The following is a 72,089-nucleotide window of genomic DNA, read 5'->3' as shown; positions in this document are numbered from 1 at the left end:
CAGAGACCTGTTTTATCCTGTATTTGAAAAACGCGGACAAAACTCGGGGGAAGGCAGGGGGAGAGCGAGGCAGCCTCTGACGGTCGGAAACGGCATGCATAATCAACACAAAGACCCGAACTCATTGGAGGAGACAGCAAGGGAAACAGCCATGTGTAAAAGACCTACGTGTCCAAGGACTTCAACATTATTCATACAGCATACCTGGGAAATATAACTGGGTAAAGAAAAATAATAATGTTGTTGAAGTGTTTACATAATCTCATTTGAAGTGTGTGGAACCTTGGTTATATCTGGTCATACGTAAGTGGCCCTATTTTATGTTTCTAGCGAAAGATCTCTGTCAAGATGAAACTTCTACATAGGTATGGCAAGTCTAGCCAATGGATCCGATGAATGACAGCAATAATTATGCTCTTTTCAGCACGCTTATGAACCATTTTGCTGCTCTATGACGGACAGCCGTTAGTGTTCTCAAGAGAACATTGTTAAAGATGAAGAAGCTTCAGTATGCTCACGGCCTAGATGGGAGCTTGCTTGGAAATCCTAAGCAAGCAACTTTTGGCCGCGCCAAAGGAAAAGTTGGATATCAGCGTAATCAACAAATAAAGTTTCCAACAGCCTCCATCGTACAACCTATTTGTGGGGCAAGGCTCTTTCCTTTCATTTTGGTGCCGAAGCATCAATTTTTTTTTTGTCAGTTCTCATTTTTGCAACACAATATCCATCTTGCCATCTCTACGCTTTAGACGAACGGGGTGGTGGTGGGGGAGCTGTATTGTAATTATGTCGGGGGGGGAAATGAAACGCTTCAAAATGTGATTGGCAGGTTGATTACAATAATGCATGTGATTAAACTCTTGGTGTGCTTGTATAACGAACGAGGGAGCGTCAGTGGTTATTAACTGTGTTTTTGTTAACTCTCGGAGCTTTAACTTTTGGGTTTGCATTGCACAAGAACCAATGGGACACCTGGTGACGGATTATTCAGTGGTTGTGTGTTTTTTGTTTATTTTTTATTTTTTTTAGCCAGGAACGGGGATAGTAATTGGTAATCAGGGAATCAATGAATTGAGCATTATGTAAGCTGAATACTTTATTTATATTTTATGTAAATTAGCACAGATGCAAATAGAATAATACAAAGTTACCTGCATGGTATACAGGAAGAGAGGAGGCTGGTCCCCAAAGGGCTACAATTGTCCCAAAGCTGTGTAATTTTCAAAGGTCTCATAAGAACATAAGAAAGGCCCTGCTGGATCAGACCAAGGCCCATCAAGTCCAGCAGTCTGTTCACACAGTGGCCAACCAGGTGCTTCTAGGAAGAGCTAGCAGTTCATGGCATTAGAGTGTTACAACGTTATTGCACTATAACGTCATAGTAATTCCTGATTTTTTAAAATGTCCCCTGGGGGAGGGAGGAAGGAGCCACAGGGGACTGAAGTAAGAAACATAGCACCAATGTGGGTGAGATCTTTAAAAAAAAATCTGCAAAGGCACTATGATTACAAATCTTTCGGAAAAGATTGCATCAAACTGAGTTTGGGAAAGATCATACCAAAGGAGGGAAAAACCTGGAAAGTGGGAGATTATGGGAAACTATTTTGTGGATGCCCCTCCCAAACTGTTCCAGTGTGGACGGCAGTCTGGAACATAACCTCCATATCGAAGCAAACAAAATGAATGTGGGGTTTCCCCAACAATTCACTCTGTCATCTTGTCATAGGAACTATGTTTTTCTCGAACACCTAGGTTAACACTACAGCTACAAATGGAGAGCAGTGGAAACTGATGTCTGTATGCTTGTTTGCTTTAAGAGTATTTATATATTCTGCCTTCCTCTCAAACACAGTCAAGATCGAAAGTGCATTATTCAGCATGTGTGAAAGCAGCCAAAGTCTGGAAGGCCCTGAGGTAAAATACCCCACCCCCTTCTGGAAAGCTGTTCCACAGTAGCAGGGCGGCAATGATGTTTTATGCATGGTTGCTTAACTCTCCTTTATTCCCTGTTTCAGCCAGGATCAAATTTTTGGGTATGCACGTTACCTCATTCCTTGGAAGCTCAACACTGCTTCAATGCAAAATGAACCTGGCTTTTCCCATTCCTCTTCTTGCCCGAATTAAACCGTGGATCCTGGCTCATTCAGCAATCACTCAGCAAGAGTACAACTTTCTCGGGTTGAGCTTCGCCCCACCCTTTTCCAAACCCCTCTTCAAGGCAGCATGCTGATAGCCAAACAGGGGAAGCACAGGCTGCATTCACAGCCAATCATGAAGCGGTGTGTAAAGAGGCAGGGATTCAAGTGCTTCCTGCTACCTCGGAGCTCTTTCTGAGCAAAAGAAAGGCTTTTTTAAAACAAGGCGTGGGTTTCTTCTCCCCCCCCCTTTCCGATTGCTCCGGTTTTGGGTTTTTGTTCTTAAAATGCTTTTTTATGCGGCAGTTGGGTTTGGGGATAAGGAAATCTTCTGTCTCAAGGTAAGCCAATTACAGAGCAGCATTTAAAGGGGTGGGACTTAATTTGAACTTGGGATACTGCTTTTCTGTATTCATGCCTCCATTAGCACACAGTTTCATCCCTGATAATTCTAGTCAATGCATAGTTTCCCCCAACCCGGGTTACTTTGATCCTGGCTGAAACGGGGAATAAAGGAGGTTAAAGCGACCATGCATAAAGGACCATATAAAAAGGCCTGAATCCAGGCCATGACAAATCATATTCTCATGAGTGAGAGGAGTTCTTATTGTGAGGGGCACAATTACCACATGCGTCCTTATCGGGAGAGCCACTTCTTTAAGGCATGTACCTTAGAGCTGAATGATTTGGGTGACAAATTTATAGTGGTAATTCCATAAGGGTAGTCATAATGGTCTGTTGCAGTAAAAAATAAACAAGGGTTAACAGGGACCTTATGCTCCCTTAAAGACTAATAACATTTTGTTTCTTCATAAACGTTTATGGACTAGATCCCAGCTCTTCAGAAGCAATGTAGTTGCTCCTCACGAGCAGATATTCTCTGTTGGATGTATGAAAGTAAACAGCAGGGACACGGGACAACAAAATGCAGGAAGTGCAGGGTAAAATCTCACTGTGTTAAAAATATTGTTGAAGGCTTTCACGGTCAGAGTTCATTGGTTCTTGTAGGTTATCCGGGCTGTGTAACCGTGGTCTTGGTATTTTCTTTCCTGACGTTTCTCCAGCAGCTGTGGCAGGCATCTTCAGAGGAGTAACACTGAAGGACAGTGTCTCTCAGTGTCAAGTGTGTAGGAAGAGTAATAGATATAGTCAGAAGGCAGTTAACCTTCAGTGTTACTCCTCTGAAGATGCCTGCCACAGCTGCTGGAGAAACGTCAGGAAAGAAAATACCAAGACCACGGTCACACAGCCCAGATAACCTACAAGAACCAATCACTGTGTTAACATTCAAATCTAATGTATTTACAGAATGTCTAGTTCTTTCATACTATTGTGCTGTGGGCATTGCAGCCACTGTCTGAAACATCTCCAATGAAAAAGGAAATATTGTTTTACAAAAACTATCTAGAAATTCTAAAATAATATTAGGCGGGTGCAATCCCTAATATATGTGTGTGTGCGTTAAGTGCCATTAAGTTGCTCCCATCTTATGGTGACCCTATAAATTAATGTCCTCCGAAACAATCTCTCTTTAACAGCCTTGCTCAGGTCTCGTAAACTCAGGGCCGTGACTTCCTTTATAGAGTCAATCCATCTCCTGTCTTCCTCTTTTCCTGCTGCCTTCAACTTTTCCTAGCATTATTGTCTTTTCCAGTGACCCTTGCCTTCTCATGATGTGACCAAAGTAGGATAGCCTCAATTTGGTCACGTTAAGGAGTGTGTCCAAGAGGAGGACTGAATCTTTATGTAGGGCCTTTACTAGAGGCTCCATCTTGACCAGGTGTTGAGGTACAATAGAAGTTCCAACTCGGAAAATCAAGATAATGGAACTTTTCTGAGGTCTTGTACCCCCAAGGAGAAAGCGTGTGTCCTTATTTTAACATCTGTTAGGGATAAGTTTAGAACAGGGCTAGAAGGATTGCGTTTATTCACTTTTCATCTGTGATTAATTCTGCTGCAAGGAGAAATTACACTTGTGCTTCATTATGTCATTAAACCTTTAGCATTTGAACATAGGTAATCAGATTTCTGCACCCATAACATGCTGGTTGGTTTTTCCATCCCTGAGTGTGTGAGAGTGCTAGAGTCCCAATCCTCCAGTGAGAGAAAGGCTCATATGACTGGAGGGTGGTGGTGGAAATTTGGAGAAAGTAGGGGTTACAGAGGAGTAACAATGTGAAGGGCATCGCCAGATGGTGAGTTGGGATGGCTAAGGAGCTTTTGAACTCCCCATGGACAGAAAAGGGGCCTTGAGAGGACAGCTTCTCCACAGCAGCTGTAGATCTCTTGTGTAATACTGTCGTTTGGCAAGAGACATGTAGTAAATTTCATCTCAGGGCACTCAGGAGCTAGTTGGTCAAAATTCACCATGATTTCCACTGCAGCCTCTCAGAGGCTAAGCCATGCTATTAGTAGTGAACAAGGATTAAAAAGAAATAAATACCTTCCAAGTTCCACCTCTCTGCATTGTACCTGGTCCTAATTACCTCCAGAAAGCACTCTTTGATCAGCAAAGCTTTCTCGCTAAAGGCCAAACTCTCTTCATTCAACAGCTTTACATTCCCCTTGTTATACAGTGAAGTAAATAAGTTTATAGATTCTGAGGGTTCTTCTCCGCCACCAAATAGTATTTATTAAGAACACTGTTAGCATTTAATACTGCGATGTTTAGAGGGATGCTAATGGCCACAAGAAAATTTCAAGCCTCCATAATGTGTTTTAATCGCCAGCTGGAGATCAAAAACCACCATGTGATTTTTCTACTACATGGGCAGCATCCAGGACTGCCTTACATGGAAACAGATCAATGGCAAAATTGGTAGATACGGCAATGCTTTTGCAATAAAACCTTTTTATGTATCTTGTTCAAAGCATGTAAGTGCCTTTTAGATCACTGATTGAACTGTAGACAGTATAAAGTGGAACCTTTTAATACTAAAATAAATTTCCAGAGTAAAAAATTCCATTATAGGGAAAAGTGTTTTTGCTGCAGCAGGATAGATAATAATTCTTTCACACGTAATGGGATTCATGAAATGTTTGATGATAAACAGAAGTCCTTTGTACCGCCGTGGCAAGACCGTACTGTTTGCGTAAGCCCATATATAACGTATGATATATTACGTGCAGTCTGTGCTTTATTGAAGACGGTGATTAGAAAGGCCTAAATATGGGACAGGTAAGAAATAAGAATTTGCCATCAACACCTGCTTTTTTGGGGGGGGGGGAGGGCATCGCTAAAGTCAGCACATCACTAAAGTCAACCCTGAGAGTTACCCAAACTCTTTTCATTTGGATTGATTTTGCTTACTTCAAACAGCTGCCAGGCTTGGAAGTCTTTGAGTGAATTCCCGTTGAACTCGTTGAAGGGAATCATTTATCTGCCTGCTGATATCAGAAGAAAAGGCCCTTTTTTTGGACGGATTCCAGCATAACATTTTGCAAACACATGATCGCTTTTGCGGCCATCTGTATGTATGTCTACACGGGAGAATGTGAGGTTGGAAGGCACAAGTGGATATGTATGAAACGTGGCCGAGGGAGGAGCTACCCTCGTTGTCTGGCCCAAAGTCTGGAGAATGTGTCTCTGCTTCCCGGTTCCCGCATTGCTCTCTGTTAAGTGTCCAGGTTGCACTGATTTTGCCTGCCTCTGTGTAGTCAAACCTCATTCATTCTTGACCATTCACTTCCAGATTTGCTGCCCATCGCAACAATTGCCTTTTACCATGGCCCTGTCTAAGCATCCATGTCTATTTCCCTGTTTTATTGTGTCTTATCTCTAAGCATATCCATCAGCAAGAATATCAGTTAGCAATCATTCGTTACAATTAATTGGGAGGGTGCTATTACATTTGCCTGCCACCTTGCATCTGATGGAGTGAGAGCTGACTCACGAAAGTTGATTCTGGAATAAATTTTGTTAACCTTTAAGGTGCCATTGGACTTAGGTTGCCAACCTCCAGGTAGTGTCTGGAGATCTGGGATTACAACTGATCTCTAGATGACAGAGATCAGGTCACCTGGAGAAAATGACTGCTTTGGAAGGTGGACTCTGTGGGATTATACCCCATTGAAACCCCTTCCCTCCCCAAACCCTGCCCTCTTCAGGCTCCACCCCCAAAATCTCCAGGTATTTCCCAATCTGGAGTTGGCACCCCTACACCCGACTGTTGTTGACTTGCGCTACAACAGGCTAACAAAACTACCCCTCTGGAATGATTATTCCTGCCAGTAAATGTCAGTAATTCAGAATATATGTTTTCCTAAGTGGTATAGAGCCACAGCATATGAGGAGTTACTTGTGGCAAAGAGAGAAAATTGAATACAGGACAAGAAAGTTGATGGTTATTTTTAAAAACTGTCTCGACAACGAAGTGGCTTTGTTCATATTTGTGAGAAGCACACGTGATATATAAAGGTATCATCCAAATATACCAGATAGTCAGCACTTCTTCAATTCTTTATCCTACTGTGGTTTGGCTTGTAAAGAAGCAGTCTTATTTATTTCTTATGCAGGACATTTAGTATTTGGAACTGCATTCAGTCATACTGTTATCTTCCACTTACAATCTAACATGGCACAACCCAGAAAACGTTTTACCATGTACCCTGTGTGTTTATGTAGACTGCTTGTTAGCTAAGATGTGTGAACATACAACATGTTAATAGCATAGTTAAATTGTGGAACTCCCTGCCCCAGGATGTGATGATGGCTGCCAACTTGGAAAATTTAACAGGGGTGTGGACATGTTCATGGAAGATAGGGCTATTCATGGCTACTAGTATAAATGGATACTAGTCATGATGCATACCTATTCTCTCCAGGATCAGAGGAGCATGCCTATTATATTAGGTGCTGTGGAACAGAGGCAGGATAATTGTCTTGTTTGGGGGCATCCTAGAGGCACCTGGTTGGCCACTGTGTGAACAGACTGCTGGACTTGATGAGCCTTGGTCTGATCCAGCATGGCTTTTCTTATGTTCTTTTAAATGCCCTGCAAACAAGACCTTGGTTGGGACCTGAACTGCGGCATGGGGAAGAGGTTCCCAGCCTTCCTCCTGAAGCATTTTGCTGACCCCAAATGGCACATGGACACATGAAGCTGCCTTCTACTGAATCAGACCCTTGGTCCATCAAAGTCAGTATGGTCTACTCAAACTGGCAGCTGCTCTCCAGGGTCTCAGACAGAGGTCTTTCACATCACCTACTTGCCCAGTCCCTTTAACTGGAGATGCCGGAGATTGAACTTGGGACCTTCTACATGTCAAGCAGATGCTCTACCACTGAGCCACGGCCCCTCCATGACACATGGGGCTGCTATTTGCCTGTAGGGAGAAATATACAGGTCCTGCATCAAGACCTGAGTAGCAAACTGAGGTCCTGCAGGGTCAGGAAATCAGCTCTGTGAGAAAAGCTGAACTGTTCCTGCATGTATAGGCTGGATCCAAATCAGACTCCTGCATGCTGGCTATTTAACAGAAAAACAAAACACTAGGAACTCCATACACGTAACTTCCAGCAGCTCAGTTTTGTTTGGCCTTCACCATGCCCTAAAAATCCTTCCCCATCCCAAACAAGTAGGTCCAACTCTATGAGCTCCTGAACAAGGTGTCCCTGGCCACCTGAACACATGAAGTTGCCTTATACTGAATCAGACCTTTGGCCCATCAAAGTCAGTATTGTCTACTCAGACTGGCAGCGGCTCTCCAGGGTCTCAGGCAGAGGGCTTTCACATCATCCACCCGCCTAGTCCCTTTAACTGGAGATGCCGGGGATTGAACCTAGGACCTTCTGCATGCCAAGCAGATGCTCTACAAACTGAGCCATGGCCCCTCCCTTAAGGCCATCCTCCATTTGTCAAATGTCAAAAGAGAGAATCCATTGGTTATCACAAACTGGACACAACCCAACTTGAGCAAAGAACACAATGTTACAAGACCCATAGAACTAATTTCAAAGCACAGAATTTAAGCCAAATCAACCCGGCTAGAAGAAGAAGAGTTGGTTTTGATATGCCAACTTTCTCTACCACTTAAGGAAGAATCAAACCAACTTACAATCACCTTCCCTTCCCCTCCCCAAAACAGACACCCTGTGAGGTAGGTGGGGCTGAGAGAGTGTGACTAGCCCAAGGTCACTGGCTTCATGCATAGGAGTGGGGGGGGGGAACCCAGTTCATCAGATTAGCCTCTACCACTCATGTGGAGGAGCGGGGAATCAAACCTGGTTCTCCAGATCAGAGACCACCACTCCAAACCAGAGCTCTTAACCACTACACCATGCTGTCTCTCTAGCCGATACTAAACCCTAAAAGAAGACACTGACAAAAACACAAGAAATTTCAAGAAAAAAAAACCAGTCCTGGGGGCCTTAAAATGTGGGAAGCATAATACTCTGTTATGACCTCAGCCTTCCTGATTGGAGTCACTTCAGTCTTGCCAGGATTCAGTCTCAACTAGTCTATGCTACATCACTGAATCACAGTAGCCAATCCTTGGTTCAGGACTATTATACCACGACCAGGTAATCTGGACAGAGTGAACACATGAAGCCGCCTTATACTAAACCAGACCCTTGGTCCATCAAAGTCAGTATTGTCTAGTCAGACCCGCAGCGACTCCAGGGTCCCAAGGCAGGAGTCTTTCACATCACCTACTTGCCTAGTCCCTTCACTGGTTCCCAACCGGGGGTCCGTGAGAACTAAATTAAGGTCCGCGAAACAAAGTTATAAAGTTCCCAGAATATAACCGGACAGAATCAAAAGATACCCAAAAGCTGATTCGCAATCCTTTTGGTATTGCTGTTGAAGAGGTTGCAGAAGAAATCCAGGAAGAGCTCATTGAATTCCAAAATGATAGGCACTGTAAGGATGCCTTTGAATCAGTTTCTCTTGAACAGTTCTGGTGTAAAAAAGCAATTTCATATCCTACAGTTCGGGGATTCGCCTTGCGATATCTTATGCTCTTCTCCACAACTTATTCATGTGAGCAAGGGTTTTCTGCTTTGCTTATAATTAAGAACAAGACCAGAAATCGATTGGAAGCAAGTGATGCTATTTGTGTAGCTCTGAGCAACAGCATTAGCCCCAGATAAAAAGGATGCAAGCTCAAAAATCACAATGATTTTCAATTAAAAGTTCTCTATTATAAAAAAAATATATTCAAATATTATTCTAAGTTTAATGTTTAACTCACAGTTCTGATTAAAGTTTATTTTCAAATTCCCGGAATTTTTATTTTGAACCTTGGGGTCCCTGCACCGAACAAAAAAGTCCTAGTGGTCCCTGGTCAAAAAAAGGTTGGGAACTGGAGATGCCAGGGATTGAACCTGGGACCTTCTGCATGCCAAGCAGATGCTCCACCACTGAGCCACAGCCCCTCCCCAAACTCAGAGGTGCATTCAATAGGCTGAGTGTCATCAGCCTACTGATGGCACCCAACACAAAGCCCACAATATACGTATTGAATGGCATGAGGGATTGGGCTCCCCGCTCCTCTACCCGCCCAGCATCACCAACCAACGTTTTCCAGCCTCAACGCTTTTTACAGCCTCCACCTGTAAAACTACAATTCCCAGAAGGCCATGAGAAGCAGAAGGGGCGAGGCGCACCGAGAGAGAGAGAGAGAGAGAGAGCGCGGCGGACGCGACGGTGGCCGCGAAGGAACGCGGCCCTCCCTCGACCAATCGGACGCGGCGGAGATCAAATGAGCCAATGAGAGGGCGGCGTTCGGAGAGCGGCGCGGCCCACCTTCGGCTTGGCGCGCGCTTGACAGCCTGAGGAAGGAAGCCGGGCGAGGGACGGAGCGCGACCGGCTGGTGGGACTCCTCCGCGGCCGTCGAGGTGATGCCCGGCCGCGGCCTCGGCCTGCTCCCTTCCCCCCCCCCCCAGTCGGAAAAGGCCCTCCCGCCCGTGCCCCGAGCCCGTTTCGTCAAAGGGGCCTCTTCGTTTCGGAGCGCCCGAAGAAGAGGCCTCTCGCCTGGCTCTGTGAGGAAGGGGTTCTCCTTGCCCCTTCCTCGCAGAGCCGTTGGAGTCGGACAGGCGTTTTAGTCAGGTCATCCCTCCAAAAACTAACCTGAGATAAGGGGGGGGGGTGTTTCATTCTGCACGCACCTGCTTTGTGTGTGTGTGTGTGTGTGTGGGGGGGTTATAGTGGTCCTTTTAAAGGATTTAAGTTTTTAAAAAAATGTTTGTGCAAGCTGGTGCAGAAGAGTGCAATCGAGATAAGTAAGGGACTGGGTAGCCTATGGCTTTATAGCAGGGGTGGGGAACGTCAGGCCTGGGGGCCGTATAAGGCCCTCAAAATCATTTGGTCTGGCCCTTCGTGGGTCCTGGTAGATCTCTAGACCAGAAGGATGCTGCCCTGCCTGAATCTCTTGGGCCCAGCTGGGGACAGCAGAGCTCAAAAGCGAGTCGCTCTATGTGGCAGACACTCGGAGCCGTCTCCGGTCGTGCCGCTTGGCTAAATGTTTGCCCAAATATAGCAGGCTAATTTTTAAGTTGATAATTTTGCATGGCCCCCGAATGATGTTATAAATATCCAAATGGCCCTTGGCAGAAAAAAAGGTTCCCCACCCCTGCTTTATAGACAAGATGGCTAAGGATGAGATGAGAGCCAGTGTGGTGTCGTCCTATCCTGTACTATCAACGGCTCACCTGCTGTGAAACTTAGGGGCCTTTCCGTCGGTCGCTCTCTCAGACTAACCTTCCTCGTCAGGTTGTGGTGAGGGTAAAATGGAGAGGGGGGAGAAGTGTGCGTTGCTGTCCTGAGGGCCTTACAGTAAGGGGCGGGGTGAAATTGTACTAAATAACAAAAGGGGAGTACATGTTAGAGGTTTATAAAATTATGCATGGGATGGAGAAAGTGGGTAAAGTGAACTCCCCCACCTCTACCTGCCATGTTGCTAGAACTCAGGGGCACACAACAAAGTCGGGTGGGGGGGTGATACAAAAGGAATGCAGGATGCACAAAAGGAAATGCTTTACTCAGTGTGTAATTACATTGTGGGATTCACAGCTAGTGGATGAAGTGATCACTAGCATGGATGATTCAAAGAGATGATTAGACAGATTCATGGAGGATAGTCCTATCAATGGTTGTTAGCTATGATGATGGCTAAAAGAAATCTCCATGTCCAGAAGCATTAAGTCTCAGGATACCCGTGTGGGGAGGCCTTGGCTTTTGTGTCTTGTTTGTTAGTGCTCCGGGGCTGGTTGGCTATTGCATCAAGCAGGTCTAGATAGGCCACTGGTCAGATCCAGCAGGGTGTCTCTTGTGCCCTCAAGTGTTGAAGGGGGCTTTTGCTCATGGAAGCTTATGCTTCAAAAATTCTGTTACATTTTGAAAAGGAGTCCCAAGCCTCCTTTTTTCGGGAGGGGGAAGCATGAGGGACGGAGGTATATATGTGTGAATTCATACTCCGACATCTGTGATGTAGTTTTTTGGTCTCAAGTTGGCGAAGGTGCTTGGCAGGAGGCCCATCATATGTAAACTTTGTGTTTAGAGTCCCTGGTCTAGTCTTCCCTCAACTGAGCTTGAACCCAAATGCTGCAGGTGAGTTAATTTTTATAGGAAATATCGATAGAGCATTTTCATGTGAGGGGTTATATAAGCCAGGACAAGCTCAGGATAAATAGGGGATATAAGAACAACTTTGCTGGATCATGCAAGATCTGCCTAGTCCAGCATCTAGATTATTTCTAGCAGTGAGCAGACTGAGGTCTCTTAAAACCAGGGAATGAAGGCCATAACCTTCCCTTGTTTCTTCCTAGCAGTTGGTATAATTCTGAATATGGTGGTCCCATTTATCCACCATGTCTAGTAATTGGCACTAGACTTATTCTGCATGAGTGTGTCTCTTCATTTTTTAGGACCATCTAAACTTTTGGCTATCACTGTGTCTTGTGACAGTGAGTTGTACTAACCACCACTATGTGTAATCCGTGCAGTGTTAGTTTAGACTTTGGAAACACAGCCATGCATCTTTGTGGTCAACAAGCCACTGTCTTCCTGCCTGACCTACTTCACATGTTTGTTGTAAAATCAAAATGGCAATGAAGCAGATGTGTAGTACATAACTGAAATATACTTGGGGAGATAGATTTTCAGATCTTCTCAGACTAAGAAAATTGTGGCAGGTAGATATTTTGGTGCTTACATGCCTGGTTGCATTATAGGGCTCTGAAAAGGGGTGTCAGATGAGCATTCACTCTTGGGTTTGAATTGTATCCCTGTCCTCTACCTGGTGGTTTCTTGGAAAGGGGAGGGGGGAATCTGTTGTCACTTCTTCCAGGTTAGGTTAGTTGTCATGAGATCCACTCAAGCTTGTTTTCCATGGTTACTTCCAGCATAAACACTTGCGCACTTAACAACAAGGGCAGCTTCCAAGAGAAATGTGATTTGGGCCTTGTGGCAGCCCACACAAATGAAAGTCACTCTCCTTATATTCTGATGAATTGATGTAAAATGTATGAAAAGGATCAGATCAGTATCTTAGTAGCTGCACAGCATGATTTTCTTCTTCAAGTTGAATGTTAAGAAAAGAGGAGGGGCCCCTGTTTTTGTACCATATTGATATCCTTGTCAGGCAAAGAAACGTCTCTTCCCATCTAACCAAGTTTTCTTTCAGTATCTAGCCCAAAAAGTTATTTCTGAGAACTACATTTCTTAAAGTTTTTTTTTTAAAAGTTCACTAACAAGATGGAAGAGGATGTTTCAGTTGATATTAAAATCAAGAATGAGCATCCTATTTACATTATGCTAAGTCTAGATATGACGCTGTGAAAAGCTGTAAGAAACCCCTAATGTTTTCATGCTTAAGGCTTGAAGTGTTTTTGCTTAAGATAGCAGTACAAATGAGGAAATTATGTTGGCTAGAATGTGCGTTCATAGGAAGCTGCCTTACACAGAGTCAGGTCCTGTTCCCCAGTAATGTCTTCTCTGATGGGGAGTTGTTCTTAAAGGTTATAGGCATAGGTCTTTCCTAGTTTGGGATTATATATATATATATGAATCACTTCATATATATATATATGAATCACTTCAGAGAAAGCTTAGTTCGTATTTGGCTTAGATGTTACCCAAGTTACATTCTTTAAGATATTAGTTCACAAACTTAGTTCTGTTCCTATAGATGTTGTTACCCAAACTCTGCCGCTTAGCTATCAGGGAAGGGAGAGACCATTCAGTCTCTATTCCCCAGAGAAATGCAGAAGCATGGAGATTTACCTAAATCTCTCTTCCCGTTCTCACTAAGATAAACCCCACCTCTAAGGCAATTATATCTAAAACAATACCCTGTAATTGGAATACCTCCTCCCAAGCCTTTTCCCCCTTAGGGACCTGAGAAAGGGCCCTTTCCTTCCCTATCTCCTCCTGTCACTCCACAGGATTTGTTCTCCACCAGCATAGGCTATACAGAACCCTTAGGTTTTCAGAGTCAAACACACTTCTGCTCATGCAGGTTACCAATCTCAGAATCCTTTCTTTTCCTCAGAGCTCAGAGAGTGAGCTCCTTGACTCTGCCCACTCCTTTTCTCTGAGCTTAACCCTTTGTCTGTCACAGGAATCTTCTGCAGCTTTATCTTCTGGGTTTTTTCACTCAAGAGGAATAATATTCTCACATCAATAGCATGAGACAGGCTCAAAAGCAGTGCAATCCTCATGTTCAAAAATATGCCTGGACTTTCTTTTTGTAATTCAGTCTCTACAGAGGAATAAAGACAATGATGGTCTTAGTAAGGAGTGCTTGTGTAGTAGTAAGGAACCCATTGGATTGGCCTGCCAATTATCACATAATTTGTAAAGTATGAAAAGAACAGTCATTTTTGTGCTACTGACACTAACTTTCTTGGTAACTTACTAAAGATCTCAGAAGGTGTTAAACAGTCTGGAAACTACTTCTTAACTTTGTATACAGTTGACATGTTTTTATCACTATTGTGTTTGTCTTGTTTAGATAAAAAACATTGTTTGCTTATCAGTAAAGGAAGTCTCAATTTTTGTTTTAAAAATAATTGAAGAGGGGAAATGGGGTGGCACCTGTTCTATGGGTTTCCTTGGAAAATTTCAGCTAAGGACAGAATTTTCATTTCAAAAATGATGGTGTTGTTCACTAAAAGGAAACAACCGTGTTGAAATATACCACAGTTTTGTGGTAGATTAGAGCACCAACAAATGAGGAAGGTGAGTCATTCTGTTTTCTTACCCAGCGGAAACTTTTTCTAAAATAGATGCATGCTCTTTTTAAGTATGTGCAGAGTAGAAGGGATGTGTATTAGAAAATGGTTGCATTTAAATAAGGCCATGACTTGGTAGACCTGTGATTCTTTGGTTTTCATATTGAGCCACCTTTTAGGTTTGAATTGGCACTTAATTTTTTTGATTTGATATGCAGTTGTAACTTCAGTTGTGGGCGGGTGTAGATGTGTGATTCCGCTGTCACTTTTGTTGTGTGTGTAACATAGGCTGATTGTACACAAGGATTTCTCCCCCCCGCCCAAGGTAGCACACAGCATACCTCTGCTTTATTTGAGAGCTTCTTCTGATGTCGTGCTGTTTCTGAGCAGCTTAGTGGAGCTCCCGGGGCCATGGCTCAGGGTTAGAACATCTGCTTGGCATGCTGAAGGTTGTAAGTTCAATTCCCAGCATTTCCAGTTTAAAGAATGAAGTAGTAGGTGATATGAAAGACCTCTACCAGGCCTCGACTGGACTCCCTCGCTGACACAGGGAGCCTGGAGAGCCTCTGCCAGTCTGAGAGAACAGTGCTGACTTCGATGGCTCGATGGCCTGATTCAGTATAAGGCAGCGTTGTGTACCCCTTTAAGTTGGTACAAAGAAAAACCTTTGCAAGAAAAAAAAAACTTAAAGGGGAAACTGTGCTGGCTGTGGGAGGGGTTGTGGCTCAGTGGTAGAGCATCTGCTTGGCATGTAGAAGGTCCCATGTTCAATCCCTTGCATCTCCAGTTAAAGGGTGAGTAGGTGATGTGAAAGATCTCTGCCTGAGACCCTGGAGAGCCGCTGCCAGTCTGAGTAGACAGTACTGACTTTGATGGACCAAGGGTCTGATTTAGTATAAGGCAGCTTCATGTATTCATGTAAAGAACCCCCATTTGAAAGCTACCTGCAGCCAATCTAGGGGCAGAGCTTAGTGCTCCCTTCAAAATGGTGACAATCAGCTCTGGAAACCCACCCCCCATTTTAACACTTTTTAATAGGTTAAAAAAAAATACTCAGCTGAGGCTGAATTGTGGCTCAGCTGGCGGGGGGGAGGGGTTTGCCAGGCTGAAGGGCCTGAGAAGATAGTTGTTATATCCGTGCTTCTGTGCCAACCTGACAAGCAGGATGGGCTGGTGCCAGCAGGTAGTAGTGGCATTGGGCTAACTCCATATTCCTGAATCTCTCTTTCTGCTGTTTCTATAATAGAGATGGCTTCCTCCCCCCACCCATGAGAAAGCCAGCATGGTGTAGTGGTTAGGACCGGTGGACTCTAATCTGGTGAACTGGCTTGGTTTCCCCACTCCTCCACATGAAGCCAGCTGGGTGACCTTGGGCTAGTTGAAGCTCTCTCTGAACTCTCTCAGCCTCACCTACCTCACAAGGTGTCTGTTGTGGGGAGGGGAAGGGAAGGAGATTGTCAGCTGCTTTGAAGCTCCTTAAAAGGTAAAGAAAGTCGGCATATAAAAACTAACTCTCCTCCTGTGCTGCCGCCGCCGCCATAGTGGCATGACTGCTGAGGGCAACTGCGTCTGCTAGTACTTTCTCAGAAGAGCACTTCTCTTGCCTATAGTGTAGATCTTCAAAAGAGGAAAACAAAACTCAAGGAAAGCTAGCTTTTTGATGATTGATTTATTGTTGGACTCCTTTTTAGAGTAGAATGGATTTCTTTTTAAAACGCTGATTTAAATCACCAAGGGGGAAAAAGCCAATTTAAATTATTGACTCAAATCACATTTCCCATTGATATTTCATCTGTTTCCTAAATGGTAATACATACTAGTTGGTTAATCTGACTACTAAAACATGTTAATTTACAACTAAATGGAGCATGTACACTATCTAGGAGGATATATTTTTCCTGTGTCTCAGATTGGTTTCAGTTCTGGTCCTCCTAGGTTGCATAACTCTCCAGGCTTTTTCTAATCTCATTGCACTGCACCCTCCCCTCCCCTGCAGTAACATAAAGTAGCTAACAATCCAAACGTTTACTTATTGCAAGCCATATATCTTTATCTGTTTAGAAGTAACTAAAGGCTCAGAACTTTCTAAAGGCAAAAGCTGGTATGTAGTGGGCAGAACAGTTTCTTTTCATAAGCCAAGGGAGAAATGTCCTTGTTTGTTTATAAAGAGTAAATTGCAGAGCTCAGGTGCTCTTAGTAGCGCCTAGAGCCAGGGGCTGGATCCCAATGTTTGTGATACTACGTCCGTAATAATAATAATACAGTCTGTTGCCTATTGTGCCAAATGCTTGACTTCAAAAAGATATTTTCCCTGTAGCTCTTTATATCCGTAGCAAAACAGTCTTTAACTCAAATGGCTTGGCAGTAGACCCATATGTTTGGTTTATAGAGATTATAGTTGACATACTGGATCCATATTTAAACAGGTTAATTTTTAAAAAAGAAATTGGCAAGATTTTTTAAAATATTTGTTTTTGTCCTCTTGGTTTTAGGGTGACACTTCCTGTAAAGTTTTAATTGTAACTGACTTGCATGTTGCTTTTACATTTTATTGTTCACTGGTTTGGATTTTACAGGGAAAGTATAATATTAAAAAGTAGTGACAGTTTTACTAGTTATCCCATAGCAATGCAGTGTCAGATTGTTTCAGTGTGTCAATAGGCTTTTTCCTTGCAGCAAGACTCATCAATTCCTACATATCCCCTACATTCACACTATTATCGTACAATATTGAGGATAGTGCAGTGGTAGTAACGTGAAAGAATCTGTTGCTATCGCTGTTAAAAACGAGTGTCTATACAAGCCCAGTACTCGTCAAGCTTAGTCATCAAAAGACAAGCTTAGGCATATATATCTTAAGTACATCATTTTTTCAGGCCACCTCTTTTGAATTTATTGGCTTAAGTCACTGTATTTAGCAAGCTATTTAATCCTTTGCATAGACAATAGGAAAAGAGTTAATGCTGGATCTCTGAGTCTTCTTTAGTAATTTCTGGAAACATCTGAATGCTTTTAAGCATTTCTGTTCTGAGAAACATGTAGGTTCATGCTTCTAATTCCAGGCGTGTGACGTCTTCAGGTTTTTTTTTTTTAAGTTACAGTTTGAATGGTGTGTGCCATGGCTGTAGCAGAAGGTAGATATGAAGAAATGGAGAAGAGAAATGCTTGAGATGAAACAATTAAGGAGTTAAGTACTTTTCCCTTCAGTTCTGCTACAGGTAGATGCACATAAGTCCCGACCCAGGTTTTCAGAGGAAGGTGTAAAGGCATTCATAGAGGAAGGTATAAAGGCATTCTAAGGTTCAAAGTAAAGTTGTGAAAGGTTTGATATTTCCTCATAGAGGAGGTTGATGTAAATGAATGCTTCAAACTCATTGCTTGGCACCAGTGCCCTGGTAATAGTTTGGCCACCTTGCAAGTAGGCACAGTGCCATTCTAAACAGATGGACATGGATGTTGTAAGCCAGGAAACAGTGGCTGTGTCGTAAGACAGGCTTTATCTAGTGGAGGGTTTTTTTGGTCGTTAAGAGGGAAACTCCCATTTGTGTACGAAGCAAGCATTTATGATTCTATGATATTTGTCCTCTAACTAGGGGAAAAGGTAGGAAGAGGGTATTCCCCTATCCACATTCATCTAGTATTACATTAAAGTAATACTGCTAGGTTCAAACCCAGTAGCACCTTAGAGACCAAAAATTATTTCAGGGTATGTGTTTTTGAGAGTGAAAACTCCCTTTGTCAGACCTGAAGGGAAGCTTTGACTCTCAAACGTTTGTGCCCTGAAAATCTTGTAGGTCTCTAAGGTGCTACTGGACTCGAATCTAGCTGTTCTACTGGTACCAACACAAATGACCCTCTGAAATGTTAAAGTAATGTTACCTCAGTTAAAATGTGCTCATCATCAAGGGTACCGCGGCATGGCTGCCACAGAGACTTTCCACTTTTGTGCATCTAGATACAAAAATAGTATGTGGGATTTGAAGAAGAAGACGACGAGTTGGTTTTTATATGCCAACTTTCTCTACCACTTAAGGGAGACTCAAACCGGCTTTCAGTCACCTTCCCTCTCCCCCACTGCCAACAAACATCCTGTGAGGTGGGTGGGGCTGAGAGAGTGTGACTAGGTCAAGGTCACCCACCTGGCTTCATGTGTAGGTATGGGGAAACAAATCCAGTTCACCAGGCTAGCCTCCGCCACTCACGTGGAGGAGTGGGGAATCAAACCCGGTTCTCCAGATCAGACTCCACTACTCTTAACCACCACACCATGCTGGCTTCCTCGTGGCTAAAAGTAGCAGCCGTTGTCTGTCCATCCTTGTTTCTTCCTTTATTTTGTTCAGAAGGGTAGCTACTGCTGTTTTGCTGGGTAGCCTTGCTGTGTACCCATTTTTGTCCGTTGGATAGTTGGACTCATGATAAGAACTCTCATTTGAGAGGAAAGGAGTTCTCTGCTTTCCTTCAGAAGCTGACATTGCCTTCATAACTGGGTGTCACAGAGACCTGAACATACAAGGGTGAAATAGAAAAAGTTCTCTTATTGTCTATAGTGTTGATGAACAATTTAACTAATTGATTAGTGAACAATTTAACTAACAATTTGAAAAAGCACTTTGCTACTTTTGAGCAGTGAACAGCTATTTGCCATGATATGGACATGAGACTCGGAGGAATGCAGAGGATTCTTTCTCTGTGTAGTAAAAGCAAAGGAGGTTAACATGTTTCTTACACCATGGAGAACCTGCCCTGTCAGAATCATTATAAAGGTAACTAATTACTCCGCTGGCAGTATGTCTTGACTAAACAGTATCATGGGATAATGGTCATATACATCTTGTCAGTTGATGTACAGCTGAGGATAAGGCTCTGACAATTTGAATAGTAGTAATAGGTGTCTGACATTTTGGTTATGAATATATATGTTCTTTATAAACAGGAGGGTTTTTATTGCGGTTCATGTGGAATGTAAAAGATGGATCGGTTCTTCACAATTTAATAAGGAGAGAGAAACTCATACAAGAAGCATAACTCTGCACCGAAAACATTAAAGTTGTAGAAATGGAATTTGCATGGTGGTGATTTTAGAAGTTGGGTTTTGTGAGGTAGGGTGCATTGTGGAATGTGAAATGGCAACAGGCTTAATAGGTAATTCACACACACAGAATAAAGTAGCAGTATTTTTTTTTTTTTTAAAAAAACTTTTTCTTTTACATTTTCAGTGAAAATGCCAAATGTAAAGAAGACAGCTGGGAAAAGAGGTCCTGCAAAGCGGAAACTTGCAGAAGAATTTTCTCCAGGAGAAGTTTTTACGGACACATCAAAGAAAGACTGGAAACTTGGACCGGTTATAGGCAAAGGAGGTTTTGGCTGCCTGTATCTTGGTAAAATTATTTAAATGGAAAACCTAGTTGGTTCTTGTAGGTTATCCGGGCTGTGTAACCGTGGTCTTGGAATTTTCTTTCCTGACGTTTCGCCAGCAACTGTGGCAGGCATCTTCAGAGTAGTAACACTGAAGGACAGTGTCTCTCAGTGTCAAGGGTGTAGGAAGAGTAATATATAGTCAGAAAGGGGTTGGGTTTGAGCTGAGTATTGTCCTGCAAAAGTAATGTGCTAATCATTGTCCTGTAAGTATCAAGATAATGTGCTAATGAGGGTGTGGTATGTTAATATGGAACCATTGTATCCTGAAGTGATCTGTTAATGTGTGTAATCCAAAACTAATCTGCATGGCTATTGTTGAATGTTGTCTTTGTTAGTCTGGAGGTTTTTTAGAACAGGAAGCCAAGCCTTCTAAAAAACCTCCAGACTAACAAAGACAACATTCAACAATAGCCATGCAGATTAGTTTTGGATTACACACATTAACAGATCACTTCAGGATACAATGGTTCCATATTAACATACCACACCCTCATTAGCACATTATCTTGATACTTACAGGACAATGATTAGCACATTACTTTTGCAGGACAATACTCAGCTCAAACCCAACCCCTTTCTGACTATATATTACTCTTCCTACACCCTTGACACTGAGAGACACTGTCCTTCAGTGTTACTACTCTGAAGATGCCTGCCACAGTTGCTGGCGAAACGTCAGGAAAGAAAATTCCAAGACCACGGTTACACAGCCCGGATAACCTACAAGAACCAATGAACTCTGACCGTGAAAGCCTTCGGAAAACCTAGTATTGATTCATTTGAAAAACTCCTAATGGTATTAAGGCATGCAAGCAGTGAAATTTGGTGAAAAATGCAACCTAACCTTATTTCTAGAGTTCTCGTTTGAGGGCTATTGAAATGCTCTTGTGTGCAGATATGTTTCTTCAGCCAAGTAAATTTCTGCTGCTTTTCCTGCCTGTTACTCATCACCTTCATGCCCTCCTTGTGTGCTTCTTTGAGGCACCCGGTTGCTCAAAACCAAACATTGGACTTGATGAATCAGTGAATCGTGAAAATTCTACCCTAGGCAAATTTTATACTGGGGTTTATTAGCAAAGAGATCGAAAATGAAATGTTTAGTATGATAACGCTCTTGTACAAAGGGATTAAAAGGAGATTAGATAACTTTGTGGTTGGATAGGACCATTATTGGCTGTTGACCCTGATAGCTGAATGGGATTTCCATTTTGAGGGGAAGTTTACCTCTGAATGCCAGTTACTGGGAAAGGGGGAAGCAACAGGGGGAAGGCTTTGATCTCTGTGCCCCTGATATACAACTTGGTGGGCATCTGGCCACTGAGAAACAGATGCTGAACTGATGGGCCATTGGTCTGATCCATCAGGGCTCTTACATTCTTTCGTCCTGATCAGCAATTCTGCTCTTAAGTGGTGATTTGATTTTGTAAGTCATGTTCAAGACATCTCAACTATAGATTTCCAAATGAATGCCTGGAACATTCATCCCAATAGAACTGTCATGGTTCAAAACATCTTCAGCACTGTTATTATGAGTTTTACTCTTCTCACTTGTTTAAATGTGGAAAAATTATTCTTTTGCAGTACTAAGTACAGTTGATGTCTGCTATCACTGCTAGAGTGAGAAGTGGTTCTGATTGAAAGGGACAGGCAGTTTAAATTTCCTCAGGCCCTGCTCTAGAAAACAGGTAGATGAATGAGGCTTTTTGCATTGAGGTGCTAAATTGTAGAACTTCTCTCTCTCTCTAAGCCTATTCAGTTTTAGGTGACAACATTCCTCTTTTCTAAGGTCTTTTGTCTGTTTTTCTAAACATTTTTGTTATGTCGTGGGGGAGTCTTGAATTTGCTGACATTCCCTTATTGTATCGTATAGTTATTTTAACATGATCCTTTAAGGAAAAGCATTTGCTCAAGTTTCACTTTTCACTTCTTGTATTAGTTGCTGGCTGTGGCTGGTTATGGCCTAGCAGGGCCCACACCAGGCCTTGCCTATGTCCTAATAAAATTCTGTTCTGTTTTGGTACTGGGTGCAGTTTTATTCAGTCTTCTCTTACTGATGTTATTTGCCCGTGTGACACAGGGGACAGTCATGCTAGGAAAAGTTGAGGGCAGCAGGAAAAGAGGAAGACCCAACAAGAGATGGATTGACTCAATAAAGGAAGCCACAGCCTTCAATTTGCAAGATCTGAGCAAGGCTGTCAAAGATAGGACATTTTGGAGGACTTTTATTCATAGGATCGCCATGAGTCGGAAGCGACTTGACAGCACTTAACGCACACACAACACAGGGGAGCTGGAAACCATTGAGCATGTATTTTTTAGATGTCCCCTCTACAAGTCAGCCGGCTTCAATATTATTGACCCTCTGATTAGGGAAATGGGCTCTGGTGATGAGGGTGAATGGACCAAAAGGTTTCTGCTGGGAGACAGCTCACCAATACCCACTCTGATTGCAAAATATTGTGCAGTAGCAATGAAGCTGTGTCGCCTTAATGTATATCTTTAATCTGTGGAATTGTAAAATTGGGTGATTCCTCCTTTGGCTGCCTTGGTTGTAAACATCTACTCTGTATGGTCAGTTTCTGTTTTACCTGTTTTATCTGGCATACTAGCCGCAAATAAAATATATTTATTTATTATTTACTGATGTTATGGTGGGCTGGTATAGTGTTGCAGATTTTAATAATTGTTTTCAATTTCTGGTTTTGCTGATCTCCTAATAGTTATTTCTAATCTGTTGGCTTTATTGATGATCTGGTCTGTATTATTTTTGTTGTTCCAACTTATTTTAATTTTTAACTGGAAATTGTTTTGAGAGCAATTTGGACAGAGTATGGAGCATAAATTTATTTATTCTACCACGTTGTAGCCACCATGGCAGTGCTACCTTTTTATCCCTATATAACTTTTTGTAATCTGTGGCTATTAATTGCCATATGATTCTCATGCAGAAAGTGACAGATTAATGAACTGCAAAGCAAATGAGTTTTGTGATGAGCTTTCAATATATGAAATAAATAGTAGCCTTTCTGAACTGCTGGGATTAAATGTGTTTCCAGATTATCAGAATTACCAGCCTTTATATAGAGCTTTGTGTTCAGATCACTTCATATATGTTATTGCAGAAATTCTTATAACATCCCTGAATACATAAGTTTGCGTTAACTAATTGTACAGAGTAAATAATTATTTATTAAGAAGATAGCCAGCATGGTGTAGTGGTTAAGGTGTTGGACTAGGACCTGGGAAACCCAGGTTCAAATTCCTGCTATTGCCTTGGAAACTTGCTCGGTGACCTTGGGCCAGTCACACGCTCCCAATCCTGACCCTGGCTAATATTTGGATGGGAGACCTCCAAAGAATACCAGGGTCGTGACACAGAAGCAGTCAATGGCAAACCACCTCCGAATGTCTCTTGCCTTGAAAAACCCCACTAGGGGTTGCCACAAATCAGCTGTGACTTGATGGCAAAAAAAGAAAAAAAGCATTCTCACCCTACTGATAAGAAACCTTTCATGTTTTCACAGCTGACATTAATTCTTCAAAACCAGTTGGCGGTGATGCGCCCTATGTTATAAAAGTGGTAAGTGAAGTCTTTATTTTGACCTAGTCGATATGCAGGTGATTCAGTACTAGACTGTGTTTGCCTATATAGAATATCATGAAAACACTAGAAGGAAGGAATCTTAGATTTGACTGTGCAGCAGGTCTGTGAAATTCTATAGTAAGGGAATTTTGTAACAGTTGTCTTTGTGCTGAAAAGACTCCCCAACACTGTAATTTCAAAGATGTTCGCTCACTCTGTTGTGCTGTCAGTTCAGTGCAGTACAGGTGATGTCTGGCTATAGGTTCTCTTTGCTGTTTTCAGATGCTCTGGCAAGTTGATCAGTTGCTTAAGAAATTAACCTTATTAATGCTGAGACCAATTGGAGGTGGGAAATTGGCTTGCAACTTTTGGGAGGTGTCCTAAGGCATCAGGTGTGCAGCCATAATGCTTGAGTCAGCAACCAGTTCTGGCCATGTGCCACTTCTCTAAGCCTGTACTGTTTATCACCTCCATCACTAGCAGGGTTTGAGGCAGTTAGAAAGGGGTTGGACACTGTAGGCCAGAGTGTACTTTAGGTCCCTTTCTAGTGTCAAGACATGCTCACGGAGGGCAGCAGCAAGAAGATTGGCTTGAAGCAGCAGGTGGCAGGCATGTGAGCAGCCGGGAGGGGGGATAGATTGGCTGCCAGATTGGCTGCCAGTTGATGAACCCTGCTTTAATGGTGTAGTGTCATGCCTGTTTTTGTGGGATCCTCTGTTTGGCAAAACGGAGGATCCTTGCCTGTTGGCTGCTTATTAGATTGGATGCTGTACTGTATCGCTGAAGTAGGGTACTGATAGTAGAGGTGGTTGCTCAGTCCTGCCCCTGTTGACACCCCACATCCATTTCTTCATCTCATAAGTTTGGTGCGTAGAATTCGATCCTGCATCTAAGACTGTAGGCTGTTCACTGAAGCAGTATCCCATGCTCTGTGCCCACTGATAAATTCTTACAACATAACAGGCAAAGGGGCATTTCATCGTCTCCTTACCCATGTGAATAGCACAAGACTGGCAAAGCTGCTGCTTTAGGAAGCTCATTCAGCTGACGCGCATAATAAGGAAAGGGTTGTGCCAAACCTTTTGTTGCTGTTCACACTGTTGTCTTGAGGGTTGAACATTGTGTGCCTCGTGTTCCAGCTGGGGGAGAGAGAGCACCTGAAGTGTGTGGATATGCTACGTGGGATCTGGTGCTATTTTGGGGCCAGGTTGGGAAGCTTCTAACTTGGTGTCATGCGAATTTGCCTGTACCTAGCTTTCTTTTATTTATAGAGTTACAGACATTATGAATCAATTAAGTTTACGTTTGTAAAAATAGTCTATACATCATGTCTTTGACTACTAAATGTATTGAAAAGCATTAATGCATAGTTCATTGGTGATGTATGTGTGGTTTTAAGAGGATGCTGATATAAACATTTTATTTATAGAGAATGTAAGTTCTAGGTGCCCTGCTTTAGTGTATAACCATAATGGAGATACATCGTGTTTAATAAATGAACACCTTTGATTATGTAGAATAGACAGTTTGAAAACAAAAATGTCTTTTAGAGATGGGGACATATGACCGCAGATATAGGTATGCTAAATACTTGTGTAAGTTTGAGTCTATTCTGGGCAAGACTGAGTTGATGTAGGTTAAATCAAGTTCATCTGTACATAGAAAGGATCTGGGAATTGGTGGAGGACACATTTAAATTTTGTTCATGTTTTTTTTGTTAGTATGGGAGGCCTTTTTCAGAACGAATTTATTTTATAGATAAAAATATCCTTCGTACTCAAACGACTGTACACTTTATTTAGAAATTTCTATGCTACGTCTCTGGACGTGGCAGCTTGCAAAATAAAACATAATCAAAACATAAAACCATAAAAGCTGTTAACAGTTAAAAACTCAGTATTAAAAACCCAGCCAAAGTGTTAAAAAAGCATAAAATGTTGAGCAGCTTAAAAAAGGAATATCATAAAACAGATCAGGCTAGAAGCAGACTAGAAAAATGCTGTTAAAAGGTCAACCCCTAATTAAAGCCCTGGGTAAAAAGTAGATAGATAATCTTTATTACGGTCAATGACCAGCACAAATGGTAAAAAGTAATGTTTTTGGCCTGGCACTTAAAGGAGCATAGGATAGGTGCCAGGTGAGCCTCAAGAGGAAGGGCGTTCCACAAGTACGATGCCACCATTTGGTATGTGCTTTAATAATGCACTTTGGAGGGTCCAAGCAAAAGTTCATAGGTAGGAACCCAAGAAATCAATTAAGCTGCACTAATGGAATGGCTCTTTTCCTGTTTCCATTCCTGCTGCAGTCCCCTGAAAAGTATTTCTTGAGATGGGAAGATGGCATGACATATGGCTTAGGGGTCCGGAGTAAGAAAATTGGCCGAGTTTGGATGTCACGCTACATATTTGCAATCCATAAATTCAAGCATGCTTTTAATTTAATTTTACTTACTAAAAATATTGCTACCCTGCCTTTCCTCTTGGCTCAAGATGGCTATGTAATTGCTTAAATTTTGAAAATCACTTATGTTTTAAACCAGGCTAAAGACTGCAAAGGGGTGAGGGGGGAGCCTTCCCATACACCCTACCCCTATAGTCTGGATGCAAACCGCCTCAGCCAATCTGAGAACTGTGCCTCATTTGATTTTAACGGCTGGGAACGAGCTTGCTTAAATTTTGAATATAACTTAGGTTTTCGATGGTTACATTAACATAAATGTTACACTCTTCTGAAGATTGTAGAAATGTTCATTTTTATTATTTTTGCAATACGTAACAGCTGTCCTGGAATGAAATTAGCCATTTTAACTAGTATCAAAGCATTTTCCTAGCAAGATGGATGTTGATTTTCTTTGTTCATTTAATTGCTTTTTTTAAAAAAGCTGACACATGTAACATGATTTTTAAAGGAGCCCAGTGAAAATGGACCTCTCTTTACTGAATTAAAGTTCTACATGCGTGCTGCTAAACCAGAGCTAAGTAAGTAGACTGTTGGGAGTTTTCATTCAACAAAACAATTCTATAGTCCTTTTTGAAAATAATTTGAACCTGGAGTCAGGTGTAGTGATAATTTGTATTAATGATTCATGGGCAACTGGAGCTATGGTTTATAGTGGTTTTCTAATGTTTAATTATAACTGGATTCTTAATTATAACTGGATGTTTCCTTATGAAGATTCAATGTTGTGTAGTTATTAAAGGTAATTGTTTATAAAACAGGGCTCACTAGACTGGAACACTTGCTCTTGTCCTTTTTCATACTAGAAGGTCACAGCCCATTGAGGCCACTGCTGCCATTAATTTCTGAGGCAAAGTAGAATTCTCATTGTAAAAGGTGATTGGTAGAAGGAAAACAAAAAATAAACAATTGTAATTAAATGATATACTTGAATTTTGGAGAGGGGAGGGACTTCAATGCCATAGAGTCCAATTGCCGAAGTGGCCATTTTTTTCCAGGTGAACTGATCTCTATAGGCTGGAGATCAGTTGTAATAGCAGGAGATCTCCAGCTAATGAAGCGGGTCAGTACGTTTCAGTGCCTGTGCTCAACCCCTTCCTGAAAAGAAGTAAGAAGTCAGTTAGACACCTAATAAGCAGGATTCAACTGCTTTCTTACAAGAGTAAGCTTTTTATTGAATAACTTCAAAATATGTATATGTATGTACAGTCTTAACATAATGTAGTATGTATATATGTAGATGGTTACAAAGTCTTTAAATGTTACAAAAGTTCAGACATTTTGAGTCTTAAACATGTTCATGTTGCAAGCAATCTTAAACAATCTCTATTTTACCTTATGAGAGTCTCAAACTTTAAAACAGTAAATAACATTTCATTCAGAAAATACAACAGTTACAGAAATCTGTAAAATGGTTAGTTCAGTAAATAAGATCTGATTTAGTTAAAAGTATCTTAATTCAAAGTATCTAGAATATCATAAGAATAAGTAGGCATACTTTACCCAATCATGTCATCTGTGAAACTCTCCAGTCCATGAGGACTGGAGAGATCTGAGAGTCCCCAGTCCATGCTAAGGATGGGTAGACCTCTAAGGCCCTCTATTCTCAACCCATGTAAGGATTTAATAGATCTTAGTGAAAGCTCCTTAATCCATGTAAGGATTAAGGAGATCTCAGTGCCGCCATACAAAGGATGGAGAGATCTATAAGAAGGGAGATAGGGAGCTCTTAGAACTTCCATGTCCACACAGAGACTTGGAAAGATCTAAGCTCCTCCAGTCTAACAGGACTGGAAAGCTCTAAGAGCCTCAATCCACTCAAGGATCAAGGTCTGAGAGCAGGGGATGGAGAGATCCATGAGCATCCTACCTACGCAAAGGTTGGAGATCTGGAAGCTCTAACTTAGGCTGGGAAGCTTCTTCTTTTATATCTTTTCAAGATCGGATTTTTCCCGACTTTATCTAATCTGATCTGAGAAATGCACTCTGAGTCTGTGCACAATTGCTGTATGTTTCCTGTGGCTGCAGTTTTTCTGGATGTGACCATATAAGGAGTTCCTTTTCCAGTAAGTTATTTATTGATCATAGCCACATTTACTAAACAGTCAGTTTATGTCTTTGTTATACATTTATAATGGTTGATTTTACCAGTATCTTCATCTCCTCAAGAACACGGTCAAAATGAATATATTTTCAACATTCTACTACCATTCTTTCATATTAAACCTTAAAATCCAATATAACATTTTACAACACCATTAGGTAATGTTTCAGACATCTGTTGCTGACTAGTCATTGTTAGGTAAAAATATTACTGTTTACAGTAAGGAAAAATACTACTGGATAAACATGAAGCGTAAAAAATCCAAGAGTGTAATTATTTTTCCAAAACGTAATTTTTCCAAAAGAGTCTCTTGGCGATGCATATCTAGGCTTGTCCAGTTTAAAGGGAATCAAACCTTGAAATGGTTTTTCAATGAACTTTAAATAGGAAGATTCTACAAACTCATCTGCTCCATATGTTCCCAAAGGCGTCTATATGGCCTAAAGGTACAGGACCGTAACACTAATACCTGGAGGTTGGCAACCCTATCTCCAGGTGAACTGCTCTCTGTCACGTGGAGATCAGTTGTATTAGCGGGAGATCTCCAGCTACCACCTGGAGGGTGGCAACCTTAAGAATAGCTAAGAACATAGAAGGAAATACATTAACAGTGGAGTTATGGTAGTATCCACTTGGTTACAGTGACATCCTGAGCAGAGTTATACCATTCTAACTACTCTGAAACAAATGGGCTTAGAAGGGTGTAAGTCTTCTCAGAATTGCACTTTTAACGCCATTGATTTCAATGGGAGAGATGTACAGTACAGTCATATGCCGATGTTCATGTAAACCTATTGTTTTCAGCGAGTTTTGCCTGGAGTAATGTGACATAGTATTGCACTGTTAAGCAAGACCCCTAGCTCTTTCTTTAAAATTGGGTGAAAAGTTGGCTGTCGTCCTTAATGCCTTAAATGTTCAGTTATTACTATCACTATTCATAGATGTTAATTCACTTTCTGTCTTGTTTATCAGATTCACACACTTTGGTCTTGCATTCAAATGGTAACGTCTTATTTGAAGAAAGTTGTAACTGAATGTTTGGTAACTGCTTATATTTTTTAGTTCGGAAATGGATTGCTTCTCACAAATTGAAATACATAGGTGTACCAAGATACTGGGGTTCTGGCTTGCATGAAAAGAATGGCAAAAGGTACAAACCCTATCTTCAAGTATATAGGATTTTTTCATAACTATGCTCCAACAGCCATTGTGTAAACCTAACCCTGTGGGCATCCATACTCATGTTTATTACTGCATAGTTAAAGCAATCATAGTTAGCATAGTTAAAGCAATCATAGTTAAAGCAATCTTAATTGATATTAATAGAGGATTGAATATACTGTATACATACTTGCAGAGGGCTCTTCTTAGTACATGAATTCTATACATTTTAGAAATATTTGAGCATTTTATGGGGGTCTGCTTATAAATAATGTACCTTAGTAGATGTCTTATTAGACATATACTCTACTTTCTCCTCCAATGGCTCCAATTTACTCCTTAGACAGAATTTGTATTGAGTAAACATGAAGAGATCAGTCCAGACTCATGGATGTTAGTCTGTGCTGATCTCTTTATGGTTATTCTATAAAAATTCTGTTTAAAGAGTAAATTGGATCCATTGTAGAAGAAAGCAGGGTATAAATGTAGCTGCACCTGGTTTTAAAATACCACTTTCTAATGTGTTGCTCAGCTGAAAAAGAATAATTTAGAACAGAATAAGATTTACAAGGGCAAGTGGGTACAATTGCTCTTTCATGGCCATTATCCAAAAGATGCAGAGCTAGAATCACAAACATTGTTTTTAGAACAGTGGCCAAATGCCACTATAAAGTACTTTTTTAAAAAACCCAGATGGTAATTATCAAATATTTTGATTTAAGTATGTGAAATCAATTTTATGGATAGTAGTAATCTCAGTGTAATTCATCTTATTTGGCTGTTTTTCTATTTTCGGTATTTTATATTCTTTTTGTATTAATGTTTTTGTATGTGGTGTGTGTTTTTTTTTGTATTGGTTATTATATTATAAAATTTTTAAAAAATATTAAAGTGCTTTTTAAAATTATACTAATTCTAACACAAGCCCCATGGCGCAGAGTGTTAAGCTGCAGTACTGCAGTCAAAAGCTCTGCTCACAACCTGAGTTAGATCCCGATGGAAGTTGGTTTCAGGTAGCCGGCTCAAGGTTGACTCAGCCTTCCATCCTTTCGAGGTCGGTGAAATGAGTACCCAGCTTGCTGGGGGTAAAGGGAAGATGACTGGGGAAGGCACTGGCAAACCACCCCACAAACAAAGTCTGCCTTGGAAACATTGGGATGTGACGTCACCCCATGGGTCAGGAATGACTCGGTGCTTGCACAGGGGACCTTTACCTTTACCTTAATTCTAAAAATCAGCGTCCAGAGATGGAGGGTGCTGCTGTTAAGAAGGTATAGAAAGCACTGATTAATTCCTGATTAGTTCAAACCCCTTATAGATAGAGAAAGGGGCTTGCTGCATTATGGTCAGTATCATTGTGTTTCAAAGCACACAATTTTAAATACACGTGTGAATTTTCCTAAAGTCTATGTTCCTTTCTTCTTGAAATCAGCTACAGATTTATGGTAATGGACAGATTTGGAAAAGATCTTCAGAAGATTTTTGAAGAAAAAGGAAAGCAATTTACACGCAAAACTGTATTACAGTTGGGCTTAAGAATGGTAAGTAAAGGGGGAAAAAACCACCAATTTGTTTTTACTGCTAGTTGGTGTAATTTCTTTGTGTTCATGGTTAAATTTCTAAAGGGTAGAGGCCCTCTACTGGTTGGAGTTGAATATTTTGTCTGACTTTGTTCTGTGTTTGTGCTTTTGCTAGCTTGATATTTTGGAATTCATTCATGAACACGAATATGTACATGGAGACATCAAGGCCTCCAATCTTCTCCTGAGCTATAAGACCCCACATCAGGTACTTTCTGCTTTTCCTTTCTTCAGTGTTTTAAGATATTGTTTTAAAGAAAGTGGCGCTACTGTGAACCTCACCAAAAATCTGGCCTTTATGACTGTGTACAGCATTAATATTTCTGCTTGACATTTATATCTAGTTAATGTTGTACATTTTTTTATTCACTTTGCTGGCAGTTGATCAAATTGGCTATTCTGCCCTGAATAATATTCAAGAGAACGCTCACAGTACAAAACGAATTTCAAATAGCTATTTGGGGGTGGAAGTTTAAAATTATATAGTACACTGGTGAATTATGTTTGCCTGTCTGCTTTGTCAATTTTTTATTTCCTTTGTTTGAAGAATCCATCAAGCATAAATGTTACTTGGAGAACTTGATTTTTAACATGTTGATTATTCAAATCAATTGGTTTATAGAAATATCTGTAGCTGTCTAATTTTATTATAATATTTTTTTTACCTCTTTAGTATTTGGCAAATGCACACACGAAGTCCATAATTTTCCCTGATCAGGTGCGGATCTCAGAGTGAATAAACTAATGCTAGTTCTTTGAGATACCCTAGCAGATTAAGCAGCGTTACAAATAAATCCACAAAATGTATTAGTCCTCAAAGTTACGTTGCTTCTGTCAGCACACACCCATGGATTTAAGAGTTGTAGGGACCATCTCACTCCAGTCTTGGCCCACCTACACTGGCTTCCAGTTTGTTTCTGGGCACAATGCTTGTCTTGACCATCAGATCCCTATATGGTTTGGGACCAACATATTTGAAGGACCTTGTAATCCCTTACAAACCTGCCCAATTTTTAGAGGTCCTGCTTTGGGGTCCCCAGCCTTCTGAGATCAGGCATTTGGCAACCCAGGAAAGGTCCTTCTCTGTCATGGCACCAGAGTTCTGGAACTCTCTCCCCAGGGAGATTCGTCTGTCGCCTTCTGTTGCTGTCTTCCGCCAGCGGGTGAAGACTTTTTTGTTTCGTTTGGCATTCCTTCCTAACCAAAGTTTTTAAGTTTTGTATGTATTTTAACTGTTTTATATGTATTTTAACCTTTTTGAAAACTCTTTAAAAATTGTTTTAATGAGGTATGTTTGGGGGTTGTTATTTTAACAATTTTATAATATAATTTTATCTTGCATGTTTTAAATTGTTAGCCGCCTTGGCGGTCCTTGTAATAACAGAAAGCCAGGATATAATTTTTTTAAAAATTATAAATTGTCCCTGGTCTGGATTGCCCAGGCTAGCTGGATCTTGTCAGGTCTCCGAACCTAAGCACAGTCAGACCTGGTCAGTATTTGGATAGGAGACCACCAAGGGATGCTAGGGTCGCCACTCAGAGGCAGGCAGTGGCAAGCCACCTCTGAACATCTCTTGCCTTGAATGACAATAATAATTAATAATAATAATTTAGTGGAGTACCTAAATTGATCATTTTTTTAAATACTAGAATGAATGTTTAGAACACGTTTGAAGATGGAATGCAGGTTCCTGAGGATTATGATGTACTGGAAACTGTACCAAAATATAGTCCTTTTAAATCTTTGGAAGTAGCTTTAGATGCATGTAAATGTCTATTTATCTAAATGCATTTGGGATTTTAATAGGTGTATTTAGTGGATTATGGCCTGGCATATCGATACTCTCCAGAAGGCACTCACAAGGATTACAAAGAGGATCCGAAGCGGTGTCATGATGGAACCCTTGAATATACTAGTATTGATGCACACAAGGGGGTGGGTAAGTGATTTTCTTCCCCTTGTGCAGTATTTCTGAACACAGTGGATATACCATCGAGTGGGTCGAGTTTGTTGCCCTGTGAAAACAATTTAGTTAACCGATCTTAACTTTCTGTTATTGGAGGATGAATATACTGAAGGTTTCTACCCGGAGAGATGTGGTTCAGCTGCTTCCATACTAGGTGGCTGCATCCCCTGAGTGCACCTAAAGAGGTGTTTGAATTCTGGCCATAGTCTTCTCTGACCCCTCTTGAAAACCTTGTTAACTTTGTACCTAACCTCCTGTTCTCTGAAATTATATAGCCAGGCCTTTGGTAACTGTGAATTATCCATCCCACACTTCTCCCTTTATTGATGATGCTGGAATCATGACCCAGACTTGAGCCTTCTATGATAATAGGTCTGTTATGAATATGCAAACTAGTAAATACCATGCAGATTTTCAGTATGTAATGTACATTAATACATCCTTTGCTGGTCTTCTGTGTCCATGCTATGTCTGACTGTTAGTTTTGAAAACTTGTTTGGAACGTCAGAGGTACATTCTATAATTCATAATACATTGTGTGTTTTTTTATTTTTTTGTTTGTAGCTCCATCAAGGCGTGGTGACCTGGAAATTCTGGGTTATTGTTTGATCTATTGGCTTAGTGGTCATCTGCCTTGGGAAGACAACCTGAAGGATCCCAGTTATGTCAGAGACTCAAAAATTAGGTAAATCACTCTGTTTCACGGAATGGAAAAAAAACCTTGAAGTTTAGCATGAAATGTTGGGTTAATACTAAGTGTCGCAAGAAGGGATGAGTATTCTGCATTTTGTGGAGAACTGAATAAGTGAACAAATAGGTCCCTTTCCACCTCTCCATGCGAAGGTAACCAGGCCTCCTGTATCAACAGGTTACGTAGTATTTGAGAGTAGGAATAAATGGTCAGTTCTCACAATGAGGGAATGTGAGCAGTGGGGTCCCTCAGAGATCTGGGTTGGGACCAGTGCTTTTCAACCTGTTCATCAATGGCCCGGAGTTGAGGGTGAAAAAAGAGGTGGCCAAGTTTACAGATGACACCAAATTATTTAGGGTGGTTAAAACATAATTGTACTGTGAAGAGCTCCAAAATGATCTCTTCAAACTGGAGGAATGGGGATTAAAATGGCAAATGAGATTCAATGTGAGCAGGTGTAAACTGATGCATATTGGGGCAAAAAATCCCAACTTCACATATACATTGATGGGATCTGTGCTGGCAGCAACAGACCAAGAAAGAGATCTTGGGGCTGTAGTGGATAGCTCGATGAAGATGTCAACCCAGTGTGTAGCTGCTGTGAAAAAGGCAAATTCCATGCTGACCATAGTTAGACAGGGAATAGAGAATAAAACTGCTGCTATCATACTGCCCTTGGACAAATCTATGGTGAGACCACACTTGGAATACTGTGTACAGTTCTGGTCACCACACCGAAAAAAAGATATTGCAAAGCTTGAGAAGGTGCAGAAAAGAGCAACCAAAATGATCAGTGAGGTAGATCAACTGCCCTATGAGGAGTGGTTAAAACACTTATGGCTGTTTAGCTTGGAAAGAAGGCGGTTAAGGGGAGACATGATGGAGGTCTATGAAATTATGCATGGTATGGAGAGAGTGTACTGGGAGAAGCTTTTCTCCCTCTCTCATAATACTAGAATGCAGGGTCATCTGCTGAAGCTGGAGAGGGAAAGATTCAAAACAGATAAAAGGAAGTATTTTTTCACGCAACACACGGTTAAATTGTGGAACTCCTTGCCCCAGGGTGTGGTGATGGCTGCCAACTTCAAAGGCTTTAAGAGGAGAGTGGACATGTTCATGGAGGAAAGGGGTATTCTGGGCTACTAGTAAAAATGGCTACAAGTCATTATGCATACCTATTCCCTCCAGGATTAGAGGAGCATGCCTATTACGTGCTGTGGAACACAGGCAGGATAATGCTGCTGCAGTTGCCTTGTTTGTGGGCTTCCTAGAGAGGCACCTGGTTGCCCACTGTGTGAATAGACTGCTAGACTTGATGGTCCTTGGTCTGATCCAGCATGGCTTTTCTTGTGTTCTTATATTCTTATTTGGTGAAAATCCCCATACTATGTGCATTCAAATGGCTGTTTATTAAAATATTCCTCCTTTGTCCATCTTTCAAGGTGGCATACAAACTCAAATTTAAAATAAATACCAGAACCCCCCCCCCCCCCAAAATAACCCCTTCCCTTAAAATACTCTTATCTGTTAGAGGGCCTGTGACGAGTCCACCAAAATACTAAATCACTGACCCACTTGGGCAAAACATAGGAATCAGGTCCTAGTTTTCAAATTATAGTTACCCGCCACTGCATATAGCTGTTTGTCAATTTGCCTGTTCTTGCTGCTTGGAAGTTGTTATTCCACTTTCCAACATAAGGTTCTGATTATTTCGCTGTTTTGAGTCTGGTATTAAATAAAGTTGTCTGCATTGGAGAATGAGAGAGTTTATTAGATATGGAGATACAAGACTGGCTCCATTTTTGCAACCGTAATTTGAAAGGCAGCAAAATCCAGGAAAGAAACAAGGTGGTTGTTCTTTTAAATGTAAGTTAGTGTGTTGCTTGCTTCTCTCAGGTATACAGATAATATTGCAGAACTGATGAGAAAGTGCTTCGCTGAAAAAGATAAACCAGGTAGGAAGTTCCAAATTGAATAGTAGTCTGTAATAAAACACAGTTCTCTAATTTAAAAAAAACACTTTTAATATTGATGTCTTGGTGGGGGTGGGATTGCTAAAACAAAACCAGCCGTCCTTTCTTTTCCTTTATCTCTCTGTTGTTTTGAAGATTTGAATACATTGTTCAGAAATTTTCCGGGATACATTTGTCAAGAAGAACTGAAATGACAGCTTGAATAATGTGCCTAATATTTGTGCATCAGAACTTTTCCCTATAGTATAGAATGTAAATAAAGTTGAAGTTTTCTTAAAACCGGGGGATCTAAAGAACTAGCTTGCAGGGCATTCCTTTTCTGAACAGAGAGCAAAGTCCTCAGCCATTAGGGCAGTTCTCTCACTGACTTTAACAGGATCTGAGCAGTATTCAGATTCTCCAAGATCTACCAAGTATGATTCATACATTGCTCTCTGGCTGTCTGGCTTTCAGCTCATCACACGTTTCAGTTGCTTCAGATTCCAAATAAGTGCATTTGTGTGGCAATCAAACTGAAGATTTTGGGTGTTAAATACAAAAAAAAAATGCTTTTGATAAAATTAAAAACCCCTATACTAGTTGAGTCAAGAAACTACAACTAGCTGACAGAAGGCTGTTTCTTCTAGAAGAAATCAATTTGAAAAGCAGCCCAACTTGATAAGCAGTACTGATGGTGCAATTGGGAAATGCTTTGTAAGCTTTTCTTCCAGAAGCCAAGTTGCTTTTGTGGGTTAAAGACATTTTTAAATGTTTTCTTCCCTGTAATATTTTCTTCTTTAAATGCTGGTATGGTTTTGTGATGTTCATGTTCTGTAGAATAGCTGTGATTGTGTGGTATAATAATCACAAGGGGTTTTTAGCTGTTCCTAGACTTATCCCATAAGCTTATAATATACATGTTTGAATTGTAAATCTGCTTAGATAGATTTCGTAACCATTTTCTTCAGGTGAAATAGCCAGGTACATGGAAAAGGTGATGGATTTGAATTATACTGAAAAGCCACCGTATCAGCAGTTACGAGAAATACTTCTTCATGGTCTCAAGGACATTGGTCAGAAGGATGATGGTATATTGGACTTCAGTATTTCTGAGAATGGAGATGTTCCAGCAAAACCTGCACTTAAGGTCTTTATTTCTTAATTCAAATCAGTGTCTAATGATTCTTGTTTCCAGCCGAAGAAAGAATGAGTGCTGATGGGAAGAATGAGTGCCGATGAAAATAGGTGTCAGACAGGTGCCATCGAGAGTGGAAGAGGGAGGGCAGGACAAATGTACACTTGAGACTACAGCCATATTTCATGAGCACATAACTTGTTCAATCTTATTGTCACTGGCTGGTATCCAAAGAGCTACTTTAGGCACGCCCAGGAGTTTGCACTCACCCCACGGGAGTTTTTACTTTTTGGTAGAGATTTCCGTGTCATATCATCGAGTGCTTTTGAAGCATCACTCTGTACCGCATCGGGGGCTAATGTCTAAAAAACATGTGTCCTAGGGGACTTCGGGCTTCTAATAGCAGGTTACATATGGCTCTTTTGGATCCTGGCCAGTATCTGCCATGAAATTTGATGAGAGAAAAAGTTTGAACGAAGCAGGTATAATTTTTGTATGCATTAAGAACAGTAATGGAATTGTTTAGTTGTAAAGACGTCTCAGTGATGATGACAGTTTTGAAGCAGTGTTAAAGGTCTAGTAGAAAGGGATAGATCCTATCACTCTACTCAGGCTAAGTGCAGAGCCTTCCTGTGGTGTAAAGTTAATTGGAAAGGTAGAATCCAAGCCATTGTGGAGAAGTTGCAGAAATGGATCTGCCTTCCATTAGCAACCCTCTGAAAAGACACTGCTGAGGGTTGGGGGGACCCTCTTGAACAGTGTACTGGGCGGCATTGGGGGGCTGCAACAAGAAAGGAGAATTTTGATACGCACCCCCCCCTCCACTCTTGTACTTTACAGAAAATTTTAATTACTGTACCCAAGAACCTCTTTGTTAGGATTAGTAATGCAACATTTCTTGTATTTACCCAATCTAAATGCTGGCTTCCTGTTGTTCAATGTCCGTGTGTTTGCTCTGAATTCACAAGTGTTCCGTGCCTTTGTATTCATGTCAGGAAGAATAATTCTATGCAATAGGATACCTGTTTATATTACAGAAAAGCCTGAACGTAAATACATTTATTGACAAAGATGTCATTCATTTAATGGCTTTATTTAGGATTCTAGTGTAAAACTTAGCTTGAGAACGGAACGACTGAAACTGAATTATACAGGAGGCAACACCATGGTATATCGTAGAAATAAGAATGTTTTTTATTGTGAACACAGTCTTGACACTGGAAAGCCTGGTCCAGACTGTTCATTAATATACATGAAATTAGTAGTTGGGCTGACTCGTCCAGGCTGCGAGTCTGAAAGCTGGAAACTGAAAATCTCTTAGTTTAACTATTGTCATTTATGCATGGGAGTTTTACCTGAGGTTTGTTGCTCGCTGGGCCCACACTTTCCTGTTGGGAATCTATGCACCAGCAGTCTCCAAGCTCAAATCAAGTCCCACCCCTTTAAATACTGCTTTGTAATTGGCTTTTCTTGTAGTGCTTACTATGAGAGAAAATCCCCCCCAAACCCAATTGCCACATAAAAAAGCATTTTTGAGAACAGCAACATAAAAAACAGAACAATCTGAAGGGGGGGGGGAGAATTCAAGCCTTGTTTTTTGAAAGATTTTTTTCTGCTCAGAAAGAGTTCCCAGGAAGCATTTCAATCCCTGCCTCTGGACATGCTGCTTTGTAATTGGCTGTGAGTGAAACCAAGCTTGCATGTCCCGCACTTTGCCTTATGCATGGGGATTTCACCCAAGCTTTGCTCAGGGAAGATTGAAGAGTCGAGTTAACAGAGGAATGGGAAGACCCAGACATTCTTCTAAATAATATGCAGCAGCATAGTCCTCTTTTCGTACCACTTGGGGTGCCTTGCCACAGTAGGGTAACACTGATATTGCACTATTACAAAAATCTGTTTTACCTAATCCCATGATACTTGCTCAGTGGCTCAGGAACCACACGTAGCTCTTCTGAGTTCTGTTTCCCAGTGAGAAAGCCCCTTGGCCAGTGGGGCTTGCGGCTGGCTGATGGTTTCTACCTTGGAACAGCTACTGCCAAAAGAACAGATAAGTTGAGAGTCTCCCTGTGGTGAAGCCCTCATGGAAGTAAACATGGCTTTTTTGCCTGATGGTATTTTGTAAGCCACTGACTGAATACCACTGACCCAACCCTACCAATTTCCTATTGAGCTAGATAGCTGAGGCCCATGACTAGGGTTGCCAACTGCCAGGTAGTAGCAGGAGATCTGCTAATACAACTGATCTCCAGCCGATAGAGATCAGATCACCTGGAGAAAAATGGCTGCTTTGACAATTGAACTCTATGGCATTGAAGTCCCTCCCCTCCCTAAACCCCGCCCTCCTCAGGTTCCGCCCCCATAATCTCCCACCGGTGGCGAAGAGGGACCTGGCAACCCTACCCGTGACTTCAACATCCGATTACTGTAAACTGTTGTATAGAATGAAGATTTTTTCCCAAAAGCTTGACGTAATACGAATTAATTTTAGCTGGTGATTTTCCTGTTGGTTGTATTTTATTTTTCTGGTTTAAGCTATTAGCTGGTTTAAGCTTTTAGCTGCCTTCAGTTTAGTTAAATCAGGCTGTAGTCTTAAGCACGTTTGTTTGAACTAAGTTGCACTGAAATAATGGGACTTGCTTCCAAATCAAATATGATCATGGGAGTTCCCCTAACTGGTGGTCACATGGTGCTTTAAAACATTTTCCCCTCCTTGGATGAACAGGGGGGAAATCACTTACAGACAATCATCTTAAATACCTTGCCTGCATCAAGAAATGTACATCAGATTTAAAGAATGTTCTCAGTACTGAGCTTCTTTCAGAGGGAAGTGCTCTGATTTACAATCCGGTTAAATACCCACACTTTAGTTAATTGAACCAATTAATCTATTAATGCATTCAGCTCAACACTCTCTAGAATTGTTCTTTTGGCTTATCTTGGCATTTAACTTGGTGGGAATCCTGAAGCCGATGGGTCACTTGTTTTCCTATGATAACTTGTCCGGGAAGGGGGGGGGGGGAACTGCATGTAATGTAGATGAAGCCATTTGAAAACCTCTTTTCCTCTTTCTTGCTTTTCTTGGGATAAATGGCTTGTGCTTCACAGCTGCTCTGTGTGAAGAATTGAGATGGGACTAGATCATAGAAAATCAAATCTGAAGAAATGGTGTAGCAACTTAGGCAAAAAAGTGCTTTTCATGTGTGTGTTTCAGGGCAGACGAGTATTTTAAACTGGAGGGTTGCAGCTATTTTGCATTTTTTTAGTGGATCGTTAACATAGTTTGCATAATTGTTTTCATTAGTAAAGTGAATGGCAGGCTGCAGAAGTCAGACAGGTTGGTATCTGATGCACAGACATTTTTTTAACAGGTGGGGGCTTGCACATTGTAAAGCTTGAAAAATACGCATGGCACTGTGCTTCATCTGTCCTCCGTCTCACTCTTTTCAAGCTTTTAGGATTCACGACACATCTTTTAAGTTGCAGTGGTGCCATCATGTGAACTAGAACATGTTTTTCCCACAGAAGGAAGCTTGAATCTCAAAAGGAGTCTGTTGTTCCCACATACATATGTTCCTTCAGCATTTCCATGCAGAATGCCTCATGCATTGCTCACCTTTGTGTTGCGTTCTTGGCTCATTAGTTTGTGTCTGATTGGCAACTAAAATGAAATTATGCCTGCTTAAAAGACAATATATGAAGGGGACTTTCGGTAGGTAGCCGTTGTCTTGACTGGAGCCCGGCCTGATGTGATAGACAGGAGGTTGGGATTTTATGTTTAGCTCAGCACTGATGTTTCCACTTTAATTGTGCTGACCTCTGTTTACTTGAAAAGTTGAGCTTCGTAGAAGAAAATTCCTGGTACAGGAGCACGGTGCCCTGTTTCTGGCTAATAAACTCCAGTTAGAATGAAGATCCCGGAGGGTGGCTTCCTTCTGGCTGAAACTTGTCATTATCCATTGCAACAGCTTTATAGATGGCAAAACCCATTTTGCTTATTGTTAACACTTTTCAGTAGAGAGATTGTTATAGGAGGTGGAGAATAAAGGGACTGATGATAACTATAACAGCAGTGTTTTACAATGAGCAGCGGCTTTGACTAATAAGTCTTGCCATTGGTGGAGAGAAGCTGTTTGTGCCATAGTGGCTGCTTCGTATTTATACTCTTGGCAAGACTCCAAAGGTCAGGTGCTAAGAGAGCCAGCGTGGTGTAGCAGTTAAGAGCTGTGGTTTGGAGCGGTGGACTCTGATCTAAAGAACCGGGTTTGATTCCCTACTGCTCTACATGAGCGGCGGAGGCTAATCTGGTTAACTGGATTTGTTTCCCCACTCCTCCACGTGAAGCCAGCTGGGTGACCTTGAGTAAGTCACATTCTCTCAGCCCCACCTACCTCACAGGGTGTCTGTTGTGGGGTTTGCAAGCTGGTTTGATTCTTCCTTCAGTGGTAGAGAAAGTCAGCATATCAAAACCAACTCTTCTTCTTCTAAGCTTGCTCAGGCCCAGTGAACATGGTCCTTGGTGTGCTCGAACACTCTTCCTTCCTCTTCCCCAGGCTTGTTTTGCATTCTCGTGTCTTTCCTAATTTTTTTTTTTTGCATGCAAATTTCCCCTCTTTGCTGGTCAAACCATATTTTGCAACCATGTCTAGGAAGTGGGTTTGCAAATTGTTGTTCGGGCTGAGTGTGGCGTGCAAAAATGTCTGTGCGATCGTAACAGTGCAGGTTAGTTTGCTTTGAATGAGGGAGATAGGGGTGAATGTATGTGAAATGGAGAAAGGAGGAGCGTGCACACCTATGGAATGGTTAGAAGATTGGGCAGCCTTACACCTGGACTTGAGACAGGAATTGTCTTCCATATTGTACTCATGTGAAAAGCACCTTAGTATTTATTTATTTATCAAATTTATAATCTGCCTTCCCAGCCAAGGCCAGGCTCTGGGTGACTGGCCTCAACCATAGGCCTGGTGGAATGGCTCTGTCTTGTGGGCCCTGCAGAAAACCCTAAGGTCCCACAGGGCCCTGGTCTCACTTGAGAGGCTATTCCACCAGGCAGGGGCCAGGACAGAGAAAGCCATGGCCCTGGTTGAGGCCAGCTGGACACTCTTAGTACAGGTACGTGCATTGAATCTGTAGTCAGTGCATATACATATCTACACACACAGGTACAGGGCCTTGGAGACCCTGAATTGGGTGGAAGGGCAGCTTAGAAATGCTCTAAATAAATATAAAGTAAAAAGTAAAGGTCCCCTGTGCAAGCACCGGGTCATTCCTGACCCATGGGGTGACGTCACATCCCAATGTTTATTAGGCAGACTTTGTTTACGGGGTGGTTTGCCAGTGCCTTCCCCAGTCATCTTCCCTTTACCCCCAGCAAGCTGGGTACTCAGTTCACCGACCTCGGAAGGATGGAAGGCTGAGTCAACCTTGAGCCGGCTACCTGAAACCAATTTCCATTGGGATCAAACTCAAGTTGTGAGCAGAGCTTGGACTGCAGTACTGCAGCTTACCACTCTGCGGCATGGGGCTTCATAAATAAATATAGTGGGGGGGAATTCTAAACAGCAGTGTCAGAAGGCCACGGCAATGCAAGTGGTACAGGTGACAAAACTCAGTGACCATTCACAAGATCTGTCACATGAACGCATGAAGCTGCCTTATACTGAATCAGACCCTTGATCCAGTCAAAGTCAGTATTGTCTACTCAGACTGGCAGCAGCTCTCCAGGGTCTCAGGCTGTGATTTTTCACATCACCTACCTTCCTAGTCCCTTTAAATGGAGATGCCGGGGATTGAACTTGGGACGTTCTGCATGCCAAGCATATGCTCTAACACTGAGCCAAGCCCCTCCCCATTGTCATTGGTGACAACACGGGCTCCCTATTTTAAGTTAAACTTGTACCTGGGTATAGACGGCATAACCGAATGACCTGGTATTCTGAAGTTGTGTCGACAGCTGCTGCCCAGCTTAATTGAAATTCTCTCCCACCAGGAGACCTCAGTCTTCTGTGCTATAAATTTAAAGTGATTCCGGATTTGAGACTTATTAATGAGACGTTGTTCGCAGCTTGGCTAGAATCTAATTCACTTTCATGCGTAATGGATGATGTTGCTCCAATATTTGCATGGGTTCCCTTAGCGCCTTGCCTAAGGAGGAGTTATCCTCGTCGCGCTGCTGCGAGAGGCACCCGTTATTGCTGCAGTAAACCACTCAAGTCACGGGACCTGTCGTAGGCTCAGTGATGAGCCCACTGATGGCACTTGATAACCGCTCGGAAATATTTGGAGTGAAATAAATATGAATTAGTGATTCATAGTTTGCCTTGCACTCTGCATCAAACATGGGTGTTGTCTCTGTCAGAGAATGATGCCTGACTTCTCTTGCCGTGTAACCCACCTGAATCAAGATTAAGAGAGCGCTTTTTTTTAACTGAATAAGCTTTGAAACAAGATAAATGTCCTTTTTGCTTTTTGGTGTGTTGAATGTGCTAGATAATCCTGCTTTCGCAACGAGCCTTTTAAAAAATCTCTCCTTGGTGCAGCCAAGAGGAATGCATTTGTATCCTTGTGTATAAAAGCAGTACGGTGGTGAAATATTCCTCCTTAATTTTTGGTCAGAACGAACAAAAGTGTCTGTGTTTATTCCTGCCTAATGCATCACAAATCTGCTGACATGCTAACCTTGGAGTCTTGGTTGGCGTTAATCAGGCCTGTGCACCGGCAGGAAAGATGTACCTAATGCACTCCATCAGTGCAGTTTGCATATGGAAGTTCTCACAGGGGAGCTGCCCCGTGCCAGCTGAGGGTTACCTGCCCACTGCAGTTATTGTATGTAATTATCGAACCAATCTGTTCAGCCCAGCAGGGTTTAGATGGTAATCATGAAGCAGCGCTTTGGAAAGATGTAATGCACTCTCCCCTTCTCTCGTCAGCTATGCAAGGTTGTAACCACTTCGGCAGCTATTTCCGTAAAGCTATACGTATCTCAAACTTACGGCGGGGTGGGGGGAGCGAGCCGAACTTCAGCCATTATTTTTATGCTTATGAGCTAAGATATGTGGCCTGTGTCTGTGCTTTGCAGAACGGGCCGGCTTATAAAACATTCACTGCAAAACAGGAAAAAAGAAAAGCTTTGTGTATTAACATGTTTGTCTATTCTGTGGCGTTTGGAAATGCATGTAACCCAGTGGAGCTCTAGTTATTGCTACTAGGGGAAAATAATAATAATGGGCTGCATTCTGAATCAACAAGCATCGCTGATTCTGTGAACTTGGCCAGATCACGATAGAGAGGGCAGGAAGGGATGAGTCAGTGCTTGGCTCTCGTGGCCCTTTCTTACATGCCCAGAGTAATGCCAATCGCCACTTTGGGGTCAGGAAGGAATTTTCCTCCAGACCAGATTGGCCAGGGATCCTAAAGGTTTTTTGCCTTCCTCTGGGCATAGATCAGGGATCACTGTGGGAGTAGGGTGGGGGGGGGGAAGGTGGTTGTAAATTTCCTGTGTTGTTCAAGGGGTTTGGCTAGATGACCCTTGAGGTCCCTTCCAGCTCTATGTTTCGAATATAAAGCATTTAGGAGGGAGACAGTAGAATTGGAGTTTACCTGAAGAAATGATAGATTCGAGTCTAGTAGTACCTAGAGACCAACAGGATTTTCAGGGTGTAAGCTTTTCAAGAGATAAAATTCCCTTCATCAGATATCTGTCTGAGAAAGGAAGCTTTGACTCTTGAAAACTTATACCCCAGAAATCTTGTTAGTCTCTAGGTGAGACTGGACTCGAATCTAGCTCTTCTACCGCAGACCAGCACAGCTGCTCTCTGAAAACTACCTAAAGAAATGTAACCTTATAAGAAGAAAAGAATCCTAATGAGTTTAAAACGTATTGATGCTTGCTTCCCCTTCTGTTTAGAAACAGTTGTGTTCTTCACCAAAAACTTCTGAATTGTGACTTCCTCTTTTAAGTTTAAATCCGTTCTGTATATTCTTTAAATGTGCTTAATTTGATACCTAGTGGATAGGTTCTGTAGCCTTGGAATATATTGGCAACGACTGGAGTAGCAGCAGAGATGTTGAAGGGGTGAGGGGCTGGGGCAGGGAAGCAAGTAGCGTGAGAAGCTACTTTCCAGGGCTCAGACTTTCCATGACCTCCTCAATTCCTAACCCTTCCTTGTGAAAGTGAAAAGTTTCTTTGTTATGAAGGCTAGAAATTTGAAATAAATGAAACCTGAGAGATTCAGAAATGCCAGAAAGTGCATATTGCAATTCCTGCCTTGGGAATAATCCTACTACATCATTTGGATTATTAACTATAACTCTCTTTCTGAGCAAACTAGGATAGGGACCTGTATAAGAATCTCAGGTTTTTTCCCCCAAACTTTCAAAACAAAGAACTTGTGCTATGTTTATTATGATTTTTTTTTTACTGCTATAGAGATTTTGAGTTGATTGCCTCCAGAGGGTAGAGATGGGGAATTTGATAGCAAAATATTCACAGCAGCTTATTGTACTGCCTTGTCTTTGTGTGGCTTGCCTGCATGTATTTTTCTGCTTTGTGTAAAACTTGTTTGGTTTTTTTTGGGGGGGGGCAGGCTAGAAGAAAATTAGTTGCCGCATCAGACTCAGCTGCCGCCGATGAAGATGATACTGAAACGGCTATGGATGAAGTGAAAACTGCCCCAAAGAGAAAGCGCGCTGCACCTAGTAAGTCAAATGTTCCCCTCTGCATTTATCTTAGTCTTGGTAAAAATCAAAGATGTTTGTTTTGCAATAAATGTTTTTTTTTTTTTGCTGGGTAACTTTAGGGAAATTGTCAGCTCTCTGTGAGTAGTCACTGTGTCTTCTGATGGCTGCCCATCATGTAGAGCTAGTGAGAGTTAGCTGACGGAAGCATTTGGTGGTGGTTCCCTCTGCCCCCTTTCCCCGCCATTTATTTCCCCTTCCATTCTCATTTTTATCCTTCCCTATCTTGTCCAATTCACTGTCAGGTAGCGCTGACTCCCCAGGACCTATTCATCACAGCAGGTTTCAGCCAGAGGCTAGCAGCAGCAGCAGCCACCATTTACAACAGTGAGTGAATTTAAAGTAAAGGAGCTGTTTTAAGAAAAGGGAGTTTATCCAGATAGACTGTAAAATAATTTGGGACTATTTGGGCCTAATTGATAATGTATGAACTGCCAAGCAGTGTCAGCAGAGCGGCTGAAAGCAAGTCTTCTCCAGCCTTATCAACAAAGAGTTTTTTTAACAGTAAAGCCAGTGTGGTGTAGAAGAAGAAGAGTTGGTTTTTATACCCCGCTTTTCTCTACCGTAAGGAGTCTCAAAGCGGCCTTTCCTCCCCCCCCCCCCACATAACAAGCACCTTGAGAGGTAGGTGGGGCTGAGAGAGTTCTGAGAGGACTAACTAGCCCAAGGTCACCCAGGGGGCTTCATGTGGAAGAGTGGGGGAATCAAGCCCAGTTCTCCAGATTAGAGTCTGCCACTCTCAATCACTACACCATGCTGGCTAGTGGTTAAGAGCGACAGACTCTAATCTGAAGAACCGGGTTCGATTCCCCCACTCTTCCACATGAAGTCCCCTGGGTGACCTTGTGCCAGTCACAGTTCTTTCAGAACTCTCTCAGTCTCGCCTACCTCACAATCTGCCTGTTGTGGGGAGAGGAAGGGAATGTGATTCTATGCTACTTTGCAACCCCTGAAGGTATAGAAAAGTGGGGTATAATGCCCTACTCTTCTTCTTTTTCTAAGTGCTAGAGACTGACTCTCTAAGCTACTACCTACACCAAGAGGAGGCCTGTTGGTCAAATGACTCTATTACAAGTGGGATGTATGATGAGGGACAAAAGTATAAGGTTATAGGACAAGCCTTAGCCTAATCTACAGTGGATCAGACAAAATCATGTGCAGAAGTCCAGTTTTGTGATCTACTTTCCGATCCAAGGTGAGTTGCCACTAGACAAAACTTTCTCTTATGGTGCCCCCACTTTCCTTCCTCATAGCCATCTACCAAGCAAGTGTGTTGCAGTGTTTAAAATGTTAGACTAGGGTCTGGGAGACCCAGGTTCGAATCCCTACTCTGCCATGGAAACTTCTTAGGTAACCTTGTTCCAGTCACATACAATCAGCCTCACCTACCTAACAAAAAAAAGAAGAAACAATGTTGTAAGTTTCTGTGAATTCCTACTGGGGGTGAAAGTGGGATATAAATATCTAAATAAAATAAATTTTGAGCTTCTGGTACCAAATTAGACATGCATCTTTCATTCCAGATGATTTTGCCTCGTGTGTGTGTGTGTGTGTGAATACTGACACTTGCTGCTTTCTTTAAATTAACAGGCTTTAATGCTACTGCTGTGTGATTGCTGATTTTTTAATTGTTACTGCTTTATGTGTTCCATTTTAGTAACAGAAAATAATAAGCCGCCTTAATATCTAAACCAGTGGGGGGAGGGATATTTTTAAACAAATTTTGGAAGGCTTTGCTTAAAGTTAGAAACAAACTCATTCCTCTTCCAAGTGACAGCTGAAATACAGTGGTATAGCTTGGGGGCTGAAGCAAGCAATTACAAATATTCCTTACTGTTGCTTTACTACAGGTGGTTCTGTATTTCTTCCTTGTTGAAAAACTAAAATCTAGTACTTGCAGGCCAGCTCTATTAAAAAGGTAGTTGTGGCTCCTTGAGGAATTCCAAATAAATTTGTCCATAATTCTCCTCAACCCATTTGTGTACAATCTAAAGAAGTGATCAAAATTGAGTGAGGAGAATATTCCTGCTGCTGCTCCTATCTCTGAATTCAGACATGTGTGGTAAAGTTTGGTACCATTCTGCATGAGTTGTTTCTGCCAGGGCACAAAACTAAATGTTTCACTGGCATGCGCTGCAATATAGATCTTGCCAGTTTCCTGTAATACAGAGAGGTATTTACCTTTTATTAAACACACTTTTGCCCTGAAATGAATGCTTTCCAGCCCATTCTCTCCAGTGTAATATGTGGGTTGTGCTACTGTTGTGCTTAGCTGGCCCTGAAACATGTTTAGTGCCTGAATTGTTGGGAAGGTGAAAATCTTGGGTTCTTTTGCACCACAATTTATCAGGAAGATAAAACAGAAGAGCCCTTCCCCCCCAATGAAGAGAGAAGAAAAAAGGGGGAGGAACTCAGAGACAGTCATGAAGTGTGTGTTGTGTGGTATTGAGAGAGAAAATGGGTTAATAGTGAATGGTTTAAAAAGAAAACAGTGAGTTAAAATGGAAACATTTTTTTTGTCATGGCTAACCTATCCTCTTGAGTCTGCAAAATGTAAAAGTGGCCCTCAGTAGATTTGAATGGAGCATCTTGAGATATTGCATTCTCTGCTTAGTACAGTTAAGCAGGTAGGAAACTATTTTTTTGTTATTTTTTTACCCAAATTATCAAGGTTACAAAGAATAATTTCAATAGCGGAAGCAAACACAGAAATGCTCCTTGTTCAACCCTCTTATTTATCGTGATTAACTGTATTAGACTGAAAAGAGTGCTCTCTGTGTGGTTGCCGGCAGTGCTTCATTTCCCCATTTTCTGCTTCTGCTGTGTAGCCATAGCGGTTTAGCAGTGTCTCCTGGGCTGGGTGCGCTAAGAATTTTAGCCGGATAGTTCAAAAACAGATGTGATCTCCCTCAAATTGGAGCATGGGGGTGTGACGGAGTAAGGTTTAATATCTGTCAGTGACTGTAGGTGGGTGGAACTTAAGGGAAGAGACTCTGAGCTTCTGGAAGAGAAGAGGTCTTGTACTCTGGGTTCCAGTGTGATAGGTTGTGCCTAGTGTGATGGGCAAAAACCTGAAGGGTGACGAAAGAGAGGAGTTTGGGGAGAGGGGTCCCTACTCTAGTCACTGAGGGGAGGAATAGTCTCCGGGGAAGGAGGTATTCCTGGCCCAAGTGTTTTGTGAAAATGACTTTTAAGTGCTGTGTAGTAATTCCACAGAGAAATTAAGGAAAGGAGAAGTGAGAATCTCCACATTTCCTAGTTTTAGGCACCAGGGTATACGCATGAACCCCTGTGCGCAAGTTATGGGACTAAGCTACCTTAAAGTGTTGGAAACGTAAGTTAAATAAAATATCATCTGTGCTGTATGTGTTGAACAACTCATTACATGTATAGAAACTTTGCACCTTTCATCAAAACTAGCTTTCCCTCCCATGCCTTTCACTGTGAAATATAATAAAAATTCGTTGTTCAACTGAGTAAAGCCTCTGGTGTCTCAGTTGTCTGAGGTAAAGCAAAGTGGGTGACATGGGAGAGATTTCCCCCCCTCATCACAGGGGGTTATGTGAGGGAGAGGTGCAGTGAAAGGTGGGATTTCAGCAGTTTGGAAGATGCCCGTTTTCCTGGTGGTCTTGGTATCTGCGGCACACTGAGTGGAAGCCATCAAGGATTTAGTTGCAGAGATTCATTGGCTCTCTTCCAGAAATGGTGAGTTGAGAACTTGGAGCCGTATACCCTGTCCCAAGAGCCAGCTTTTCCTATCATGTGTCCCTTGTGTTAAATTTATCTGCAGCTTTGCTGGCCAGTCTTGGCGCTGTGAAATCCTTTAGGGAGGACTCTTTTCACTGATTTAGACTCTTGGTTTTTCCCGTCACTAATAAATCTACTGAAAAGCAATCTGTCTCAATACAGATACTCTGGATGTTTAAATTGTATCTGTTTAAATTTTTAATCTCGCCCTGTCTCCAAGGACCAGAATACATGATTTGCTGCCACCCTATTTCATTCTTACAACAGTCCTGTGAGGTATGGTAGGATGAGAGATAGTAACTGGGCCAAAGTCACCCAGTTTATTTCATGGCAGTTTCTGGGTTTCCTCAGCTCTAGCCTGTAACCACTATACCACAGTGGCATTTCCTCCATTGTGAAAAATTTAACAATTTATGTATACTAGATGGTCCTAAGTTAAGGCATGCCTATTATGCCATTCTGGGGGCCAATTCTTGCTAGCTTTGCTCACCATCCCCATAGCCTGCTGCACTTACAACATTATTTTATAGGGGCTCTGCCCCTGTGTGCCCTATGGGCTAACCCCCAAAGCAGCCTTTGGCCATATTTTTTTCCTGTGGTAAGTATTTTCAGTTCATTTTGACAACAAATAACTATTATTTTTTTTAAAAATCAATTAAAACACCTTTTTATTTTCAACAATTTTACATCTGTGTGTATATGGTAAAATATAACTAATAACAAATAAATAATTACACTTCGGATATTAACAGTTAATTACGGAAATGAAGGAGTGAAACAATTATTGATGGTAGCAAGGCTTTGTTATATTTACATTCCTAGTCCTGCCATTAGGAGCTAATATGATTAGTTTTCTTCTGTCTCTCACTCATGAGCATTCTACATACAGTTGTCTGTGTGCACAAACAAGGTTTTTGCAAATCATCGCCAACTATTTTTAATGAGAGTCCTTAAGCTTTATTGATGCTTGTTGCAGAACTTAGTTGAATGGGTTAATTGAAGCCTTTTAAATGGAAATTGAAAGTCTGTAGATATTATAGGAATTCTTGGAATAAGAACTACCTGGCCTGCTTCCTGGCCTGTAATTATTCTGTGTTGATGACATCCAATGACTGCAACCAAGAATTCAGGAGGAGATTGAGGCTGGAAAGGCCAGCCAGGAAGGAGCTAGAAAAGACCCTTAAGGGTAAGGATGTGTTGCTGGCGACCAAGAGCAAGATAATTCATACCATAGTATTTCACCTTACTATGTATGGGTGTGATAATTGGGCAATGAAGAAAGCTGACTGGCAGAAAGTAGATTCATTTGAAATGTGGAGTTTTACAGACCACCAAAAAGATGAATAAGTGGGTTCTAGATCAAATCAGGCCTAAACTAAAATGAAGCTAAAATGACCAAACTGAGGCTATCATATTTTGAACCTATAATTAGAAGACCAGGATCACTGGAAAATTATAGGAAAAGTTGAAGGCAGCAGGGGAAAAGGAAGACCCAAGATGAGATGGATTGACTGAATTAAGGAAGCCACCACCCTCAGTTTGCAAGATCTGAGCAAGGCTATAGAACGTTTTGGAGGTTATTAATTCATAGAGCTGCTCTGCGTTGGAAGCTACTTGACGGCATCTAGTTAAGTTTTTATTTTTACGGTCATTTGACCAAGAAAATAGAACACATCTTGACGGTATCTACAGCATCATTCTAGATAATAAAACAGCCCTTTGACGTAACTAGACTGGATTCATATAATTTCGTGATACTTTTGGAATTACTGAGTTCTGTAGATCTTCCAGCATAGTAGTTCCAGTGTATTCCACCCTTCTCTATTAGATTTATAGCACCATTACTTGCAAATTCACTACCTGTAGCATAATCAGCAAGTTATACTTGCATTATTTTCTTCCAGACAATGTTTTTGGAGTCTACTACAAGTGTACTATGATTTGATGCAGGCTCTACTCATAAATTCTTGATTCTTGCGGAATAATGCAACGTTTGTCGGAAGCCCTCAGCTAATATAGTGGTGACTTCTACCTCAGTTGAATAATTTCTTTGTCTATCTTGCAATGTGTGGGTCTAAAGCAGGGGTGGGGAACCTTTTTCCTGCCAAGGGCCATTTGCACACTTATGGCCCCCGAAGGAAGCTATATCAGGTGTAGATCTGGCACGCATGGGGGGGGAGGCTAGGGTTGCCAGGTCTCCAGCCACCACCGGGAGGTTTAGTATTCAAAAGAAAACCTCGTTCTTAAATAATTGGAGTTAAGCAACAAAGTAAGCATGGCACACATATTGAAACAAATCACCATAGGTCTAAGCCAGGGGTCTCAAAACTGCGGCTCCAGAGCCGCAGACGGCTCTTTGGCCTGTTGAGTGCCGCTCTCCGAACTTGGTTCGGAGCCCCTGCTCTTGCGCCGGCAGCCGGGCTGTGGAGCCGCGCGCCTGAGAGAGAGAGAGCGGGCGAGTGGGCGCGCTGTCTCCCCCCCCACCGTGGAGAATGGCCGGGTCCCCCTTTCCCTTGCCCTCAATGGTTGGGAGGCTAAAGCCTCCCCTCCCCTCTAGCCGCACGATTGCTGGGTGGGCAGCTCGGCGGTTCCTGGCCCCCCACCTATCAGCTGTTGGGTGGGGCGGGCTTCCTTTGGTAGACCTGGCCTCCGGCTGAGTCCCATTGGGAGGCCATGCCTACCCACTGGCTTTCTTGGCGGTAGACCTGGACTCCGAGGAGGGGAAAAAGTCCCCCTTCAGAGGCCAAGTCTACCAATTGGCTTCTATGGGCCTCCGGAGGCCAGGTCTACTGCCAAGAAAGCCAATGGATAGACCTGGCCTCCCAATGGAACTCAGCCGGAGGCCAGGTCCACCAATAGGCTTTTATGGCGGTAGACCAGGCCTCCAGATGAGGACTCCAGACGGGGAGGGGGAAATGGCAGGGACTTACAATTTAATTTTTATCAATAAATAAGATCACTATTAAGTATGATATCAAGTTTTATTCAGTGTACCTATAGTTTAATTAAGACTTAAAACTTTAATTAAAGTTTATTAAGTTAATAAACAGTGTACCTACCTATATAGTTTAAGTTTAAGAAATTTGGCTCTCAAAAGAAATCTCAATCGTTGTACTGTTGATATTTGGCTCTTTTGACTAATGAGTTTGCCGACCCCTGGTCTAAGCCAAATGTTACACAATATATACACAATATGCTTAAGCTAAATATAAAGTCTCAATTGAACAAAATAAACTCTGGGCGAACTTGCTTCAGTGAGTGAAATCCAAGCCGGGAAAAGAATCATCCCGGTGAGCAGTCATCTTGCCGAAGAACGCACACTCCCAGCACTGATGAAGCGGGTATACAAAAGACCTGGAAAAAGGGTTCCGGAGCCTGAAGTGCAGTCGGGAGAATTGCAGGCGAGTGGAGCCTAGAAAACCTGATGGTTTTGGGCGAAGTAAGCCTGCTGGACCGGCAGTACGTGTACCAAGCCAAACTGCTTATGCGGCTTCACAGGTAGGGAAAAAAACCTGCTTATCCTGAGATAACTTGCAATTCAGTCGGATAGCGAAGGAAGGAAAAGAAGGAAGGAAGGAAAGGGAGGGAGGCTCTCTCTCTCTCTCTCTCTCTCTCTCTCTCTCTCTCTCTCTCTCTCTCTCTCTCACTCTCTCTCACTCTCACTCTCACTCTCACTCTCACTCACTGGGGATCTTTTGCGCAAACACACATGCACTCACCGGGCTGCACAATGGCCCGGGGATCTCTCTCTCTCTCGCACACACTCACTGGGCTGCACAACGGCCTGGGGGTCTCTGTCTTGTGCAAACACACACGCAGTCACCCAACTGCACAGCGGCCCGGGGATCTCTCCTGCACAAACACACACACTCACCCTGCTGCACAACGGCCCGGGGATCTCTCCTGCGCGCGCACACACACACGCACTCACCTGGCTGCACAGTGGCCCGGGGATCTCTGTTGCGCACGCACACACTCACTCACCAGATCGCCCCACTGCACGGGTCAGAGGCAAGCTAGGAGGGTGGGGAGGAAAGTTTGAGGCTGGCATGGCTGGAGAGCCAGCTTTACCTTTTTTCCTCAGCCCGAGGGAGAGCGAGGGGAGGGCCGTGTAGGGGCCCACTGAGCCAGCGGAGGGAACGGCCAGTGGCAGGCAGGCGAGGGGGGAGATGGTGGCATAAGCTCCGGGAGCCCAAGCAGCTTTAAGTCGGAGAGCGAAGGCAGGGCCACGTAGAGGCCCACTGAGCTGGAGGAGCAGGGCACGCCACCCACTCACCTAGAAACAGCCGGTGAGACAAAGGGGAGGGGGGCTTCCGGCCAAGCGCATTTTTTGGGCAGAAGTTGTGAGTCTCTCCAGGAAGAGAGGAGAGTTGGGAGAAAGGGCCCCACAGTCACTCAATTGGCAAAGCCCGAACTGCCGAGGAGAGAGCCTAGCTAGCGAGAGGTGGAGCGGCATGGCTCTGGAGCTCCTGGAATCAGCAAGGGGCCCGGATAAAATGATCTCGTGGGCCGGATCCGGACGAGGGGCCGGAGGTTCCCCATCCCTGGTCTAAAGCTTCTAATACAGCTTTGTGAGGAACAGACCACTCATCCAATGCAATGGGTTTGCACTCTTCGAAAATGTTATAATGTTCCTCTGTTAATACTGCACGTTAGTTTGTCAGCCTATTTGACACGTCATATTTAATTTGAGTACTGAACAAGCGATTCTCGCTCTTCCTAAACAAGCTGCATCTCTATCTTTTGAAACAATAGTAAGAGTTCTCATCCTCTTCCAGCAAACTTTGCCTAGAAATAGACTACATAAAGTGCATTTCTTGTTCCACCTGGAGTGTCTATGAAAGATACGCCTCCATTTTTATTGAAAATAGTGTCTGTGCTTCCTTCAAAAAATGTTCCGTTGGTCCAGTATTAAATTTGGCTCATTTTCACGCATGAATTCTCTAAGCTCTTCAGGATCATATGCAAGCTCTGTTACAAATTTGCTTGCAAGTGCCTAACTATCATCTCTTCATGGTTCAGGAAGACGAAATGTTTTCAAAGGAGAGCCACCCATGGTTAGGATGCAATCTTCAATCAATACAAGTGCTCTATTAAAATTGCATCATTATATGTCATTTCTGTGTCCATATTTTGTATTCCGGCTTGATTCAAAATACCTTCTGAGAGATGTTCTTTATATACATCCCATAGATTATGAGAATTTGAAGTGGCGCAAACTTGTAGTTATGTAGCAAACAGATTTCATAGCATTTTACTTGACTGTACAACTGCTGGTTCCTCTTGAGCATTATTTCCATGAGCATCAGCCACAAGAAGACTTCTTAATCGGCAAGGTTGTCTGAAGGTTTGTTTTATAAAGGAGAGAACATATTCTATACACACACGAAGTCTGTGCTGACTCCACCTTTCTGCTGCTTCCAGAGGGATGTTCTAGAGAGAAGCTTGGCTGGGATATCCTTTCAATTTTGACACCACAACTCCCATGATGATTCTGGGACTGGTGGCCCATTTTGAAACTCCTAGCTTTTTTGTGTGATGGGCTAAGCCTGCCACAAACAAGACAACTGTTGCTTCCCTTGCAAAATGCGGAAGAATGTTATGGAGTTAATCTGGGCTCAAATCTTAATTTTTCCTTGATTTTTTTGTTTTTGGCACTGCAACTCCCATGATCATCTGGAAACTGGTGGCCAGTTTTGAAAGTCCTAGCCTTATTTTCCAACTAGTTATGCCTGCCATGCAGACAAACACATCCTTTTATTATAGATTTTCTTCTATTCAGTGGGTAGTTGGGCAACAGAAAAGAGATCCCATGGGAGAAATGGTAGGAAGTATCCAAGTTGAGATTATCCACAAGAGGGTTAGCCCTTTGGAACCCAAATGCCAGTGTTTTGCTAATGCGCAGTGTTCACCCATGTTTTGCTTTTTCTTCGCAGTTGTTTGTACCCAGTTTATCCAGCACATGTAACTTGGAGGCTTGTAATTTTCCGGTCATTGAGCTCACTTTCTCTTTGTACTATACTGTTGTGCAAATCCAAACGAGTCCTCGGTTTCTAAGGGCTGACCTTCAGTCACAGACTGCACAGACTGTACTGTCTATGAAACTGCAAGACTTAATGTTGGGAATTGTTTCTGGTGTCCTGTTGGCTCATTTTCTGGCCTGTTGGAAATGGTTATCGTGATCTTGGCACCATTTCCCCCCTCCCTCTCACTTTTGGGGTTGCAGTTTTGTTGAAAGAAAATTGATTTCACAGACCTTCCATGTCTTCCTTTGGAATGTAAAAGGGCCTTAATTTCCCCTTTCATTTGCTTTTCATTAATGGGATGCCAATTTGTTCATCCTAGAGCAAATATCAGCATAATGGTGAAAATAAGCCTACATGCCTGCATTCAGTGATCGCGTAATCTGTGTCCATAAAACTGTTATATGGATGAGATTGCCAGAAGATAACCTTGGCCAGGTATTGAGGGCAGGATAAAAATAAAAATCAATAAATCAAAATAAATAAATTAAAGAATCAGAGTTATGTCCATTGAAGCCAGTCTTTATGTTGTTGTATGCTCAAAGTGATTTAGACACAAAGTTACTAATGGGAATCCCTTTGGCTCAAGTTTGGGCCAGTTCTGCTGAACTTGAGCATTGAGATCCAGCAAAGGGTATAAGAGAATAACTAGAAATAGCACCTTTAAGTGCCTTCCTTAAACAAAATTTCTGGCAGGGTATGAAGAAGTGCGGCTCACGAAAGCTCATACCCTATCAGAAATTTTGTTAGTCTTTAAGGTGCTATTGGAATCTTGCTCTTTTCTACTGCTATTGACAGACTAACATGGCTACCCATCGTGATCTATCTCCATACCTCTGGTTCTTGTTCAAGCAGCACCTCTTGTCTCTGTGTCTCTACCAACCTATCTCCCAATCGGATTTCCAAACTATTTTTGGAGAAGCTCATACAAAGATAGTGGATGGGCATTCTGCAACAACCATCAATTTTTAAAAAATGGTTCTGTTTGAATGTCATAAGCATGTGTACTTTCCAACTGACGGATCTACCATGACACACATCACCAGAAGGTCATGGGTGCTATAGATGTCAAGCAAGGCATGGCTCATTCTGTATGCTTGGGGTGGGGGGTGGGGTAGGCTTTCCCCAGCCTACCTGGGTTGCCACCACACTCCCCCCAGCTAAGTAATACTGCCTAAGTCAGAGTAAAGGACTGTTATTTGAGCACACATACAAGCCACTGAGTTCAGGGTACAGGCAGGTCTGGTGGAAGAAGACTAAGCTGAGGCACTTCTACTAGGCCAAAGAAGGTCTGTGCTTCCTTTTTCTCTGAGCATTGTCATCTGTCCACCCCAAGCCTGGTGGCCTAAGTGGATGCTCGGGGGACATATTTCTGATAGTTATATTTGTTGTTTCCCGCCACTTGAGTCATCAGGTTCAGTCCCAGGGAAGTATTCCCCTGGGGTTAGATCCAGGCTGAATTTTTCACTAGTGGAAGGAGCGGGGTAATTCCCTCTTCCTGCTTTAGACCCCTGATTTGACTTTCACATTGTTCCTGAAAGAATCCCCTGCCCCCAGGAGCAGCATTTTGAGAAGGTCCGTAGGCTTTGGTGGGAGGAACATCCTGTTCCTCTGGTAAAAGTACCTTGTGTGAACAGAAGACTTAGTCTGGATCCAACCCTTTGTGTCCTTATGGGCTAGAAGTGGAGGAAGGAGGGCATCAGGGTAGGAGTGTCTCAGCCACTCACATATGATTCTAATGAGGCTGCAACTTGTGTGTGTATGTGTGATTTACACACACATACACAAGAAATGTTTTCTCGGCAAGTATACATGGGAGCAGGAGGTAGATGCTTCTTACAGGCTACCGCCTTACTTTCCCTATCAAACTATAGTTTATGTAGCTTGTAATAGTATAAACTATGCCCATGAATTTTACTGCTATAAATTAACTTTATAATACTCAGGAGTGCCCTAAAGCTGGTGTGAGGGCGTTTTATATGCAGTGTATTTCATGAGTAAATTAATATGAATATTCCTTTTTAATGTATTAATATAGAATGTTTGGATTGTACGCTGACCATTGTTCTGTGGTCATTGTTTAGTTTTTTTAAATTGTCTTTATTCTTAACAACTGCAGAGGTGGGAGTTTCCAAACCCAAAGTGCCGAAGACTTCTCCCAAAATGCCGAAGGCATCTCCCAAAATGGAGAAGACATCTCCCAAAATCAAGACAAGCGTGAAACCCAAGAAGAGAATCCAGAAGTAGGAGAGCCAGAATAATGTGTGCTTGCTGCTTTTATTATTTTCTCTCCCCCACACATACACAAGGATTAGGATTGTTTTCCTTTTTATGTAAGTGTTTAGCCTACGGACTGTAAAAAGACTGTTCTCCATTGTGTAGTTGGACTTGGAAGAGTAAATATTTTAAGTCTTTCTGTACAGGATGCATAGTTTACTACCAATACAGATGTTTTCAAACTTTATAAATGGCTGTATGCACGCTTTTTGCACCTGTTCAGTTTCTGTTACACTTGAATAAAAATGAAATCTTAATTTTGATATCTGTTCTGTTGGGACCACTGGTTTGGATCCAATCTCTTGCTTCAGCTAAGTTAGACTTCAGGTTAGGAAAAAGGCGTGTTGCTTAGCATAAGGGAATCACTGGATCCAACCTAATATTTCTCTCTTGACTTTGTCCACCGTGTCCATAACTTTATAAATTTCTAGTCTCCTAATCATCAGTTAGCTTTTGGGGGGAGGCTACCCCTAGAAGGGTGAGAAGAATGGTGGGCTGGCCAGAGTCTTCTTGGGGGGTGACTGCAAGTAAAGCCCATTGCTACAACTATCCATTATTTCTCAGGCCGCTCTTAGTTGCCACCAACAACCCAATTGGTAGTACTCAAACAGAATTTTGCCCTGAGGTATGCAGTTGCTGATCTTACAATACCATGTCTTCCCTTTTCCCCACCCTAACAATAAAATTAAATAAATAAAAAATCTTTGTAGGGACGAAAGCTCTGCTATTGAATGGAAGGTCTACATAAACTGTTTCAGGCAGAATGGTACTTCATCAATGGTTAAATTATCTTTACATTGTTATAGCATTTCCTTCAGTAAACAAGAATTTACCTCAAAGCAATTGGAAGAATATTCCGACCCTTTGAGCATCATTCTTTCTCCCAAGTTGCGCTTCATAAGAGAAATGTTTAGTGTTTACTTTTTTTGCAACTACTTCTATTTTACTCAAATACTTAATACAGATGTACTTCTGAAGCAGTGCTTTGCTATAACTGGAACAAGGGTTAACATGAAAATGAAAATATTGAAAAAAATAATAGTTTCTGTCCATGTGAGTGAAGTTCTATATGCATAACAGAGCTTATCTCTCCCCCTTCTGCAGTTCTTTTTGTTCGCAAAAAAGTGTTCAGAGACCCAGAGGATCCTTCTAGGAAAAAGAAGAGTTGGTTTTTATATGCCAACTTTCTCTACCACTTAAGGAAGAATCAAACTGGCTTACAATCGCCTTCCCTTCCCCTCCCCACAACAGACACCCTGTGAGGTTGAGAGAGCTCGAAGACAGCTGTGACTAGCCCAAGGTCACCCAGCTGGCTTCATGAACTAGATGACTGGGCATTTGTGTAGCTCTTTGTAACTCAAGCGGGTACGCTAGCAATGAACGAATTCCATGTCCCAATTAGGGTTGCCAACTCCAACTTGGGAAATTCCTGGAGATTTGGGAGCAGAGCATGGAGACTGTGGAGTTTGTGAAGGGACCTCAACAGGGATGTTAAGTTGTAGAGTCCACTGTCTGAAACTACCATTTTCTCCAGGGGGAACTGATCTCTAGTCTGGAGATCAGTTGTAATTCTGGGAGAACTCCAGGTGCCACCTGGAGGTTGACAACCCCAGTTCCCCCATCTCAACCTGCAAAGATCTTATCAAGATGAAACGTTCCTGTCCCCATAAGAATAGCTAGTTGTTTTTGCTCTTTTAATTTTCTATTGCCATTATAGAACAAATGGATGGCTCTTAATTAAAATGAAAGTGAATTACCTAGAATGTTGTAGGTTTGTATTTCTTTTTTTTCGTAGGCACAGCAGTCACATGCCAACAAAATTCCATCATGCTCTAAGTAAAAGATGGGAGGGGTGGTTGCCAGCTATGAAGCATTGCCTTTTATTGCCCATCTGGAATGGTGAGGAATGGCAGGGCTGGCTTTGACCTATTGGCTATAAGCTGGGGACTTCTCTTTGGCTGCATTCAGGCATCACGATAAACCACAGTTTGTGCAACAAAGCTCTGGTTAATTGACCAGAGATAAGTTACAAAGTGCAGAATGCCCTGTCTGTCCTTGCTTCCTGCCTCTCAGTTGGGAGGTTGTCCTGTTTATCCTGCCACTTCTGGCCATTCCTTGCCACTCAACAAACAGGCATTTGTGAATCCAGATGTCACAACTACTGCAAAGTTTGGTTAACGAACCCGCAACAAATCCGTTTTGAAATCCCAGTTTGACGTCATCCGGCAAATCTCTGTTGGCTTGACTATGCCCTTGGACGTCACAATGAACCGAGGTTTGATCAAACCACAAGTTCTATCACAATCTGAGCGCATCCTTCAAGTCGTATCTGTTCTTTAGTACCAAATGACAGCCTCCAAGGTCAAAGAGATGTCCCCCCCTCTCCTGCAACCGCTTGATGCTGCAGAAAAGCAGGGAGGGGACAAAGTGCAATGACGCCACCATTAAAAGTGTTGCAATATGCCATGTCTTTGGGGTGGGAGGGAAAAGACGGGCCGGGGGGGGGGGGACACCTGATTTGAATGTAAAAATCCAGTACACAAAGGAAGCGAGCGGGCGAGCTTCCTTATAGGCTGCATTTACTGCTCTTGATGACTCCAGTTGTGTGTAAATATTAGAAAACAGCAGGGTCCTGCATTCCAAGAATCACTTGAGCAGTGCCACGAAGACGAGAGTCCTTACCGGTATTGTAGTCATACTCCCGAGCTCTCCTGCTGTTTCTAATCTGTGCGCACAGCCGTGAAAAAACTGGACTGACATTTACAGGCGCAGCAGGGAGACACTTGAGTAGGGAATGTTAGACTCCGCTACCTACGTTTCTTCCCCCGCCCCCCTCCCTTTCAAAGTGGCCACCATACATGATAAATCTTCACAGGGGAACTAGTCCACACTTCAACTGATGGTGTAATGAGGGTATTGATAATGAATCAGACAACACTTTTTTTTTTAGCGCCAAACATCCAGCAGACAGATTCTTGTTTACTTCTTCCACCCCCCACCACCCCGGCTAATCTAATATATCTGGAGGGAGAATCCAGTTTAATTATAGGCATAAGGAGTTTGGAGTCTTTCATTCTTATATGTTAACAAACTATATATATATATTCTGCTGAGGGTATGATAGCCCGGAACCTCTACGGTCTCCCCAAACAGCTAAGCTAAAATAGATTCTGGACATAGTTTGTACCCATGAGCTGCCAGATTTGGGATGCTGTAACACCAGTAACCCAATTAAGTTTTTTGCGTGTGAATTGTCTGGTTGATTTCTCAGTTAAGATTCCCTCCCCCCTTGGGAATAAGACTAGACAGACTGTCATTTGCTATTACTAATTCTGTATAGCGTTATCGCTGAAGCTCCCTTTCTCTTCTCCCCACCACTCTTTTTTTTGTAATTAGCTATCTTAGTTGGCTCTTAAATTTTAATAGCCAATTGAAGCAATGTTTTAGCCAAGTTCCATATCTAAATTGTATTCAGTCCATTAAGAAAGTTGGTTAAAAGGCTATTAAAGCAAAAAGCCAATATCTGGTGGTTGAGCTCTTATGTTTGCGGCAGAAGCATTGCCAGCCTATAGTGGAATGCTTGGAAGGGACGGGTTCCACATTGCTGGGTGTGACAGGCACAAAGAAGGACCGAACTTAGTTTTGGGAAGCAAATGCTTTTTAAAAAGTGATAGTTTTTGGCTTGAGGGGAGGCACGGATCTTTATTAGTGGTTTCTTGGCTTTGATTATTTTCTCTCTCTTAAAAAAAAAAGCTAGATAAATGATGTTTTTCCTCTATTTCATCTATTTGATCAAAATTGTTAGCAAAAACATCTGAAGCACCTTCTGGTAGGACTGTAATCTTGCTGAGATTAGTTTGTAAAATAGCCTGCCAGACATTATTTGAAAGGGAGAGGGGAGGCTTGCGTGCCAGCACATGGGCAGTGAATGCCGCTTCTCTAATTAAAGACTTTGGCCTCGATCCAGGCAGCTCTCGTCACATACAACTAGTCGTGCACATCCAGCCAGTGAAGTGGGGTTTAGCATCTCAATGTGGCATCTTCATTGGCCATGTCGAGAAGCTCGCCTTAGCATACGGCTCGTTCTTCCTGGATTGAAGCATTTGGGCTTATTCTGAAGGCCGCTTCTTTACGTCTTCTCCCCTCCATTTCCATCATGGTTAGTCTGACACAGAGGAAGGGATGTGGTTTGGTGGTAGAACATCTCCTGATCACGCAGAATGTCCTAGGTCCAGTCCCTGAACCCTGGCATCAAGTTGGAAGGGTTAGGTATTAGGTGATATGAAATGCTGCCTGAAACCTTGGAGAGCTGTGGCTGGTCAATAGGGCTGCCAACCTCCAGGTGATGGCTGGAGATCTCCTGCTATTACAACTGATCTGGCGACAGAGATAAGTTCACCTGGAGAAAATGGTTGCTTTGGCAATTGGACTCTGGCATTGAAGTCCCTCAAGTTCTACCCCCAAAATCTCCAGGTATTTCACAGTCTGGAGCTGGCAACCCTACCGGTCAGAGTAGACACTACTACTGACCTCGATGGCCCAAATGGTCTGATTCATTACGGGGTAGTTTCATGTGCTCATGTGGAATAATTTGAAATCAATGGTATTTACAATCAGTGTGTGCGCCAAAGCCTGGTTCATCCATTTAGCTAAAACGACTTCCTCCGTAAATGGTAGTGAAGTGTGAATGCTTGCTACGCAATATGAATCCGCTGAAGTATGCGTTGACAATTCATGGGATCTTACCTCCCTTCCTTTTTTGGAAAGGCAAACCACAACTTTACTGCGTGGTCAGTCAACCTAACCCTTCCCCAGGGCAGCCATAATGGTGGAGAGGCTGTGTGGCCTAATCTCCCTCAGTGACATTTCTTGGCTTGTCCTTTTCATTTTCAGTTGTCTTAATGGTGGAGAGGCTGTGGCCTAATCTCCCTCAGTGACATTTCTTGGCTTGTCCTTTTCATTTTCAGTTGTCTTAAAAAAAAAAAAACCCTTTCCTCTTGTGGAATTCTCGAGTACAATTAGACCTGGGGCAGATACTATTCTACCCAATTGCTCTATTAAAAACACTTTTCAACTCGATGCTGGAAGCCAGAAGCTTCTTGATGGTCTGTCCGCTGCAAAGGCATTGAGAGGATAAGCACCTGTCACGTCTGTGTGTCCGTGTTGTTGATGTTTATTTCAACAGCACTAAAAGCGCTTAACAAACAACTTTTAATCGTGTTTGACTTTGTCTTTTTGCTGGTTTTTGCTGGCTTACAATGCCCATCTCTGCTCCTTCTGCTGTGACCGCCAAATATCCAGCCCTACTGCTTTTTTAAATAATACCACTTCCATCCTGAAATGTTGGAAATCTCCTCCTAACCTTGTACATGACAAAACCGAATCACATGCTCCATCACTTCGAGATTCCACCTGCTAAAATGTGCATTGTAAGTAGCTCCTGAAAGTCAATTACTGAAATGAAACTATTGCAGGCTAAAAGGGGACCGGCAAATGACAAAAAGCGGCAATTAACTACATTTTCATAGCTTCGCCTGGCTCACTGCTGTTGGGTGGCTGGAGTGTCATTTGAAGCAGTCAGGCTCCTGGACTGATGTTAGTACATCGCTTTGCGACTTCTTGTGTCACCAGTTGCAAAGTGCCGGGAGTCGCTGGGGAATGCCTATTCCAGATCGCTTTAAACTCTGCAATCAAGCTTTAAACTTGGCAATTGGCTTGAAGTGAGATGTGCTGATTTTGAGTAATTCCCTGGGTGTCCCATAGATGCATTTGAAAACCCCAGAGCCCTCTCGTTTGAATTAAAGCTGCGGCTGGGTGTGGATTTCAGCATGTGATACATGAGGAGAGCCTGCAGGAGTGTGTGCCGGTGTGATTGGGAGGGTGTGAAAGCAGAGTTACCCTAGTTACCTCGGGGACTCTTGCTCTGAGGGAGGGCCATAGCTCATTGGAGAATGAAAACGAGGGCCAGGCAAGTTTAGGCTTTGACAGGAAGCAAGAGCTTAGATCAGAGGTGTCAAACGTAAGGCCCACGGGCTGGATCTGGACCTTTGAGAGCTCTTATCTGACCCGCAAGGCAGCCACCCTCCCCAATCCCGCTATGGGCTGGTGAGGCATGATGCGGCCCAACCAAGTGACATTTATGTCATATCCAGCTCTTGTAACAAATGCGTTTGACACCCCTGGCTTAGATGCTGTACCTTCTTTCTGCTTGTGTTCCTTCATCCCTCGCAGAGGAGGGCTTCCACTGTGGATCCTTTGTTTTTCTAGTTCTAGACATTTGCACTTGTGCAAGACCCATATCTTACAAGGAGTTGAAAAGGGCCTCTGCAATGGACGAAGGGGAGCACAAGCGGAAATGAGATATACACTCTAAACTCATATAGGTCCAGTTGGGACTCTTCAAGCTTTTAACCTTCCATTTTGGAGACAGCCAGAAAGCGGAATAAGCTGGACTTAATAGCTGTCACCAGGAGTGAGCCTTCTCTGTCGTGACCCCTGCACTCTCAGGTGACACCTGTGCCCTGCCGGACTTCTTTAGTTTCCACAGGGCATGCAAGGTCAAATTGTATAGGCTGGCCTTTGGAGAGTAATCCACAAGTTTGGGGTGTTTAATTAGTGGGGTGGTGCAAGCTACATATTTTAATGTTAATATTTTATATGGTTAGCTGATTTTATGTTGTTTTAACTCACATTTACTATTTTAATGTTTTAAATGTCCGTGAGACCCTTTGGGTGAGTGGTGACTTAAAAAAAATCAGATAAATACTTAAATACTAGGGGTGGAGTCAGACAATAAAAATTGGAACACTCAACTGTGAACTGTAACTTGATAACCCTATTCCTACCCCTCCCCTTGGCACAGACTGGCTTGGCTGTTGGGCTGGGCTGTTGACAGGTATGTGGAAGACAGCAGGTGATAGCATGCATAAGAATATTAATGCTGTCATCGTGTGCATGGAGAGAAGCCAAGGAAAAGGGGGTCCAGTAGAGTCAGGAAAGATGCTCAGACTAGTAGGTGACCCTGTAATGTCGACTGCAGAAGTACCACTGTCTACCCATATGAGTGGTTTGCCCCCATTGAGGGGTCTCATTCCTTGATGCTACAAACAACAAGAGGAAAAGGACCGATGCACTGCTATGTGGAGAGCCATTGGGGTGGAGTTTGTAGACCAGGATTGAATCAACATAACACTGGATATTGCTTTATTGTAATCATTTACCTTAAGGATAATCTTGTCCTTACAGGAAAATTCAGGAGATGAATGGCTGTGGTAGCCAACAATGGGTGGATGTAGTCCTAGTCTGGGGAAACATGGGTTCAAATCCCCTATTCAGCTGTGATGCCCAGTGTGATTCAGTGACAACACAGGATGTCTAGCGTACCTCACAGGATGGTTTTAAGGATAAAATGGGAGAAGGAACAAACCATGCTTTTATCCTTGAGCTCCTTGAAGGAAGGTTGGGATAAATATATAATGGAACCAAACAAAGTGTCTGAAACTATAGCAACCCAAGCACTGCCATTTTGAATTTAATTTTTTTGCCTATCCTAAGTCCTCCCTCTCTTGTCAGCACCTTTGTAAAACTTGTACAGAAAGCCCTGTGGGGATTCCTGTTCTCTCACATCCTCAAAGCAATTACTTTACAAGCAAGTTTTTTTAAAAAAAATGTTCTTCCTAGTCAAGTTCAAGTGAGTAGCTGATCGTATTGGGCCACAAGTTGTATTCATTCATATCCCATTTTGGAGGGGACTTTGGACTGGAGACAGCAAGAAACATCTTTATTGATTAATAGCTTCTATAAAGCGGCCTGACCCAGGCTAGCCCGATCTCGTCAGATCTCAGAAGCTAAGCAGGGTCAGCCTGGTTAGTATTTGGATGGGAGACCACCAAGGAATACCAAGGTTGCTGTGCAGAGGAAGGCACTGGCAAACCACCTCTGTTAGTCTCTTGCCATGAAAACCCCCGAAAGGGTTCGCCATAAGTCAGCTGCAACTTGACGGCACTTGACACACACACACACACACACAAAGCAGCCAGCTGAACAAGGGCAGGAACAGACCTGGGAAAACTCTCACAGAAAAAGACCAGAGTCACACAAAAACCTGGTCTTCCAGCATTAAATGGGAAACTATCGCTGTGGAAGCAGAGTAGCTTGGTACTGAAATCCGTCACATTTGGAAAACAATGAAAACCATTTCAATTTTGTGCCAGAAGTGACTGTGATAACTGAATTAAGTCTGTGCCTCCTTGGTGCCACTCAACCGATTAGATCAGGCTTGTCCAAACTGCGGCCCTTGGGCCACATGCGGCCCAGGACGGCTATGAATGCTGCCCAACACAAAGTCGTAAACTTACTTAAAACATTATGAATCAGGTATCGTTAGTGTTAGTGTATTTTATGTGTGGCCCAAGACAATTCTTCTTCCAGTGTGGCCCAAGGAAGCCAAAAGATTGGACACTCCCAGATTAGATAGAGTTCCTAGGGCTGAGCTACTGGTTCCCCTGCAACCAATGTTTTCTGGCTACTGCTCTGAGGTACTCTGGAAGCTAGGTGACCCCATGCAGCAATGGTTGCTGCTCTTCAAAAGAAGAAGCCAATTCCAACTTCTTCTCCTGAGATGGAGTTTCTCTGCCCCCTTTCCTAGAAAACTGAGAGGACTCTTGTTTTCGCTTTAGCTCGATGGTGTGACAAAGGCTCACCATCTATCTCTATGAGGGACTTTCAGAACATCTTGAGGACCTCTAGGACTTCCTGTGGCACAAGGAGTCTTCCCAATGTGATGTAGTGGTTAAGAGCAGTGGACTCTAATCTGGAGAACTGGGTTTGATTCCCCACTCCTCCACATGAGTGGCGGACTCTCTAATCTGGTGAACCGGGTTGGTTTCCCCACTCCTCCACATGATCTTGGGCTAGTCAGAGTTCTCTCAGAACTCTCTCAGCCCCACTTACCTCACAAGGTGTCTGTTGTGGGGAGAGGAAGGGAAGGTGATTGTAAGACGCTTTGAGACTCTTTAAAGGCAGAGAAAAATGGTGTATAAAAACCAACTCTTCTTCTTCTCCTCACCCCCCAATGCAATAGGCTCACCCCTTGAATCAGGAGAATATTCCTTGCAACATGGCAAGCTGCTGCCGTTAGTAGAAAGGATCCTAGGATCCAACCGCTAGTTATGATGTCAGGCAGACAATGTCAGTCAAGCTCTGGTTAAGTGATGTATAATTTATTTATTTTTTAAATTTCCTTTCAACCATGTGGAGTTTTCCCCAGAATTGTTGTGGCTGCAAGAAATTCATTCAGTTTGAAGAACAGAGAAAAGGAATAATATTGCCCGGCTACATATTGATACTAAAGATATTACTTTTAAAAAACCCACAAACAAACCAGTACTATTGAGCATAATAGCTGTTTATACAAGTTGGGTTTCAAATGGAAGGTGCTTTGTTAGGAATGCTAATAAAATAGCTGTACTCCTCTCTCTCCTTTTTTTTTTTTTGTTTATTGTTGAGAGGAAACAAAAATAAATATTGTGCTACATTTACTCAAATTGCGGGGGGAAAATTAGATTGCTGGCAAATAGCTTCCAATAGACGTAGTGGCATTGTTAGGGAAGCAAATGGCAATATCCAGCATTTCTAGATCTATCAGCGTTAAACGTAACCTCTGCAAGTGTACATTCCGTTCTGGTGGGCAGGAGGTAATCAAGCCGAATAATTGCTATGCATGGTAAAGTGTTCCATCTTTACCTTTCCGTTGCTTTCTGTCGCAGAGGATAATAAAGTCGACCTTGTTGTCATTGGCCTGTGTTTTATTATTGTGATTTTTTTCTTAATCTTAAATATTGTTTGATATGAAAACATTCTGCCGTAAGCAGGCATTGTTGCGTGTTGCATGAAGCCGCTCTGCCTGCGCTGTTCCAGGGAAACTGGCTCAAACCCAATGGGAACCTGGGCTTTGTTGGGAGCAGCCAAGAGCTATCGACAGAACCCGAGGGATCGGTGTGCTGCTGCCCGAAGTGATGATGCTTTGGGGTGACTCCACCCACCTAAGGTAACCAGTTGCACCCCTGACTCAGAAGGACTATAAAAGCTCCCAGGTCAAGTGGGAATTCTACCTGGCAGACCCCTGCCTGGCTCTGGCGTAGCTGTCTGTGGCCTTTTATGCAGGGACGTTTCCCCGCGGTCACCCCCACCGAATGCTTCAGGACTTCATTTTGATTATGCATGCCTTTTCTGCCCGTCAGAGGTCGTCTTGCTCTCTCCACGTGTTTTGCCCGTGTTTTCCAGATGCTGTTTTAGCTAGAATCTGGAAAATGTGGGCAAAATGGATGGGGAGAGCGAGGCAACCTCTGACAGGCGGAAAAGGCATGCATAATCAAAAGGAAGCCCCAAAGCAGTCTGTGGGGGTGACCGCGGGGAAACATCCCTGCATAAAAGGCCTGTGTCCCAGCGTAATAGGAAATGGAATGTATTTAACTTCTTCAGGGATGAGCCTGCTCAGACACAAATTATTTTCTGAGGCTGTATTTTATGTGGGGCTGTGGCTCAGTGCAGAGCCTCTGCTTTGCATGCAGATGGTCCCAGGTTCAATCCCTGGCATCTCCAGTTAAAAGGATTGGGTAGTATGTGATGCAAAGGACCTCTCCCTGAGAGCCTGGAGACTCATTGCCAGTATGAATAGACAATACTGTTGGACCTGTGTTCTGATGTACTGCCAGCGTAACTCTGTGAGCAAGTCCCACGAGGCACTCACCAAATATGGGGAGCAACTGCCATGTTTTGTGTGGATGAGGGCCCCCAGAAAACAGAGTCATAGAAAGTTGCTGGATTTAAATCGTTTGCAAAAGACTGGTCTAAATGGACTATGGGAAAGTTTCATCCAATTCAAGGCTGCAAAAATGGGGCTACACCTGCATCCTGTCAGAGTGCTTTGAGGGTGCCTGATGAACACATAATCCGATTCCATGGCCATTATCCCAGGAGTCAATATTAATTTTGTCATAACAATTGCTGAGGCCAACCTTGAATGTACTTACGTGGCCTTGACCCTGCATGGTCTATTTGGTGTTCCTCGTCTGACTCTGTCGACTTGACCAGGGCTTTGGGGTGGCGTCACCTTCCTTTTCTGCTCCTTCTTGGACATCCAGATGGGGCGGCAGAATGGAATGAGACCCTGGCTCTCCATCTGTTGATAGGAAACCAAATACAGGCTTTTATTGTTCTCTAAGTAAGAACAGATACAGCTTCTACATCAAGGCCAAGCTCGATGCTATTAAATCTACCCTTTGAAGTCTTCCATCGGGCTGACCAAGGACAGATGGCAAACTGTTATCACTTGATACTGGCTTAGGTCAAGTCGAAGTTCAAGATTAAAGGTAACAAGAGCTGCTATTTGGCTGTCCAATGAATCATTCTATATACTGAATAAGCATCTAGTTCTGCAGGTTAAAAGCAAATTAGGTGAATTTCTTTTCTTTTTTTAAGTTTGTGCAAAATGGAGTGATAAGACTACAATCTTTGAAGCTCCTGTGTCTAAATATGAATTATTATTTTTAATGTACCCCAGGTTGCTTGGAAATGTAGACTTGAACCCAAACTTTGGCATTTGTGTCTTTTTGTGTTTCGAGATACTAATCAAGCTTTCTGAAATCTTTTGGAGAAGTCATTGCCAAAACCAAGGCTGATTTGTCCTAGGACATTTTCACACATGCCAAATAATGCACTTTCAATCCACTTTCAATGCACTTTGCAGGTGGATTTCACTGTGTGAAACGGCAAAATCCACTTGCAAACAATCATTAAAGTGGATTGAAAGTAGATTGAAAGTGCATTATTCAGTGTGTGTGAAAGTGCCCCTAAATGGACTTGTGGCATTTCAAATGACTTTCTTCATGGACTTGTGGCATTTTTTTAAAAAAAAATCTAAGTTTGTTCTGTAATGGAAAATTTTGACAAAATTTGAAAGGAGACTGCCATAAAACTGGGATGGTTGATACTATGTGGTAATAGCATTGATGATCACAATTTGCATTTATGAAAGAAAGCAATGCTTTTATTAGAGGAAAGTAAAGAACTGGAAGGTTTTATTTCTCTAATGTTCAATGAAAAACAAACATTCCATTCTTCACATAAGCCCACCAGACCTCTTTCTTTCTTTCTTTCTTTCTTTCTTTCTTTCTTTCTTTCTTTCTTTTTCTTTCTTTCTTTCCTTCTTTCTTTCTTTCTTTCTTTCTTTCTTTCTTTCTTTCTTTCTTTCTTTCTTTCTTTCTTTCTTTCTTTCTTTCTTTCTTTCTTTCCTTCCTTCCTTCCTTCCTTCCTTCCTTCCTTCCTTCCTTCCTTCCTTCCTTCCTTCCCTCCCTCCCTCCCTCCCTCCCTCCCTCCCTCCCTCCCTCCCTCCCTCCAGGTTTGATCCCCAGCATCTCCAGTTCAAGGAACTAGGCAAGTAGGTGATGTAAAGATCTCTGCCTGAGAGACCCGTTGCCAGTCTGAATAAACAATACTGACTTTGATGGACCAAGGGTCTGATACATTATAAGTAAGGTTGCCAAGTGCCTGGTGGTGGCGGGCAAACCCCTGCCAATCTACCCGGGTGCCCGCTAATCAGCTGAGGGTTGGTGGGCAAGCGTGCACATGTGCCTGCACGCCGCAGCATGTCATTTCTGGTTTACACCCAGAAGTGCAGCATTGCAAGGGGTCTTTTTCTTGTCACATCGCAAGGGGCCTTTTACCACTCAAACTCCCAGTTTGAGTGGTAAAAGGCCCCTTGCGATGCTGCACTTCCGGGTGTAAACCAGAAGTGACACGATCAAGTCGGCACGTCCGCGCGCACACAATTCCTGCCCAGAAACCTCCTACCGGAGGAGAGGGGGGGACCTTGCAACCCTAAGTATAAGGCAGTTGCATGTGATCAAGACGAAGGAGTGGAAGTTTACAAACAGGAGAAGGCTATCTTAAAGAGCAATATGAGGAAGAACGGTACTAGTAAGAACCTATGAGGTGTTGCCTTTTGCTGGGAGAGACTTTGATATCTAGGCTGAGCTTTTCCACCTGTTCAGCCCGACCCCTTGATGGCTGATGTCTTTAAAAGGAACTGCAATGTGGAGGTGCTGCCTTTTGCCAGGGGAGATTTTGTTGCTTTGTGAACTGAAACCTTTGTTGGCATAAAAAATAAAGTGTACAAAAGCAAATACATAAGACCATACTGTACAAGGAACTCCATCGTGACTTTGTTACTTATGATTATTGCATTGTAATAGGATTTCATATTTGTATTGCAACAGGATTTCCGCAAACTTATTATAAGTAAGATTTTGTTATGTAGAATCATAAGAAAATAGTTTAAACAGCCAAGAGATCTTAACCTCCTCCTGAGTCCAGAGCCAGCTTCTTGCTTCCCATTCCAAAGGCGAAGTCCCAGCCCTCCTGCACTTTGCAACAACCCTTGTCAAGGAGCCTGGAAACCTGACATTAATAGGGTTCCCAACCTCCAGGTGGTGGCTGGAGATTTCCCACTATTACAACTGATCTCATAGAATCATAGAGTTGGAAGGGACCACCAGGGTCATCTAGTCCAACCCCCTGCACAATGCAGGAAATTAACAACTACCTCCCCCCACATCCCCAGTGACCCCAATCCTTCCCCCGCCATACAGGATCCCACTATCAAAGCACTCCCGACAGATGGCCATCTAGCCTCTGCTTAAAGACCTCCAAAGACAGGGACTCCACCCCCGTGACAGAGACCAGTTCACCTGAAGAAAATGACTGCTTTGGAAGGTGGACTTTATGGCTCCCCCTCACAGGCAGTCTTCAAGCAGCGGCTGGATGAACACTCGTCAGGGATGCTCTAGGCTGGTCCTGCATTGAGCAGGGGGCTGGACTAGATGGCCTGTATGATCCCTTACTACAGCTAAAAGACTCACATTACAACACTGGAAAAAGAGAAGCCCACCTCCAGTAAATCTATTATTTGAACGCATGGCATATAGACCGCAGTTGCACAGGGACTTATTTTTAGATATTTGGAAACGATTTATAGAAATTTATGTGTAGATCCTCCACCGGTGTTGTTATATTTTTGTCTTTATCTTTTAAAAAGTTGTTTTTTAAAGAAATAAAAAGGAATACATATATCTTATATAATATATATAAAGGTCACTTGGCTGGAAAAAAAAGTCTCAGTGCTAGGATGCAAACTGAAAAAGAAGAACTCCTTTGCTTCCCCCAAGTCCTTTCGCCTGTTGTCAAGAGGTTCAACAGCAAGTGAATATACTCTGTATATTACTTCTTAAATGCTGTGGGGGTCTAAGGGCCACAGATAGCCCTAATTAATCGTAGCCCTTTTGGACTTTGCCACCCAGTGGCTGTTCAGTAGAATTGTTTTCCTCTTGGCAGACGGCCTTTGTTATGTGCCTAATCTAGGGATATGCTCCAGCTCGAAAATTCAGATTTCAAATTCGTATCCGGAATTGGGAATGGTGACTCTTTAGATCTGGGATTTGCGATTCCATTCAAGTCAATAGGAAAGAAGGCAAACTGCTTTTTAACACCCCCCCCATCACTTTACCAGAGCCTATGCCAACCCCAAGAGCAGAACTGACATGACAAGGGCACAGAATCAGCCAAAACTGCCAGGCAACAGTCCCCAGGCAATGGGCAGTGACTGCAATCTGGGCAGGGGCTGTAGGTACTCTTCCTACCACCATCCCTTTGTGCCAGCCTTCTCTACTGGCATGCTCTCCCCTAAAAATATTTGTTGCAGAAGAACACCGGCAGAAAAGAAGGATCTTGTGGTACTTTAAAGACCAGCAACATTTTATTCCAGCATAAACTTTCAAGGACTCATACTCATAAAATTTATTACAGTCTTTGTCCAGTATAACAAAAGTTATAACAAGATTTAACAAAAGTTCCAGATTTAAAACAATGATTCAAAACAACGGAAGAATAA

The 72,089-nt window shown here is 42.6% G+C and overlaps 1 protein-coding gene across 1 annotated transcript; it reads left to right on the top strand.

The window, feature by feature from the left end:
- The first annotated feature begins 19,532 nt into the window (after positions 1-19,532).
- On the top strand, positions 19,533-57,169 carry VRK1 (VRK serine/threonine kinase 1). The gene is made up of 12 exons (XM_056851106.1): positions 19,533-19,689; positions 23,254-23,309; positions 26,221-26,290; positions 28,936-29,023; positions 30,467-30,575; positions 30,730-30,822; positions 32,422-32,554; positions 33,146-33,266; positions 35,169-35,227; positions 36,193-36,371; positions 44,945-45,056; positions 56,985-57,169. Exons 1-12 carry the CDS (start codon positions 19,533-19,535, stop codon positions 57,110-57,112), a joined length of 1,305 nt encoding a protein of 434 aa, XP_056707084.1. The 3' UTR covers positions 57,113-57,169.
- The last annotated feature ends 14,920 nt before the right edge of the window (positions 57,170-72,089 follow it).

The sequence above is a fragment of the Euleptes europaea genome, chromosome 6 (genome assembly GCF_029931775.1).
Source record: "Euleptes europaea isolate rEulEur1 chromosome 6, rEulEur1.hap1, whole genome shotgun sequence".
Classification (NCBI taxonomy): domain Eukaryota; kingdom Metazoa; phylum Chordata; class Lepidosauria; order Squamata; family Sphaerodactylidae; genus Euleptes; species Euleptes europaea.
This window is presented reverse-complemented; position numbering and strand designations above follow the sequence as displayed.

Excerpts from the sequence above, each read along its gene's own strand:
- VRK1 (XM_056851106.1), top strand. The coding sequence starts at position 19,533 with ATGCCAAATGTAAAGAAGACAGCTGGGAAAAGAGGTCCTGCAAAGCGG. Across the intron at positions 30,823-32,421 it reads GCTATAAGACCCCACATCAG|GTGTATTTAGTGGATTATGG; the intron begins GTACTTTCTGCT and ends GGATTTTAATAG. Across the intron at positions 36,372-44,944 it reads CAGCAAAACCTGCACTTAAG|GCTAGAAGAAAATTAGTTGC; the intron begins GTCTTTATTTCT and ends GGGGGGGGGCAG.